The following is a 72,089-nucleotide window of genomic DNA, read 5'->3' as shown; positions in this document are numbered from 1 at the left end:
TTATATACTACTACCATATAACGTATAACATTATGTAGCACTACGTTATAACGTATAACGTTATATACTATTACCTTATAACGTATAACGTTATGTAGCATTACGTTATAACGTATAACGTTAAACACTATTACCTTATAACGTATAACGTTATATACTATTACCTTTTAACGTTATACGTTATATACTATTACCTTATAACGTATAACGTTATATACTATTACGTTATAACGTATAACGTTCTGTAGCTCTACGATATTACGTATAACGTTATAAACTATTACCTTATAACGTATAACGTTAAGTAGCATTACGTTATAACGTATAACGTTATATACTATTACCTTATAACGTATAACGTTATGTAGCATTACGTTATAACGTATAACGTTCTGTAGCACTACGATATTGCGTATAACGTTATATACTATTGCCTTATAACGTATAACGTTATGTAGCATTACGTTATAACGTATAACGTTATATACTATTACCTTATAATGTATAACATTATAATGTACAGGGTTGGAATTCTTTCTACAGAGTTGGAATTCCTTTGTACAGAGTTGGAATGCTTCCTACAGGTTTGGGATACCATTGTACAGAGTCAGAATGTTATGTACAGGGTTGGAATTCTTTCTACAGAGTTGGAATACATTTGAACAGAGTTGGAATGCTTTCTACAGGGTTGGAATACCTTTGTACAGAGTTGGAATGCTTTCTACAGGGTTGGAATGCTTTCTACAGGGTTTTAATGCTTTCTACAGGGTTGGAATGCTTTCTACAGGGTTGGAATGCTTTCGACAGAGTTGGAATGCTTTCTACAGGGTTGGAATGCTTTCTACAGGGTTGGAATGCTTTCTACAGAGTTGGAATACCTTTGTACAGAGTTGGAATGCTTTCTACAGGGTTGGAATGCTTTCTACAGGGTTCTAATGCTTTCTACAGGGTTGGAATGCTTTCTACAGGGTTGGAATGCTTTCGACACAGTTGGAAGGCTTTCTACAGGGTTGGAATGCTTTCTACAGGGTTTTAATGCTTTCTACAGGGTTGGAATGCTTTCTACAGGGTTGGAATGCTTTCGACAGATTTGGAATGCTTTCTACAGGATTGGAATGCTTTCTACAGGGTTGGAATGCTTTCTACAGAGTTGGAATACCTTTGTACAGAGTTGGAATGCTTTCTACAGGGTTGGAAAGCTTCCTACGGGGTTTTAATGCTTACTACAGGGTTGGAATGCTTTCTACAGGGTTGGAATGCTTTCGACAGATTTGGAATACCTTTGAACAGAGCCAGAATGTTATGTACAGGGCTGGAATTCTTTCTACAGAGTTGGAATACCTTTGTACAGAGTTGGAATGCTTTCTACAGGTTTGGAATACCTTTGTACAGAGTTGGAATGCTTTCTACAGGTTTGGAATACCTTTGTACAGAGTTGGAATGCTTTCTACAGGGTTGGAATGCTTTCGACAGAGTTGGAAGACCTTTGTACAGAGTCAGAATGTTATGTACAGGGTTGGAATTCTTTCTACAGAGTTGGAATACCTTTGTACAGAGTTGGAATGCTTTCTACAGGGTTGGAATACTTTCTACAGGGTTGGAATGCTTTCTACAGGGTTGGAATGACTTCTACAGGGTTGGAATGCTTTCTACAGGGTTGGAACGCCTTCGACAGAGTTGGAATACCTTTGCACAGAGTTGGAATGCTTACTACAGCGTTGGAATACCTTTGTACAGAGTCAGAATGTTATGTACAGGGTTGGAATTATTCCTACAGAGTTGGAATACCTTTGTACAGAGTTGGAATGCTTTCTACAGAGTTGGAATACCTTTGTACAGGGTTGGAATACTTTCTACAGGGTTGGAATACCTTTGTACAGAGTCAGAATGTTATGTACAGGGTTGGAATTCTTTCTACAGAGTTGGAATACCTTTGTACAGAGTTGGAATGCTTTCTACAGGGTTGGAATATCTTTGTACAGAGTCAGAATGTTATGTACAGGGTTGGAATTCTTTCTACAGAGTTGGAATACATTTGTACAGAGTTGGAATGCTTTCTACAGGGTTGGAATGCTTTCTACAGGGTTTTAATGCTTTCTACAGGGTTGGAATGCTTTCTGCCGGGTTGGAATACCTTTGTACAGAGTCAGAATGTTATGTACAGGGTTGGAATACTTTCTACAGGGTTGGAATGCTTTCTACAGGGTTGGAATGCCTTCTACAGGGTTGGAATGCTTTCTACAGAGTTGGAATACCTTTGTACAGGTTTGGAACAGCTTTGTACAGCTTTGGAATACTTTCTACAGGGTTGGAATGCTTTCTAGAGGGTTCGAATACTTTCGACAGGGTTGGAATGCTTTCTACAGGGTTGGAATGCTTTCGACAGAGATGGAATACCTTTGTACAGAGTCAGAATGTTATGTACAGGGTTGGAATTCTTTCTACAGAGTTGGAATACCTTTGTACAGAGTTGGAATGCTTTCTACAGGGTTGGAATACTTTCTACAGGGTTGGAATGCTTTCTACAGGGTTGGAATGACTTCTACAGGGTTGGAATGCTTTCTACAGGGTTGGAACGCCTTCGACAGAGTTGGAATACCTTTGTACAGAGTTGGAATGCTTACTACAGCGTTGGAATACCCTTGTACAGAGTCAGAATGTTATGTACAGGGTTGGAATTATTCCTACAGAGTTGGAATACCATTGAACAGAGTTGGAATGCTTTCTACAGAGTTGGAATACCTTTGTACAGGGTTGGAATGCTTTCTACAGGGTTGGAATACCTTTGTACAGAGTCAGAATGTTATGTACAGGGTTGGAATTCTTTCCACAGAGTTGGAATACCTTTGTACAGAGTTGGAATGCTTTCTACAGGTTTGGAATACATTTGTACAGAGTTGGAATGCTTTCTACAGGGTTGGAATACCTTTGTACAGAGTCAGAATGTTATGTACAGGGTTGGAATGCTTTCGACAGAGTTGGAATGCTTTCTACAGGGTTGGAATGCTTTCTACAGGGTTGGAATGCTTTCTACAGTGTTGGAATACCTTTGTACAGAGTTGGAATGCTTTCTACAGGGTTGGAATGCTTTCTACAGGGTTTTAGTGCTTTCTACAGGGTTGGAATGCTTTCTACAGGGTTGGAATGCTTTCTACAGGGTTTTAATGCTTACTACAGGGTTGGAATGCTTTCTACAGGGTTGGAATGCTTTCTACAGGGTCGGAATGCTTTCGACAGAGTTGGAATGCTTTCTACAGGATTGGAATGCTTTCTACAGGGTTGGAATGCTTTCTACAGAGTTGGAATACCTTTGTACAGAGTTGGAATGCTTTCTACAGGGTTTTAATGCTTTCTACAGGGTTGGAATGCTTTCTACCGGGTTGGAATACCTTTGTACAGAGTCAGAATGTTATGTACAGGGTTGGAATGCCTTCTACAGGGTTGGAATGCTTTCTACAGAGTTGGAATACCTTTGTACAGGTTTGGAACAGCTTTGTACAGCTTTGGAATACTTTCTACAGGGTTGGAATGCTTTCTAGAGGGTTGGAATGCTTTCGACAGGGTTGGAATGCTTTCTACAGGGTTGGAATGCTTTCGACAGTGTTGGAATACCTTTGTACAGAGTCAGAATGTTATGTACAGGGTTGGACTTCCTTCTACAGAGTTGGAATACCTTTGTACAGAGTTGGAATACCTTTGTACAGGGTTGGAATACTTTCTACAGGGTTGGAATGCTTTCTACATGGTTGGAATGCCGTCTACAGGGTTGGAACGCTTTCGACAAAGTTGGAATACCCTTGTACAGAGTTGGAATGCTTGCTACAGGGTTGGAATTCCTTTGTACAGAGTTGGAATGCTTTCTACAGGGTTGGAATGCTTTCTACAGGGCTGGAATGCTTTCTACAGAGTTGGAATACCTTTGTACAGGGTTGGAACAGCTTTGTACAGCTTTGGAATACTTTCTACAGGGTTGGAATGCTTTCTAGAGGGTTCGAATACTTTCGACAGGGTTGGAATGCTTTCTACAGGGTTGGAATGCTTTCGACAGAGATGGAATACCTTTGTACAGAGTCAGAATGTTATGTACAGGGTTGGAATTCTTTCTACAGAGTTGGAATACCTTTGTACAGAGTTGGAATGCTTTCTACAGGGTTGGAATACTTTCTACAGGGTTGGAATGCTTTCTACAGGGTTGGAATGACTTCTACAGGGTTGGAATGCTTTCTACAGGGTTGGAACGCCTTCGACAGAGTTGGAATACCTTTGTACAGAGTTGGAATGCTTACTACAGCGTTGGAATACCCTTGTACAGAGTCAGAATGTTATGTACAGGGTTGGAATTATTCCTACAGAGTTGGCATACCTTTGAACAGAGTTGGAATGCTTTCTACAGGGTTGGAATATCTTTGTACAGAGTCAGAATGTTATGTACAGGGTTGGAATTCTTTCTACAGAGTTGGAATACATTTGTACAGAGTTGGAATGCTTTCTACAGGGTTGGAATGCTTTCTACAGGGTTTTAATGCTTTCTACAGGGTTGGAATGCTTTCTACCGGGTTGGAATACCTTTGTACAGAGTCAGAATGTTATGTACAGGGTTGGAATACTTTCTACAGGGTTGGAATGCTTTCTACAGGGTTGGAATGCCTTCTACAGGGTTGGAATGCTTTCTACAGAGTTGGAATACCTTTGTACAGGTTTGGAACAGCTTTGTACAGCTTTGGAATACTTTCTACAGGGTTGGAATGCTTTCTAGAGGGTTGGAATGCTTTCGACAGGGTTGGAATGCTTTCTACAGGGTTGGAATGCTTTCGACAGTGTTGGAATACCTTTGTACAGAGTCAGAATGTTATGTACAGGGTTGGACTTCCTTCTACAGAGTTGGAATACCTTTGTACAGAGTTGGAATACCTTTGTACAGGGTTGGAATACCTTCTACAGGGTTGGAATGCTTTCTACATGGTTGGAATGCCGTCTACAGGGTTGGAACGCTTTCGACAAAGTTGGAATACCCTTGTACAGAGTTGGAATGCTTGCTACAGGGTTGGAATTCCTTTGTACAGAGTTGGAATGCTTTCTACAGGGTTGGAATGCTTTCTACAGGGCTGGAATGCTTTCTACAGAGTTGGAATACCTTTGTACAGGGTTGGAACAGCTTTGTACAGCTTTGGAATACTTTCTACAGGGTTGGAATGCTTTCTAGAGGGTTCGAATACTTTCGACATGGTTGGAATGCTTTCTACAGGGTTGGAATGCTGTCGACAGAGATGGAATACCTTTGTACAGAGTCAGAATGTTATGTACAGGGTTGGAATTCTTTCTACAGAGTTGGAATACCTTTGTACAGAGTTGGAATGCTTTCTACAGGGTTGGAATACCTTTGTACAGAGTTGGAATGCTTTCTACAGGGTTGGAATGCTTTCTACAGGGTTGGAATACATTTGTACAGAGTTGGAATGCTTTCTACAGGGTTGGAATACCTTTGTACAGAGTTGGAATGCTTTCTACAGGGTTGGAATGCTTTCTACAGGGTTTTAATGCTTTTACAGGGTTGGAATGCTTTCTACAGGGTTGGAATGCTTTCTACAGGGTTTTAGTGCTTTCTACAGGGTTGGAATGCTTTCTACAGGGTCGGAATGCTTTCGACAGAGTTGGAATGCTTTCTACAGGATTGGAATGCTTTCTACAGGGTTGGAATGCTTTCTACAGAGTTGGAATACCTTTGTACAGAGTTGGAATGCTTTCTACAGGGTTGGAATGCTTTCTACAGGGTTTTAATGCTTACTACAGGGTTGGAATGCTTTCTACAGGGTTGGAATGCTTTCTACAGTGTTGGAATACCTTTGTACAGGGTTGGAACAGCTTTGTACAGCTTTGGAATACTTTCTACAGGGTTGGAATGCTTTCTAGAGGGTTCGAATACTTTCGACAGGTTTGGAATGCTTTCTACAGGGTTGGAATGCTTTCGACAGAGATGGAATACCTTTGTACAGAGTCAGAATGTTATGTACAGGGTTGGAATTCTTTCTACAGAGTTGGAATACCTTTGTACAGAGTTGGAATGCTTTCTACAGGGTTGGAATGCTTTCTACAGGGTTTTAATGCTTACTACAGGGTTGGAATGCTTTCTACAGGGTTGGAATGCTTTCTACAGTGTTGGAATACCTTTGTACAGGGTTGGAACAGCTTTGTACAGCTTTGGAATACTTTCTACAGGGTTGGAATGCTTTCTAGAGGGTTCGAATACTTTCGACAGGTTTGGAATGCTTTCTACAGGGTTGGAATGCTTTCGACAGAGATGGAATACCTTTGTACAGAGTCAGAATGTTATGTACAGGGTTGGAATTCTTTCTACAGAGTTGGAATACCTTTGTACAGAGTTGGAATGCTTTCTATAGGGTTGGAATACCTTTGTACAGAGTTGGAATGCTTTCTACAGGGTTGGAATGCTTTCTACAGGGTTGGAATACATTTGTACAGAGTTGGAATGCTTTCTACAGGGTTGGAATACCTTTGTACAGAGTTGGAATGCTTTCTACAGGGTTGGAATGCTTTCTACAGGGTTTTAATGCTTTCTATAGGGTTGGAATGCTTTCTACAGGGTTGGAATGCCTTCGACAGAGTTGGAATACCTTTGTACAGAGCCAGAATGTTATGTACAGGGTTGGAATTCTTTCCACAGAGTTGGAATACCTTTTACAGAGTTGTAATGCTTTCTACAGGTTTGGAATACATTTGTACAGAGTTGGAATGCTTTCTACAGGGTTGGAATACCTTTGTACAGAGTCAGAATGTTATGTACAGGGTTGGAATTCTTTCTACAGATTTGGAATACATTTGTACAGAGTTGGAATGCTTTCTACAGGTTTGGAATACCTTTGTACAGAGTTGGAATGCTTTCTACAGGTTTGGAATACCTTTGAACGGAGTTGGAATGCTTTCTACAGGGTTGGAATGCTTTCGACAGAGTTGGAATACCTTTGTACAGAGTCAGAATGTTATGTACAGGGTTGGAATTCTTTCTACAGTGTTGGAATACCTTTGTACAGAGTTGGAATGCTTTCTACAGGGTTGGAATACTTTCTACAGGGTTGGAATGCCTTCTACAGTGTTTTAATGCTTTCTACAGGGTTGGAATGTTTTCTACAGGGTTGGAATGCTTTCTACAGGGTTGGAATGCTTTCTACAGAGTTGGAATACCTTTGTACAGGGTTGGAACAGCTTTGTACAGCTTTGGAATACTTTGTACAGGGTTGGAATGCTTTCTAGGGGGTTGGAAGGCTTTCGACAGGGTTGGAATGCTTTCTACAGGGTTGGAATGCTTTCGACAGAGTTGGAATACCTTTGTACAGAGTCAGAATGTTATGTACAGGGTTGGAATTCTTTCTACAGAGTTGGAATACCTTTATACAGAGTTGGAATACCTTTGTACAGGGTTGGAATACTTTCTACAGGGTTGGAATGCTTGCTACAGGGTTGGAATACCTTTGTACAGGGTTGGAACAGCTTTGTACAGCTTTGGAATACTTTCTACAGGGTTGGAATGCTTTCTAGAGGGTTCGAATACTTTCGACATGGTTGGAATGCTTTCTACAGGGTTGGAATGCTTTCGACAGAGATGGAATACCTTTGTACAGAGTCAGAATGTTATGTACAGGGTTGGAATTCTTTCTACAGAGTTGGAATACCTTTGTACAGAGTTGGAATGCTTTCTACAGGGTTGGAATACCTTTGTACAGAGTTGGAATGCTTTCTACAGGGTTGGAATGCTTTCTACAGGGTTGGAATACATTTGTACAGAGTTGGAATGCTTTCTACAGGGTTGGAATACCTTTGTACAGAGTTGGAATGCTTTCTACAGGGTTGGAATGCTTTCTACAGGGTTTTAATGCTTTTACAGGGTTGGAATGCTTTCTACAGGGTTGGAATGCTTTCGACAGAGTTGGAATACCTTTGTACAGAGCCAGAATGTTATGTACAGGGTTGGAATTCTTTCCACAGAGTTGGAATACCTTTGTACAGAGTTGGAATGCTTTCTACAGGTTTGGAATACATTTGTACAGAGTTGGAATGCTTTCTACAGGGTTGGAATACCTTTGTACAGAGTCAGAATGTTATGTACAGGGTTGGAATGCTTTCGACAGAGTTGGAATGCTTTCTACAGGGTTGGAATGCTTTCTACAGAGTTGGAATACCTTTGTACAGGGTTGGAACAGCTTTGTACAGCTTTGGAATACTTTCTACAGGGTTGGAATGCTTTCTAGAGGGTTCGAATACTTTCGACAGGGTTGGAATGCTTTCTACAGGGTTGGAATGCTTTCTACAGAGTTGGAATACCTTTGTACAGAGTTGGAATGCTTTCTACAGGGTTGGAATGCTTTCTACAGGGTTTTAATGCTTACTACAGGGTTGGAATGCTTTCTACAGGGTTGGAATGCTTTCTACAGAGTTGGAATACCTTTGTACAGGGTTGGAACAGCTTTGTACAGCTTTGGAATACTTTCTACAGGGTTGGAATGCTTTCTAGAGGGTTCGAATACTTTCGACAGGGTTGGAATGCTTTCTACAGGGTTGGAATGCTTTCGACAGAGATGGAATACCTTTGTACAGAGTCAGAATGTTATGTACAGGGTTGGAATTCTTTCTACAGAGTTGGAATACCTTTGTACAGAGTTGGAATGCTTTCTACAGGGTTGGAATACCTTTGTACAGAGTTGGAATGCTTTCTACAGGGTTGGAATGCTTTCTACAGGGTTTTAATGCTTTTACAGGGTTGGAATGCTTTCTACAGGGTTGGAATGCTTTCGACAGAGATGGAATACCTTTGTACAGAGTCAGAATGTTATGTACAGGGTTGGAATTCTTTCTACAGAGTTGGAATACCTTTGTACAGAGTTGGAATGCTTTCTACAGGGTTGGAATACCTTTGTACAGAGTTGGAATGCTTTCTACAGGGTTGGAATGCTTTCTACAGGGTTTTAATGCTTTTACAGGGTTGGAATGCTTTCTACAGGGTTGGAATGCTTTCGACAGAGTTGGAATACCTTTGTACAGAGCCAGAATGTTATGTACAGGGTTGGAATTCTTTCCACAGAGTTGGAATACCAATGTACAGAGTTGGAATGCTTTCTACAGGTTTGGAATACATTTGTACAGAGTTGGAATGCTTTCTACAGGGTTGGAATACCTTTGTACAGAGTCAGAATGTTATGTACAGGGTTGGAATGCTTTCGACAGAGTTGGAATGCTTTCTACAGGGTTGGAATGCTTTCTACAGGGTTGGAATGCTTTCTACAGTGTTGGAATACCTTTGTACAGAGTTGGAATGCTTTCTACAGGGTTGGAATACCTTTGTACAGAGTCAGAATGTTATGTACAGGGTTGGAATTCTTTCCACAGAGTTGGAATACCTTTGTACAGAGTTGGAATGCTTTCTACAGGTTTGGAATACATTTGTACAGAGTTGGAATGCTTTCTACAGGGTTGGAATACCTTTGTACAGAGTCAGAATGTTATGTACAGGGTTGGAATGCTTTCGACAGAGTTGGAATGCTTTCTACAGGGTTGGAATGCTTTCTACAGGGTTGGAATGCTTTCTACAGTGTTGGAATACCTTTGTACAGAGTTGGAATGCTTTCTACAGGGTTGGAATGCTTTCTACAGGGTTTTAGTGCTTTCTACAGGGTTGGAATGCTTTCTACAGGGTCGGCATGCTTTCGACAGAGTTGGAATGCTTTCTACAGGATTGGAATGCTTTCTACAGGGTTGGAATGCTTTCTACAGAGTTGGAATACCTTTGTACAGAGTTGGAATGCTTTCTACAGGGTTGGAATGCTTTCTACAGGGTTTTAATGCTTACTACAGGGTTGGAATGCTTTCTACAGGGTTGGAATGCTTTCTACAGAGTTGGAATACCTTTGTACAGGGTTGGAACAGCTTTGTACAGATTTGGAATACTTTCTACAGGGTTGGAATGCTTTCTAGAGGGTTCGAATACTTTCGACAGGGTTGGAATGCTTTCTACAGGGTTGGAATGCTTTCGACAGAGATGGAATACCTTTGTACAGAGTCAGAATGTTATGTACAGGGTTGGAATTCTTTCTACAGAGTTGGAATACCTTTGTACAGAGTTGGAATGCTTTCTACAGGGTTGGAATACCTTTGTACAGAGTTGGAATGCTTTCTACAGGGTTGGAATGCTTTCTACAGGGTTGGAATACATTTGTACAGAGTTGGAATGCTTTCTACAGGGTTGGAATACCTTTGTACAGAGTTGGAATGCTTTCTACAGGGTTGGAATGCTTTCTACAGGGTTGGAATACATTTGTACAGAGTTGGAATGCTTTCTACAGGGTTGGAATACCTTTGTACAGAGTTGGAATGCTTTCTACAGGGTTGGAATGCTTTCTACAGGGTTTTGATGCTTTTACAGGGTTGGAATGCTTTCTACAGGGTTGGAATGCTTTCGACAGAGTTGGAATACCTTTGTACAGAGCCAGAATGTTATGTACAGGGTTGGAATTCTTTCCACAGAGTTGGAATACCGTTGTACAGAGTTGGAATGCTTTCTACAGGTTTGGAATACATTTGTACAGAGTTGGAATGCTTTCTACAGGGTTGGAATACCTTTGTACAGAGTCAGAATGTTATGTACAGGGTTGGAATGCTTTCGACAGAGTTGGAATGCTTTCTACAGGGTTGGAATGCTTTCTACAGGGTTGGAATGCTTTCTACAGTGTTGGAATACCTTTGTACAGAGTTGGAATGCTTTCTACAGGGTTGCAATGCTTTCTACAGGGTTTTAGTGCTTTCTACATGGTTGGAATGCTTTCTACAGGGTCGGAATGCTTTCGACAGAGTTGGAATGCTTTCTACAGGATTGGAATGCTTTCTACAGGGTTGGAATGCTTTCTACAGAGTTGGAATACCTTTGTACAGAGTTGGAATGCTTTCTACAGGGTTGGAATGCTTTCTACAGGGTTTTAATGCTTACTACAGGGTTGGAATGCTTTCTACAGGGTTGGAATGCTTTCTACAGAGTTGGAATACCTTTGTACAGGGTTGGAACAGCTTTGTACAGCTTTGGAATACTTTCTACAGGGTTGGAATGCTTTCTAGAGGGTTCGAATACTTTCGACAGGGTTGGAATGCTTTCTACAGGGTTGGAATGCTTTCGACAGAGATGGAATACCTTTGTACAGAGTCAGAATGTTATGTACAGGGTTGGAATTCTTTCTACAGAGTTGGAATACCTTTGTACAGAGTTGGAATGCTTTCTACAGGGTTGGAATACCTTTGTACAGAGTCAGAATGTTATGTACAGCGTTGGAATTCTTTCTACAGAGTTGGAATACATTTGTACAGAGTTGGAATGCTTTCTACAGGGTTGGAATGCTTTCTACAGGGTTTTAATGCTTTTACAGGGTTGGAATGCTTTCTACAGGGTTGGAATGCTTTCGACAGAGATGGAATACCTTTGTACAGAGTCAGAATGTTATGTACAGGGTTGGAATTCTTTCTACAGAGTTGGAATACCTTTGTACAGAGTTGGAATGCTTTCTGCAGGGTTGGAATACCTTTGTACAGAGTTGGAATGCTTTCTACAGGGTTGGAATGCTTTCTACAGGGTTTTAATGCTTTTACAGGGTTGGAATGCTTTCTACAGGGTTGGAATGCTTTCGACAGAGTTGGAATACCTTTGTACAGAGCCAGAATGTTATGTACAGGGTTGGAATTCTTTCCACAGAGTTGGAATACCTTTGTACAGAGTTGGAATGCTTTCTACAGGTTTGGAATACATTTGTACAGAGTTGGAATGCTTTCTACAGGGTTGGAATACCTTTGTACAGAGTCAGAATGTTATGTACAGGGTTGGAATGCTTTCGACAGAGTTGGAATGCTTTCTACAGGGTTGGAATGCTTTCTACAGGGTTGGAATGCTTTCTACAGTGTTGGAATACCTTTGTACAGAGTTGGAATGCTTTCTACAGGGTTGGAATACCTTTGTACAGAGTCAGAATGTTATGTACAGGGTTGGAATTCTTTCCACAGAGTTGGAATACCTTTGTACAGAGTTGGAATGCTTTCTACAGGTTTGGAATACATTTGTACAGAGTTGGAATGCTTTCTACAGGGTTGGAATACCTTTGTACAGAGTCAGAATGTTATGTACAGGGTTGGAATGCTTTCGACAGAGTTGGAATGCTTTCTACAGGGTTGGAATGCTTTCTACAGGGTTGGAATGCTTTCTACAGTGTTGGAATACCTTTGTACAGAGTTGGAATGCTTTCTACAGGGTTGGAATGCTTTCTACAGGGTTTTAGTGCTTTCTACAGGGTTGGAATGCTTTCTACAGGGTCGGCATGCTTTCGACAGAGTTGGAATGCTTTCTACAGGATTGGAATGCTTTCTACAGGGTTGGAATGCTTTCTACAGAGTTGGAATACCTTTGTACAGAGTTGGAATGCTTTCTACAGGGTTGGAATGCTTTCTACAGGGTTTTAATGCTTACTATAGGGTTGGAATGCTTTCTACAGGGTTCGAATGCTTTCTACAGAGTTGGAATACCTTTGTACAGGGTTGGAACAGCTTTGTACAGCTTTGGAATACTTTCTACAGGGTTGGAATGCTTTCTAGAGGGTTCGAATACTTTCGACAGGGTTGGAATGCTTTCTACAGGGTTGGAATGCTTTCGACAGAGATGGAATACCTTTGTACAGAGTCAGAATGTTATGTACAGGGTTGGAATTCTTTCTACAGAGTTGGAATACCTTTGTACAGAGTTGGAATGCTTTCTACAGGGTTGGAATACCTTTGTACAGAGTTGGAATGCTTTCTACAGGGTTGGAATGCTTTCTACAGGGTTGGAATACATTTGTACAGAGTTGGAATGCTTTCTACAGGGTTGGAATACCTTTGTACAGAGTTGGAATGCTTTCTACAGGGTTGGAATGCTTTCTACAGGGTTGGAATACATTTGTACAGAGTTGGAATGCTTTCTACAGGGTTGGAATACCTTTGTACAGAGTTGGAATGCTTTCTACAGGGTTGGAATGCTTTCTACAGGGTTTTAATGCTTTTACAGGGTTGGAATGCTTTCTACAGGGTTGGAATGCTTTCGACAGAGTTGGAATACCTTTGTACAGAGCCAGAATGTTATGTACAGGGTTGGAATTCTTTCCACAGAGTTGGAATACCTTTGTACAGAGTTGGAATGCTTTCTACAGGTTTGGAATACATTTGTACAGAGTTGGAATGCTTTCTACAGGGTTGGAATACCTTTGTACAGAGTCAGAATGTTATGTACAGGGTTGGAATGCTTTCGACAGAGTTGGAATGCTTTCTACAGGGTTGGAATGCTTTCTACAGGGTTGGAATGCTTTCTACAGTGTTGGAATACCTTTGTACAGAGTTGGAATGCTTTCTACAGGGTTGGAATGCTTTCTACAGGGTTTTAGTGCTTTCTACAGGGTTGGAATGCTTTCTACAGGGTCGGAATGCTTTCGACAGAGTTGGAATGCTTTCTACAGGATTGGAATGCTTTCTACAGGGTTGGAATGCTTTCTACAGAGTTGGAATACCTTTGTACAGAGTTGGAATGCTTTCTACAGGGTTGGAATGCTTTCTACAGGGTTTTAATGCTTACTACAGGGTTGGAATGCTTTCTACAGGGTTGGAATGCTTTCTACAGAGTTGGAATACCTTTGTACAGGGTTGGAACAGCTTTGTACAGCTTTGGAATACTTTCTACAGGGTTGGAATGCTTTCTAGAGGGTTCGAATACTTTCGACAGGGTTGGAATGCTTTCTACAGGGTTGGAATGCTTTCTACAGGGTTTTAGTGCTTTCTACAGGGTTGGAATGCTTTCTACAGGGTCGGCATGCTTTCGACAGAGTTGGAATGCTTTCTACAGGATTGGAATGCTTTCTACAGGGTTGGAATGCTTTCTACAGAGTTGGAATACCTTTGTACAGAGTTGGAATGCTTTCTACAGGGTTGGAATGCTTTCTACAGGGTTTTAATGCTTACTACAGGGTTGGAATGCTTTCTACAGGGTTGGAATGCTTTCTACAGAGTTGGAATACCTTTGTACAGGGTTGGAACAGCTTTGTACAGATTTGGAATACTTTCTACAGGGTTGGAATGCTTTCTAGAGGGTTCGAATACTTTCGACAGGGTTGGAATGCTTTCTACAGGGTTGGAATGCTTTCGACAGAGATGGAATACCTTTGTACAGAGTCAGAATGTTATGTACAGGGTTGGAATTCTTTCTACAGAGTTGGAATACCTTTGTACAGAGTTGGAATGCTTTCTACAGGGTTGGAATACCTTTGTACAGAGTTGGAATGCTTTCTACAGGGTTGGAATGCTTTCTACAGGGTTGGAATACATTTGTACAGAGTTGGAATGCTTTCTACAGGGTTGGAATACCTTTGTACAGAGTTGGAATGCTTTCTACAGGGTTGGAATGCTTTCTACAGGGTTGGAATACATTTGTACAGAGTTGGAATGCTTTCTACAGGGTTGGAATACCTTTGTACAGAGTTGGAATGCTTTCTACAGGGTTGGAATGCTTTCTACAGGGTTTTGATGCTTTTACAGGGTTGGAATGCTTTCTACAGGGTTGGAATGCTTTCGACAGAGTTGGAATACCTTTGTACAGAGCCAGAATGTTATGTACAGGGTTGGAATTCTTTCCACAGAGTTGGAATACCTTTGTACAGAGTTGGAATGCTTTCTACAGGTTTGGAATACATTTGTACAGAGTTGGAATGCTTTCTACAGGGTTGGAATACCTTTGTACAGAGTCAGAATGTTATGTACAGGGTTGGAATGCTTTCGACAGAGTTGGAATGCTTTCTACAGGGTTGGAATGCTTTCTACAGGGTTGGAATGCTTTCTACAGTGTTGGAATACCTTTGTACAGAGTTGGAATGCTTTCTACAGGGTTGGAATGCTTTCTACAGGGTTTTAGTGCTTTCTACATGGTTGGAATGCTTTCTACAGGGTCGGAATGCTTTCGACAGAGTTGGAATGCTTTCTACAGGATTGGAATGCTTTCTACAGGGTTGGAATGCTTTCTACAGAGTTGGAATACCTTTGTACAGAGTTGGAATGCTTTCTACAGGGTTGGAATGCTTTCTACAGGGTTTTAATGCTTACTACAGGGTTGGAATGCTTTCTACAGGGTTGGAATGCTTTCTACAGAGTTGGAATACCTTTGTACAGGGTTGGAACAGCTTTGTACAGCTTTGGAATACTTTCTACAGGGTTGGAATGCTTTCTAGAGGGTTCGAATACTTTCGACAGGGTTGGAATGCTTTCTACAGGGTTGGAATGCTTTCGACAGAGATGGAATACCTTTGTACAGAGTCAGAATGTTATGTACAGGGTTGGAATTCTTTCTACAGAGTTGGAATACCTTTGTACAGAGTTGGAATGCTTTCTACAGGGTTGGAATACCTTTGTACAGAGTCAGAATGTTATGTACAGCGTTGGAATTCTTTCTACAGAGTTGGAATACATTTGTACAGAGTTGGAATGCTTTCTACAGGGTTGGAATGCTTTCTACAGGGTTTTAATGCTTTTACAGGGTTGGAATGCTTTCTACAGGGTTGGAATGCTTTCGACAGAGATGGAATACCTTTGTACAGAGTCAGAATGTTATGTACAGGGTTGGAATTCTTTCTACAGAGTTGGAATACCTTTGTACAGAGTTGGAATGCTTTCTGCAGGGTTGGAATACCTTTGTACAGAGTTGGAATGCTTTCTACAGGGTTGGAATGCTTTCTACAGGGTTTTAATGCTTTTACAGGGTTGGAATGCTTTCTACAGGGTTGGAATGCTTTCGACAGAGTTGGAATACCTTTGTACAGAGCCAGAATGTTATGTACAGGGTTGGAATTCTTTCCACAGAGTTGGAATACCTTTGTACAGAGTTGGAATGCTTTCTACAGGTTTGGAATACATTTGTACAGAGTTGGAATGCTTTCTACAGGGTTGGAATACCTTTGTACAGAGTCAGAATGTTATGTACAGGGTTGGAATGCTTTCGACAGAGTTGGAATGCTTTCTACAGGGTTGGAATGCTTTCTACAGGGTTGGAATGCTTTCTACAGTGTTGGAATACCTTTGTACAGAGTTGGAATGCTTTCTACAGGGTTGGAATACCTTTGTACAGAGTCAGAATGTTATGTACAGGGTTGGAATTCTTTCCACAGAGTTGGAATACCTTTGTACAGAGTTGGAATGCTTTCTACAGGTTTGGAATACATTTGTACAGAGTTGGAATGCTTTCTACAGGGTTGGAATACCTTTGTACAGAGTCAGAATGTTATGTACAGGGTTGGAATGCTTTCGACAGAGTTGGAATGCTTTCTACAGGGTTGGAATGCTTTCTACAGGGTTGGAATGCTTTCTACAGTGTTGGAATACCTTTGTACAGAGTTGGAATGCTTTCTACAGGGTTGGAATGCTTTCTACAGGGTTTTAGTGCTTTCTACAGGGTTGGAATGCTTTCTACAGGGTCGGCATGCTTTCGACAGAGTTGGAATGCTTTCTACAGGATTGGAATGCTTTCTACAGGGTTGGAATGCTTTCTACAGAGTTGGAATACCTTTGTACAGAGTTGGAATGCTTTCTACAGGGTTGGAATGCTTTCTACAGGGTTTTAATGCTTACTATAGGGTTGGAATGCTTTCTACAGGGTTCGAATGCTTTCTACAGAGTTGGAATACCTTTGTACAGGGTTGGAACAGCTTTGTACAGCTTTGGAATACTTTCTACAGGGTTGGAATGCTTTCTAGAGGGTTCGAATACTTTCGACAGGGTTGGAATGCTTTCTACAGGGTTGGAATGCTTTCTACAGTGTTGGAATACCTTTGTACAGAGTTGGAATGCTTTCTACAGGGTTGGAATACCTTTGTACAGAGTCAGAATGTTATGTACAGGGTTGGAATTCTTTCCACAGAGTTGGAATACCTTTGTACAGAGTTGGAATGCTTTCTACAGGTTTGGAATACATTTGTACAGAGTTGGAATGCTTTCTACAGGGTTGGAATACCTTTGTACAGAGTCAGAATGTTATGTACAGGGTTGGAATGCTTTCGACAGAGTTGGAATGCTTTCTACAGGGTTGGAATGCTTTCTACAGGGTTGGAATGCTTTCTACAGTGTTGGAATACCTTTGTACAGAGTTGGAATGCTTTCTACAGGGTTGGAATGCTTTCTACAGGGTTTTAGTGCTTTCTACAGGGTTGGAATGCTTTCTACAGGGTCGGCATGCTTTCGACAGAGTTGGAATGCTTTCTACAGGATTGGAATGCTTTCTACAGGGTTGGAATGCTTTCTACAGAGTTGGAATACCTTTGTACAGAGTTGGAATGCTTTCTACAGGGTTGGAATGCTTTCTACAGGGTTTTAATGCTTACTATAGGGTTGGAATGCTTTCTACAGGGTTCGAATGCTTTCTACAGAGTTGGAATACCTTTGTACAGGGTTGGAACAGCTTTGTACAGCTTTGGAATACTTTCTACAGGGTTGGAATGCTTTCTAGAGGGTTCGAATACTTTCGACAGGGTTGGAATGCTTTCTACAGGGTTGGAATGCTTTCGACAGAGATGGAATACCTTTGTACAGAGTCAGAATGTTATGTACAGGGTTGGAATTCTTTCTACAGAGTTGGAATACCTTTGTACAGAGTTGGAATGCTTTCTACAGGGTTGGAATACCTTTGTACAGAGTTGGAATGCTTTCTACAGGGTTGGAATGCTTTCTACAGGGTTGGAATACATTTGTACAGAGTTGGAATGCTTTCTACAGGGTTGGAATACCTTTGTACAGAGTTGGAATGCTTTCTACAGGGTTGGAATGCTTTCTACAGGGTTGGAATACATTTGTACAGAGTTGGAATGCTTTCTACAGGGTTGGAATACCTTTGTACAGAGTTGGAATGCTTTCTACAGGGTTGGAATGCTTTCTACAGGGTTTTAATGCTTTTACAGGGTTGGAATGCTTTCTACAGGGTTGGAATGCTTTCGACAGAGTTGGAATACCTTTGTACAGAGCCAGAATGTTATGTACAGGGTTGGAATTCTTTCCACAGAGTTGGAATACCTTTGTACAGAGTTGGAATGCTTTCTACAGGTTTGGAATACATTTGTACAGAGTTGGAATGCTTTCTACAGGGTTGGAATACCTTTGTACAGAGTCAGAATGTTATGTACAGGGTTGGAATGCTTTCGACAGAGTTGGAATGCTTTCTACAGGGTTGGAATGCTTTCTACAGGGTTGGAATGCTTTCTACAGTGTTGGAATACCTTTGTACAGAGTTGGAATGCTTTCTACAGGGTTGGAATGCTTTCTACAGGGTTTTAGTGCTTTCTACAGGGTTGGAATGCTTTCTACAGGGTCGGAATGCTTTCGACAGAGTTGGAATGCTTTCTACAGGATTGGAATGCTTTCTACAGGGTTGGAATGCTTTCTACAGAGTTGGAATACCTTTGTACAGAGTTGGAATGCTTTCTACAGGGTTGGAATGCTTTCTACAGGGTTTTAATGCTTACTACAGGGTTGGAATGCTTTCTACAGGGTTGGAATGCTTTCTACAGAGTTGGAATACCTTTGTACAGGGTTGGAACAGCTTTGTACAGCTTTGGAATACTTTCTACAGGGTTGGAATGCTTTCTAGAGGGTTCGAATACTTTCGACAGGGTTGGAATGCTTTCTACAGGGTTGGAATGCTTTCGACAGAGATGGAATACCTTTGTACAGAGTCAGAATGTTATGTACAGGGTTGGAATTCTTTCTACAGAGTGGGAATACCTTTGTACAGAGTTGGAATGCTTTCTACAGGGTTGGAATACCTTTGTACAGAGTTGGAATGCTTTCTACAGGGTTGGAATGCTTTCTACAGGGTTGGAATACATTTGTACAGAGTTGGAATGCTTTCTACAGGGTTGGAATACCTTTGTACAGAGTTGGAATGCTTTCTACAGGGTTGGAATGCTTTCTACAGGGTTTTAATGCTTTTACAGGGTTGGAATGCTTTCTACAGGGTTGGAATGCTTTCGACAGAGTTGGAATACCTTTGTACAGAGCCAGAATGTTATGTACAGGGTTGGAATTCTTTCCACAGAGTTGGAATACCTTTGTACAGAGTTGGAATGCTTTCTACAGGTTTGGAATACATTTGTACAGAGTTGGAATGCTTTCTACAGGGTTGGAATACCTTTGTACAGAGTCAGAATGTTATGTACAGGGTTGGAATGCTTTCGACAGAGTTGGAATGCTTTCTACAGGGTTGGAATGCTTTCTACAGGGTTGGAATGCTTTCTACAGTGTTGGAATACCTTTGTACAGAGTTGGAATGCTTTCTACAGGGTTGGAATGCTTTCTACAGGGTTTTAGTGCTTTCTACAGGGTTGGAATGCTTTCTACAGGGTCGGAATGCTTTCGACAGAGTTGGAATGCTTTCTACAGGATTGGAATGCTTTCTACAGGGTTGGAATGCTTTCTACAGAGTTGGAATACCTTTGTACAGAGTTGGAATGCTTTCTACAGGGTTGGAATGCTTTCTACAGGGTTTTAATGCTTACTACAGGGTTGGAATGCTTTCTACAGGGTTGGAATGCTTTCTACAGAGTTGGAATACCTTTGTACAGGGTTGGAACAGCTTTGTACAGCTTTGGAATACTTTCTACAGGGTTGGAATGCTTTCTAGAGGGTTCGAATACTTTCGACAGGGTTGGAATGCTTTCTACAGGGTTGGAATGCTTTCGACAGAGATGGAATACCTTTGTACAGAGTCAGAATGTTATGTACAGGGTTGGAATTCTTTCTACAGAGTTGGAATACCTTTGTACAGAGTTGGAATGCTTTCTACAGGGTTGGAATACCTTTGTACAGAGTTGGAATGCTTTCTACAGGGTTGGAATGCTTTCTACAGGGTTGGAATACATTTGTACAGAGTTGGAATGCTTTCTACAGGGTTGGAATACCTTTGTACAGAGTTGGAATGCTTTCTACAGGGTTGGAATGCTTTCTACAGGGTTTTAATGCTTTTACAGGGTTGGAATGCTTTCTACAGGGTTGGAATGCTTTCGACAGAGTTGGAATACCTTTGTACAGAGCCAGAATGTTATGTACAGGGTTGGAATTCTTTCCACAGAGTTGGAATACCTTTGTACAGAGTTGGAATGCTTTCTACAGGTTTGGAATACATTTGTACAGAGTTGGAATGCTTTCTACAGGGTTGGAATACCTTTGTACAGAGTCAGAATGTTATGTACAGGGTTGGAATGCTTTCGACAGAGTTGGAATGCTTTCTACAGGGTTGGAATGCTTTCTACAGGGTTGGAATGCTTTCTACAGTGTTGGAATACCTTTGTACAGAGTTGGAATGCTTTCTACAGGGTTGGAATGCTTTCTACAGGGTTTTAGTGCTTTCTACAGGGTTGGAATGCTTTCTACAGGGTCGGAATGCTTTCGACAGAGTTGGAATGCTTTCTACAGGATTGGAATGCTTTCTACAGGGTTGGAATGCTTTCTACAGAGTTGGAATACCTTTGTACAGAGTTGGAATGCTTTCTACAGGGTTGGAATGCTTTCTACAGGGTTTTAATGCTTACTACAGGGTTGGAATGCTTTCTACAGGGTTGGAATGCTTTCTACAGAGTTGGAATACCTTTGTACAGGGTTGGAACAGCTTTGTACAGCTTTGGAATACCTTCTACAGGGTTGGAATGCTTTCTAGAGGGTTCGAATACTTTCGACAGGGTTGGAATGCTTTCTACAGGGTTGGAATGCTTTCGACAGAGATGGAATACCTTTGTACAGAGTCAGAATGTTATGTACAGGGTTGGAATTCTTTCTACAGAGTTGGAATACCTTTGTACAGAGTTGGAATGCTTTCTATAGGGTTGGAATACCTTTGTACAGAGTTGGAATGCTTTCTACAGGGTTGGAATGCTTTCTACAGGGTTGGAATACATTTGTACAGAGTTGGAATGCTTTCTACAGGGTTGGAATACCTTTGTACAGAGTTGGAATGCTTTCTACAGGGTTGGAATGCTTTCTACAGGGTTTTAATGCTTTCTACAGGGTTGGAATGCTTTCTACGGGGTTGGAATGCCTTCGACAGAGTTGGAATACCTTTGTACAGAGCCAGAATGTTATGTACAGGGTTGGAATTCTTTCCACAGAGTTGGAATACCTTTTACAGAGTTGGAATGCTTTCTACAGGTTTGGAATACATTTGTACAGAGTTGGAATGCTTTCTACAGGGTTGGAATACCTTTGTACAGAGTCAGAATGTTATGTACAGGGTTGGAATTCTTTCTACAGATTTGGAATACATTTGTACAGAGTTGGAATGCTTTCTACAGGTTTGGAATACCTTTGTACAGAGTTGGAATGCTTTCTACAGGTTTGGAATACCTTTGAACGGAGTTGGAATGCTTTCTACAGGGTTGGAATGCTTTCGACAGAGTTGGAATACCTTTGTACAGAGTCAGAATGTTATGTACAGGGTTGGAATTCTTTCTACAGAGTTGGAATACCTTTGTACAGAGTTGGAATGCTTTCTACAGGGTTGGAATACTTTCTACAGGGTTGGAATGCCTTCTACAGTGTTTTAATGCTTTCTACAGGGTTGGAATGTTTTCTACAGGGTTGGAATGCTTTCTACAGGGTTGGAATGCTTTCTACAGAGTTGGAATACCTTTGTACAGGGTTGGAACAGCTTTGTACAGCTTTGGAATACTTTGTACAGGGTTGGAATGCTTTCTAGGGGGTTGGAAGGCTTTCGACAGGGTAGGAATGCTTTCTACAGGGTTGGAATGCTTTCGACAGAGTTGGAATACCTTTGTACAGAGTCAGAATGTTATGTACAGGGTTGGAATTCTTTCTACAGAGTTGGAATACCTTTATACAGAGTTGGAATACCTTTGTACAGGGTTGGAATAATTTCTATAGGGTTGGAATGCTTGCTACAGGGTTGGAATACCTTTGTACAGGGTTGGAACAGCTTTGTACAGCTTTGGAATACTTTGTACAGGGTTGGAATGCTTTCTAGGGGGTTGGAATGCTTTCGACAGGGTTGGAATGCTTTCTACAGGGTTGGAATGCTTTCTACAGGGTTGGAATGCCTTCTACAGCGTTGGAATGCTTTCTACAGGGTTGGATCGCTTTCGACAGAGTTGGAATACCGTTGTACAGAGTTGGAATGCTTTCTACAGGGTTGGAATACCTTTGTACAGAGTTGGAATGTTTTCTACAGGGTTGGAATGCTTTCTACAGGGTTGGAATGCTTTCTACAGAGTTGGAATACCTTTGTACAGGTTTGGAACAGCTTTGTACAGCTTTGGAATACTTTGTACAGGGTTGGAATGCTTTCTAGGGGGTTGGAATGCTTTCGACAGAGTTGGAATGCTTTCTACAGGGTTGGAATACCTTTGTACAGAGTCAGAATGTTATGTACAGCGTTGGAATTCTTTCTACAGAGTTGGAGTACATTTGTACAGAGTTGGAATGCTTTCTACAGGGTTGGAATTCTTTCGATAGAGTTGGAATACCTTTGTACAGAGACAGAATGTGTTGTACATGGTTGGAATTCTTTCTACAGAGTTGGAATACTTTTGTACAGGGTTGGAATGCTTTCTACAGGGTTGGAATTCTTTCTACAGAGTTGGAATACCTTTGTACAGAGTCAGAATGTTATGTACAGGGTTGGAATTCTTTCTACAGAGTTGGAATACATTTGTACAGAGTTGGAATTCTTTCTACAGGGTTGGAATACCTTTGTACAGAGTTGGAATGCTTTCTACAGGGTTGGAATACCTTTGTACAGAGTCAGAATGTTATGTACAGCGATGGAATTCTTTCTACAGAGTTGGAATACATTTGTACAGAGTTGCAATGCTTTCTACAGGGTTGGAATTCTTTCTACAGAGTTGGAATACCTTTGTACAGAGTTGGAATGCTTTCTACAGGGTTGGAATGCTTTCCATAGAGTTGGAATACCTTTGTACAGAGACAGAATGTGTTGTACATGGTTGGAATTCTTTCTACAGAGTTGGAATACCTTTGTACAGGGTTGGAATACTTTCTAGAGGGTTGGAATACCTTTGTACAGAGTCAGAATGTTATGTACAGGGTTGGAATTCTTTCTACAGAGTTGGAATACCTTTGTACAGAGTTGGAATTCTTTCTACAGGGTTGGAATACCTTTGTACAGAGTCAGAATGTTATGTACAGCGTTGGAATTCTTTCTACAGAGTTGGAATACATTTGTACAGAGTTGGAATGCTTTCTACAGGGTTGGAATAATTTCTACAGGGTTGGAATGCTTTCTAAAGGGTTCGAATGCTTTCGACAGAGTTGGAATGCTTTCTACAGTGTTGGAACACCTTTGTACAGAGTCAGAATGTTATGTACAGCGTTGGAATTCTTTCTACAGAGTTGGAATACATTTGTACAGAGTTGGAATGCTTTCTACAGGGTTGGAATTCTTTCTACAGAGTTGGAATACCTTTGTACAGAGTTGGAATGCTTTCTACAGGGTTGGAATGCTTTCGATAGAGTTGGAATACCTTTGTACAGAGACAGAATGTGTTGTACATGGTTGGAATTCTTTCTACAGAGTTGGAATGCTTTCTACAGGGTTGGAATAATTTCTACAGGGTTGGAATGCTTTCTAAAGGGTTCGAATGCTTTCGACAGAGTTGGAATGCTTTCTACAGTGTTGGAATACCTTTGTACAGAGTCAGAATGTTATGTACAGGGTTGGAATTCTTTCTACAGAGTTGGAATACCTTTGTACAGAGTTGGAATTCTTTCGACAGAGTTGGAATACCTTTGCGCAGAGTTAGAATGTTATATACTGGGTTGGAATGCTTTCTACAGAGTTGGAATGCTTTCTACAGAGTTGGAATGCTTTGGACAGAGTTGGAGAACGTTCTCCATAGTTGGAAAGGCTTTGGACATGTTGAAGTGTTCGACACTTTTATTAAAACTCTACATGTGGTCTTCAGCTTTCTCAGGCGCCGAGGTCATCATTAGCGCATAGATTAAAGAATGCGTCGACGACAGACCATAAGCGGCACACATGCTACGTTGGCTTCAGCGATTTTTTAGTCTCATGGTAACATTGCTAGCGTGCGGATCTGGACCAGCTTACATATATTCCACATTTTGTACTTAACTTTCACAATAAATATATCACTTACAATACTTTACAATTTACCCACGCATTTCTTTAATTCCACAAACATCGCATAACCATAACAGGTTATGGGCCCAGGGCTGTAAATTGTAAGGTAGCAACGCGAAGTGAATAAAGTGTTAAAGTGTTGTGCTTGGTAAAGTAAGAGATAGTGCTAAAATGGAATCAGCAAGTGCAAAGATCGAGATGTTACGTGGCGAAGAAAACTGGCTCCAATGGCGTTTTATTATGCACTTATCATACTTATTATACACTTTTGGAGGAAAATGACGACCTGATCAACGTGTGTGAAGGGAATCTGTATCATCCAGGTAACAGTGCGGAAAAGGGAATCGCCCGTGAAAGATTTTTGAAGGCAGATCGGTTAGCGAGGGTATTAATTGTGACCTCGGTAGGAAGGAAACTGTTGGATCTTCTTTTATGCTGCACAACAGCACATGAAATGTGGAAGAAATTAAACGCAGTATATGATATGAAGTCAAATGAAAATTTAAATATGATCCAGAAGCAGTTCTTCAATTTTAAATGGGAAGAATCTGAAAATGTGTCCCACAACTTGTCGAAGTTGGAACTGATAGCGGCGAAGATGAAAGCCCTTGAAGGTGAAGTTGCCGAGAGAACGCTGATAACACTCATTTTATCGGCGTTACCAAGCAAATTTGATCATTTTCACAGTGCGTGGGAGTCAGTGGAGGACGAAAGAAAAACCCTAGACAAGCTTAGTACCAGACTGATGGCAGAAAAAACCAGATGGAAGAAAGACGACCAGGCAACATCGGTGGCGCTGGTAACAAAAAGTAATAATTGTAAAAGGGAACAACAGAGAATTAAGCCAGAGAATTAGGCACACGGTTAACGTCCCATACACTCCCGAACAGAATGGCGTCGCAGAAAGAGAAAATAGTGCAATAGTAGAGGCAGGCCGGTCAATGCTACATTCGAAACCAAATCTACCGCTGTTTTTATGGGCCGAAGCCATGAACACAGCAGTGCATGTCATAAATAAGACAGGGCCAACAGGACAAGAGAATAAAACACCATATGAATTGTGGTACGGGGAATCGTCAGATGTAGAAAAGTTTAGAGTTTTCTGTACTGAGTGCTTTGCACACATACCTGCGGAAAAGAGAAGTAAACTTGACAAAAAGGCTAACAAAGGATATTTGGTAGGCTATCTAGATGACGGATGAGAGTATCGAGTATACGTGCCGACCGTAAGAAATGTAATAATAAGCCGTGACGCAATATTTATGCCCGAACTAGAAACTGCAAAATTCGTTAATATAAGTTTACCGATAATTGTCGAGCGTGAAGATGTGTGTACGCAGAGCGATAGAGCATGTACGTATGAAAGCGCAGTGAGTGAACATGGAAAACAATCTCATGTAACCAACGAGAATGTGAGACAACTGAGAGATAGAGATAAGATCAAACGAACCGATTTTTATGGTAGTCCAGCAATGTACGTAGCGGAAAAATTACCGGTAGATTTTAACGAATCGATGAGATCCGAAAAGAAAGAATTATGGAAAGCGGCTATGCATGATGAAATGAAATCGCACCAGGAAAATAAGACGTGGATCCTTGTAGAAAAACCAAAAGATCAAAAGATACTTAGCAATAGGTGGGTTTTAACGGTAAAGCAAAATCCGGACAATTCGGAACGATACAAAGCGCGACTTGCGATTAAAGCGTGTTCACAGAAAGAAGGCATAGATTATAAGGAAACCTATCGTCCCGTTGCTCGGTTTGACACAATTAGATTAATGCTCAGTATTGCTGCCAAAAATAATTTATACCTTGGACAGTTTGACATTAAAACCGCATTTTTATATGGAAGTCTGAAAGAAGACATCTATATGAAACAATCTAAAGGTTTTGACGATGGTACAAATCGCGTTTGTAAATTGCTAAAAAGTCTATATGGCTTAAAGCAGTCTCCAAGATGTTGGACGGAACGTTTCACAAAATTTATTTCAGATTTAAAATTTTATCATAGTAACGCAGATCCTTGCTTTTATATTCATACAGAAGATGACAAATTACTGTTAATGACCATATACGTAGACGATGGACTGGTAGCAGCTTCAGACGAATCTCTAATCGATAAATTGTTCAACAATTTTAATAAAGAATTCAAAATTACGAGTTCGAAAGAAGTAAAGAGTTTTCTTGAACTTGAAATTGATAGACTAGAAGATGGTTCAATATTCATTCTTCAGAGCAGGTATATCGAAAGTGTTACGTCGCGAAACTTGATATGGATCATGTTTCTAACCGTCTCTCGCGGTCTTCCAGCGTCATATACGAATCGTCTCATCTTCCCGACGGAACATACAATGTATCGACGAGCGCATGGTTGCCACCCGGCCGCGAGTTCCAGAAACGTCGATTTCGGTCCGTTCTTTATTTTCACAAAGTAGTCGGCATACGTGATCATCGGCGCGAGCGGCGGCGTGATCTGAGCGCGGTGGGGGTCGTCTCCCCGAGAGGACAAGGAATTTATCCTAGGGCAGTTAGTCTATTTTCAGAAATCATACCGCATACATCGTAAGCCCTGACGAATAAAATCGCGAATTTAACGAATATCGAAAAATATCAAAAGTCAAGTTCTCGGTGCTCTACCCATCAAATCGATCAACCTTCGGGTCAATCAATTATTGTACTTTCCGACACGACGAAGTCAAACAATATCTGTCGACGCAACAAGTATTGTAGGCTGGTTAAATAAATAGATATAGATTATATAACTGTAGATTCCAGTTATATTTAAAACCAAACACCCCTATTATCCTATAAGAAATAAGGGGATCGCCCTGCTCGTGGTGTCGATTCGTTTAATCGTAACGGGAATTTAGAACTCCCGTTGACGCGCTTCAACGCTATCGCGTCTCCCCGCGACTGGACGAAAATACAGGGACAAACAGTCTTTCTCTTAGCAATCCCTAAACCTATCACCTCCGAAGATACCAGAAAACTGCTTTTCTCACGTACGATACTTCCCGCCAGCGACTTTCTTTCAAGGGCAGTTAGCATTCTTTTCCAACCATCAACACAAAAATGAGCCAATTAGCAACGGCGTCCATTTTCCTCACTTTCCGATTCAAGGCTTTCCTCAACGAATCCGATGATCTCGCATCCTAAGAGACACCCCAATACAGTTTTCCTTCGCGGCATCATCGTGACGGAAAGTCAGTCGTTACATATCGGCCCGAAGCAATAGTTGGTAGTTCGTAATAACTGATCAGAGTTCCACGGCATCTTAGGCAATCATCATTCGAGCTTATATCGCGCATCAAAACGCATCAATCAGAAATCGAATTTGTAATTGCGAATCGCGAACCGTTACTGATAATAATCGCGAACCGCCAATATAACATTCGCGAGTTCTACACATCGTATATACACAGAATATATTATAATAAATATCTATTATTAAATATATATGAGTGATTTTTCAGTACCTATCACGACCCAACCACCTCACAACCAATAATTAACAATATTTAAGCAACTAATTTATAACAATTAAACTATTAATTTATAGCAATGGAAACATTTGTTAACAACATTTAAAACATTAATTTATAACAATCAAACCATTCTTCAAGGAATCAATAAGTCTCTCGCTAATAGCCTAATAAATCGTTTGATAGATCTAACGAAGAAATACCTAATCGCGATTATAGCCAATTAATTCATATTATTCGCTACATAATTAATATCAGTATCACGATGCAGGCGGTATCGAAGAAAAAAAGCCATTTTATGTTACAACTATAACGAGTAAATTTACTTGTTTAACTTTAGAAGAATTAAAAAGGTACCTGACTTTTAAGTAAGCATTAAATAAGAATTTTAAATATCGGACACAGTGATGTAGGTGTCATTCAAGAAAAAAGAACATTTTCTTTTGTAATTAGCACGAGTAAATGAACCAATATCGATAATATAATATAATGTTTAATATGAATTTTATCTATCTGATTATTTAATACCTTAACTTATTTCACAGTAACGTCATCGACTGCCGTTAGGCTTTGTTTCCCTTTCTGTTCAAACTAACTGATAATCGAACACTAGTATCAAAGAAGTGTGAATATAGTTTTAGCTTGTAAAAACTATTAAAACGATAAAAATGTATATCGTATTAAATCGTTGAAGGCGTCCATTTACGATAAAAATTAAAGAATGGTCAATGTGATTTTGTTATAATGGAAAAACCGTCTTTTGCTTTGTCAAAAGATCGTTACCCTTTGATTGACATCTCGATAATTTGTAAAGGTATATAAGGGACCCAGAAGTGGCGCGCGAGCTCTTTAGCGCCTGAACTGCCGGATAGTGAACATCGAAGGAGAACTTAATTATACGGTAAATAAACAAAAAATATTAACAATAACATTGAACTAGTAATTTATAACGTCCAAACCGTTAATTTATAACACTTAAGCCATTAATTTATAACATTTAAGCTATTAATTTACAACATCTCAGCTATTAATTTACGCCATTTAAACTGTTATTTTATGCATTTAAGCTATTAATTTACATCATTTAAACTATTAATTTATAGCATTTAAACTGTTATTTTATACATGTAAACCATTAATTTCTAACATTTAAACTATTAATTTATATCATTTAAGCCATTAATCTAAAACAATTACTCCATAAATTCTTAACAATTATACCAATAATTTATAACTATATCCTCCCATTAATTTAAAGTAATTATGCTCTTAATTTATAACAGTTGTACCATTAATTGGAAACAACTCTACATTCATTGATTTAAATGAATACCATGAATTCGTTGTGAGTAAATTAATGATGTATTTTGTTTTATTTAATATTTACGAAATCTTTCAAGTCCCTGAAGTGCTATTGTATTTCTATATAGCATTATTTTTTAATTTTAAATTCTAAAGTATTTAATTTCTCATTTCACTATTTCATATAAAACCAGTGGTAACGCAGAGTGTACCTATTGAGTGTCTATGGATGAAATGTAATTTTCCATGTCTGCACAAAACCAAGGAAACAACACCGTATTCATCCATACGCACTACAATTGGTATCTTGCATGGTTTCGTTTCTTCGATGATAAGTTCAATATTCCAGTATGATTATGCAGATCCACGTAATACAGCCATTCTAATTAATAAATTTCAATACGCGCTACTTCTTTGTTATAAAATAATTTTACATCTCTGCTTCCAATGCTTAAAAACTGTTTATGTAAATGGGACCCGAGCGTAGTTACCTCCTCGTGGTGGGTCCCGGTAATTGGTATCGTTTTCCAAATAATAATACACCAAGTACTATTTTGAATATTAGTATTATTATTTGAAAAACGATATCAAGCTAAAAACTACTTGAATATAGTCTGGTCTTGATCATCCAAAATAATTTTGGTGATCAAGACTGGACTAAGACCCCCCCGCGGGGGCAACGTTGGACACCGTGGGACATCGTGGGACATCGCGGGACGCCGTTGGACACCGTTGGACGCCGTTGGACACCGTTGGACACCGTTGGACACCGTTGGACACCGTTGGACACCGTGGGATATGTCTTGACTCTCAAATCCATTCTGAGTCCATTCTGTACAATGATACTTATCTGACTTGGAATGAAATATAAAAATCGATTCTTCTTTGCCACTGAGTCTTGCGATTATTTTGTGCACGGGAGTGCGTCGCGCGAGTCCATTGATTCTTTCAAAAGATCGCGAACGAAAGAGTTCGCGCCGCGATTTGTCTTTTATTGTCTGTTTGTCCGGGCTTCTTTTTATTTTCCCATTTTTAAGGGAAGATTATTGTGGTGATGTTAAAGAATGTTAAACAGTTTAGTACAATGACTCGAATGATCCTCCCAAGACGTGACATTGCATGTGCTGTGTCAATAGCTTCGATTAAGTAAATTATTATTCTATTTCCGATTTATGAAATCATTCGCTTATTTCAAACGAATTTTTAACGAATTGTCTTATTGTTTCAAATTGAGTTATATCTCAATAAATCACTTATGAAATTCAATTTCTTTTGTTGTATTATGTAAATTTGCTACAGTTAACGTCGCAAAACTTGCAACTTGGTAACAGTTAGATTCAAATACTTCGAAACAAGGTTTCGCGTGCGTTTGTCAAGTATTCCTTAAGTATATTTAGTGGCGAACTTTTGAATTCTTGCAAATATTTATAACTCGCGACTATAGTGTTTTAGTGGAATGTATATTTCGTATTCTAATAACGAAAATTCACAGTATATATTCTAATTGCGAACAGTATAATTTTTGCAAGCGATTGCATTGCAATCACGGTATTCGTAAGCATTTGTTAGCTATCGAGAAATATTTCACAATTTTCAACTTACATTTTCATACTTGTTCCAATTTCTTAATAATAATTTTTAAGTATAAAGAAATAGCAGTATTTTCTAAATAAACGTTCGATAGGAAAAAGAAGAAAATTGTCGAAACGACGTTTCGCTTCTTTTCCACCCCCCACCCCCGCCCCTAAACTGCTTTATTTTCAGGGAATATTTGTGACCGCGCGCAATGCGGTTGTAGAGTCAGTGTTTGCTACGCAATAGTTTCTTTTCAATATTTTAAAGTCACGATAGTTTTGATTAAATTCGATCGAATAATCATACGCGAAAGTACTAAAATTTTATCAATCAAATTTGTACGCGATATTAGAGTTCTTGTTCGCCGATCATAATTTAAGCGGTCGCGGTAACGTAGTCTTTTATTTTTCTTTTTTTATATATTTATGTTGTTGAATATTCGTTTTCGGTATTAGAGTCAGTGCCACCCTCAAGAGGATAAAGCCTCTCCAGGAGCTCAAGAATGTAAGTAGTTTTATATATTGCATTTCAATTTGTTCTATTTATTATATTTTGTTTGAAATATTGTTAATTATAAAATCAAAGTGATTGATAATTCAGAAAGCTGTAAATGTCCTCTTTAATTGAAATAAAGTTTTAAAGTCTTAACATTAAAGTACAATAAAACTGTCTGATACGTATCAAAAATCACTGAATATTTTGTTCTCAAATTTTTATATTAGAGTTCCAATTTACATACTTATTAGAGTTTAGTCTTTATTATTACTAAAGTTTTAAGTTTGTTATTATGTATTAACGATATTAACGATATCTTATGTTTTGTTATAGACATATCACTGCTTCAATTTCTTCGTCTTCTTTGGGAATGTTTTAACAGTGGCTCCAAAGCCAAGAATGTAAGTACTTTTACATATCGTACTTCAATTATGTCTATTCTGTATATTTTTCTTCGATCACTATCGATTAAGACATACGATTTGATTGAAAATTTGGAAGGTTAGCATTTTCCGAGGTTATTCTTTCATTAAAATAAAATAAGTGTTAAAGTCTTCGTACCGAATTACGAAACAAATGACTAACATATTTCAGAAATCATTAGATTCTTAATTGTTAGATTTTAAATTTTCATATTAGAGTTTGAGTTTTTATACTTATTAAAGTTTGTTAGAATTTCAACCTTTATTATTACTAAAGTTACTAAAGTTAATAAACCTTCATTTTTCATTATCTTCAACTTTTCAAATAGTCAGCAAACACTTATCGTGTTTTCTTCTGTAACAGATTTTTGGCAACCTCTATTTTTTGTACCATTGGACTTTCTACGGTTCCAGCCTGGTGTTAGTCTTCCTGATAATATTCGCTGGGATACCACAGCATCCAGGGTAACGTCCTCTGTTTCTTCGCATCGAACGGTGAGTCGCATGCATTTCTGTTCCTCCGGTCACTCAATCATGTCGTAGGATGAAAGGTCCGAATCGGCACGGGTGACCGATTGTATTACGTAGAATTTCTTGCGAGCACAGTGACCGCGGGTATTTTTTTATACCCGCGACTAGTAACATTCTTTTTTCAAATTTATTAGTTTAGGATAGGTTTTCTTGCATATCGCGATTATAATAATTAGTTTTTTAACAGTTAGGTTAAACATATACATTTCCGAATATATTCGTGTTATTTATAAATATGCGTGTTAATATTCCGTATGAATATTTGCAAATGGCAAATATCTACACGAATATACCTGTATGACATAAATGTACTTGATTTTTAGCAATGAATTGATCGTGACAATATTAAGTCACGTTTATCAGGTAAGTCAATATTAAGTAAAATTCATTTTTTTCCGTACAAAAATGTGTGAAATCTTACGTGCAAGAAGACGCTTCGCGACAGGCAGGTGTTTTAATCAAAGCAATAATTTTGAACACTGCTTCTGCTTTTTCGAGTATGTGGTTTGATGAAGAGATCGCCTGAGATTATTTCTTTCGTAGTAATATATTTAGAGTCAATTATTCCATTTGATTGAGTCTCGACGATGTGTTAGTGTATCGTGCACGACGTTATTTTCACATTGTGTATGTGTGTGTGCGCGCGCGTGTGTGCGTGTGCGTGCGTGTGTGTTGTTAGGCCGTGGAATTGCATCGCATTTTCTCATTCGTTACAACTTCAAATATGAAAAATGTCGAGACAATTTCTGATAATATTATCCACCAGATTAAGTGTAACCATTGCTTTTAATATTGCCGTCAATTACAATTATAATTCCAAGTCTTCTTACGTTTATTTTAACGATATCATTTCCTTGGACGTGTTTTATTACGTTTTACGCAATCACTAGCCTTCGTCAGTCGATTTCAGGAAAATAGTATGTACCTTAGAATGCGCATGCTGTGTGTTAATCTCGTGTTCCTTATATACCACTGGTATGCACTTGACAATGTGCCGAAATGCCAATCGAACGGTAACGGTTTGTTGATATCTTAAAAGTTGGTTTTTCCATTATAACACAAACGAATTTAATCATTTTTTAATTTTTATTGTAAATTAACGCTTTCAACAATTTATTATAATAACCATTTCTATAATTTTTATATTTTTTATCAGTTGAAACTAAATTTGCATTTCTATGGTACTACTTTTTGACGTAGAACTGTTTTAATCAATATTCAATATCAGTTTATGACAAACATAATTTTACTATAATAGCCAAAGATGAAGTTGACTAGTGGTCAGGAGTCGAGAAGTGAAAGAATCTACATAATATTTCCATTTGTAATAATTATTTATTTTTCGGGATTCTTTTACAAACATTTTCTACTTTGATGAGTCATTATAATATTTTATCAATTTTCATAACTTAATTACAAGCATATACCATTATTCAATAATTAATTATTAAATATATAAATCTAATATGTTCTTACGCGTTGTTTTACTTTCAAATATAAGATCATGTTATAGTAATAAAAATTTTAGAATTTTTATATCAATTAATAGCACAGTAAATAATGATAATAAATTATTCTCAATTAAAGAAATTTCTCTTTTCATGATAGTTCCGCTATTAATTTTCAAAGACCATTGTAAATTGCTAACATTTTTGTCACGTTTTTCTATTTATTACAATGTTTGAATCATTGAAATATATTTATTAATAATTGTATGAATAATTAAGCAATATACCGTAATGATATTCTTACTAATAGAATATTTTGTTTAATAGTAGCAGCTACACTCATGTAATATAAAAGATTTTCATTAAGAACATAATCTTATTCGTAATTGTTACTGAACATTGTCTTAAATATGTTTTCTATTTCTCAATTCCATCAATTTGACTGTTTGAATACAATAAATTTGCGCGTGCTCGTGTATACGAAAATCGAGCGTTCTTATTAGCGGAATATATTGCGAAGTCAAATCGAGCGTACCTATTGGCGCAATGAATTGTGACGTCATATGAAGCGCTCCTATTGGTCCGGAATATTGGAAAGTCGTAGTTCCAACCTAACCGAGCGGTGACATGTTTCTGAAAGTCGTGCAGCGAAAATTCGGGCGTCATCCTGTTGTTTTATTTCGACTTTATCAACGATTCTACGCTTCTATCTGGTTCATTCAAATAGTACGTTCGTATTTAATCGTTTATTGATTATCATCTTAGTAAAATTATATTGTATCTCAAAATTTTCTTTTACTTTTATCATTGACTGCGTATTTGTCAATTTACAGTTATTGATCGTTCATATTATCGATCTTTGAGGTAGAATTTGGGTTCTATTATTACTTTATTCACATTACCGGCCTTTACTATAGTTTCTTCTGTTATTGCAAATTATTGGTCTTGTCGTACATTTATTTGAAATTGTTGGTTTTCTTTTGTGTAGATTATTGGCTGGTTACATGATTGAAAGAATAGGGGTCCAGATCACAGACGCCACAAGCGATTAACAATTCCATAATTCGAACTGAAACAAGATGGACGTCATAGATGATTATTAATAAATCGAGTCGTTGATTTCTCATGCAGATTTGGTAACGATTGAAGTATTATAACAAAGCAGAGGTACGTGCACGACTATTTTCTTTTTTTATTGGATCAATAGTAATCGATATTTGCTAAATAATTGCTATACAGCTTACAATTGGCATATAATAACATCATTTTATAAATAGTTGCATAATTTGTTGAAAATATTAAGAAGAAAGAAAAAGAGGTGAAATAAATCACATTTAAAACTGTTCACATATAAAAATGTTTCGGGTATATAGATTATCGTTAATAATCAGATATACTATTAAGTAATTAATTAATGTTTTTATATTAATATATAGGAAATTATGCAAATCATTTAATTGTTATTAGAAAACAATCTATTGCGAAATTATTATATTTTTGTATATTGAAATGAGAAAAAATTAATATAATATAATGAGAAAAATTTTTATAGTAGTTGGATTTTAACACAATTTCAATTTTTATTTCTTTAATATTTCAACTTTAAATAGAGTTTAGACTTTTTCTAACAATGAACGATATATTTTTAAGAACAAATTATAATATTTCATATGTTTTGTTTCAGTTTTTCATAATTTCTACTTTTTCCAGTGCTTCTGGAAGGAAGCAGTGATGCTTCAAAACTAAGCATGTAAGAATTTTTGCATATTGTACTCCAACTAATTTTATTCCTTATATTTTGCTTTAATTATTCAAAATGAAAAAACAAGTCTGATTTTATACTTTAATATCAGAGTTTCAGTTGTTACAGTAATTAGAGTTCACTAACAGTTTAACTTTTTTATTGTTATTAGAGTTTAAGGATTTCATAGAATTCCATATTACGTTATTAAAAAATTTTTTGCTGAATCATTACTTAATTTTCAAAATAAATTATTCACGCATGTATTATTTATATATCTATAAGAAGACATATGTTTTGTTAAAGGTTTATCACTCCTTCCTCTTTCTCCTGCTTCCTGAAAAGGACCTAGTGGTGCTTCAAAAGCCAAGAATGTAAGAAATATGTAAATTGTTTAATTCTATTGTTTACATTTCAATTTGCTACTCCTAATTTGATTATTGTCATTAAAATTTTAATGAAGATTAATAGACATTAATCCTCCACTGCTTTAAATTTTCCAATTAATTAACGTTATATCTATGAGCAAATAATAATATTCGATGCATTGTTACAGCTTTTTCCATGATGGGATTGCATGACTCCTCCTTGATAACGGTCTTCACGACGACTTTCCCTGAGCTACCATATCATCGATGACTACGTTCCTCGCATCTTATCGTGAGTCGCATGCATTTCTGTTCCTCCGGTCACTCAATCATGTCGTAGGATGAAAGGTCCGAATCGGCACGGGTGACCGGTTGTATTACGTAGAATTTCTTGCGAGCATAGTGACCGCGGGTATTTTTTATACCCGTGAGTAGTAACATTCTTTTTTCAAATTTATTAGTTTAGGATAGGTCTTCTTGCATATCGCGATTATAATAATTAGTTTTTTAATAGTTAGGTTAAACATATACATTTCCGAATATATTCGTGTTATTTATATAATATGTAATTTATAAATATACATGTTAATATTCCGTATGAATATTTGCAAATGACAAATATCTACACGAATATACCTGTATGACATAAATATACTTGATTTTTAGCAATGAATTGATCGTGACAATATTAAGTCACGTTTATCGGGTAAGTCAATATTAAGTAAAATTCATTTTTTTCCGTACAAAAATGTGTGAAATTTTACGTGCAAGAAGACACTTCGCGACAGGCAGGTGTTTTAATCAAAGCAATAATTTTGAACACTGCTTCTGCATTTTCGAGTATGTGCTTTGATAAAGAGATCGCCTGAGATTATTTCTTTCTTAGTAATATATTTAGAGTCAACTGTTCCATTTGATCGAATCTTAATCCTTTTTCAATTAACGCTACCTCTTTTGCAATATTAAAATTTTGTTCTTATTTATGAAATTAATAAAGTAGAGTTATTACAATATGAAACGAAGTAATGACATATAAAATCAAAGAAAGTTAGCCCGTTAAATAAAAATTGGACAAACTAATCATCTTTTTAGATCAGGATTTTCAGGTTTAACCCTTTCCGTGCCCATTGTCAGGATCTCATTCACGTGCCCAGGTGCTACTTGAATGGGAGAAAGACATTGGGCACGATGATCTAGAATTAAGTAATGTAATAATTTCTCAGCGACTGACGATGCGTTAGTGTATCGTGCACGACGTAATTTCCACATTGTGTATGCGTGTTATTAGGCCGTGGAATTGCGTCGCTTTTTTTCATTCGTTAAAACTTCAAATATTAAAAATATCGAGACATATATCGATTCAATTTACGTCTCGATACAATCATATTTTGTGATAATATCATCCACGCGATTAAGTGTATATGCACTCATAATATTGCTATCAATTGCAAATATAATTCCAAGTTTACTTGTATTCATTTAAAAAATATAATTTCTGGAGACGTGTTTTATCACGTTGTACGCAATGATCACTAGCCTTCGTCAGTCGATTTCAGGAAAAAAGTACGTACCCTTAGAGTGTGCATGTTTGCTAAGCTCGGGTGTCGGAGGCGTCCCGGGACGTCCTCTCTAGTGTAGGTCCTTTGCACCCGGGCGTTTGCGTGAGAACCGTGGAGCGAGTGTGTTGGTGTGCCTGTTTTGCCATTTTTAAATATAGCGCTAGGTAGGATAGGTAGTATACTTTCTGGTGTGTCTGTTAATTATAAGTAGGTAGGGCCGGGCAGGTTGGCACAGTCTCTGGTCGGGTAGGCGCGTTTTCGTGTGACCAACCTGTTTCTGGAAATTGATTTGAAAAATCGACGGTGAAACCGGTACGAGTAGAGCATGCTCTCGTCTTTGGTTTTGCCCCTCGATTTTTCGAATTTCGCGGTCGCGGTCGCGAGTGGGCTCGAAACGAACGTTTATCGCTCGAGCACGCACATGCGAGTGGACAACGATCACAGCTGTGATCGTTGGCCAGTCCATGCGCACTTCCATCAGCTTCCGCGGTTTATATTTTTATTTCACCTTTATAAGTTTTTTTTTTTGTTTGCGATTTAGAAGTCTCGAGCTTAGATTTAAGTTTCAGCGGGCATTGCGCTCGAAGAAAGAAGAGGCTATATGCCGAAGAGGCCCGACAAACTGTCACTCAAGAGGGCAACTACCAATGGCTACCCATCCTCTGGGTCGTCCAGAGCATGGGAAGTCATTATCGTTACTACTTTGTCACTATGCTCGCTTTTAGTGTTTGTAGTAATAGTAGTAGTAGTTTTTGGCCGATGTATATATCGGTCCATCGTCCCATTGGGCCAATCGCGATTTTTCGTATTAGTGTTGCGACGAATTAATCACGGATTGTATTAGAGTTGCGAAATAATATCGCGGCTTTGCATTAGTGTGGCGAGAAAATGATTACGGTTTGAATTAGAGTTGCGATAAAATGATAATCGCGTTTGCTTTAGAGTAGTGAATCGTCTTTTGCAAATTTTATTATGAATTTTTAGAATTTCTTATAGAACTATACGTATCAGAATTTATCCTCTTTTCTGTTGTTTAAAATTAGATTATAAAAATGTTAGTTTTCAATTAATTTTATAGTATTGCAAGTTTCAGCATCAGAATATTTGAAGTAGCTTTTTCATATAGTAAAGAACAATTTTCATTAAATTCACTTTAAGAGTTAGCGTTGCGATATTGTTCCATCGCGAGTTCTACTAATTTTTCCTGTTAGCGTTGCGATAATGAATGATCGCGTTTTCTTAAGTAGAGTTGCGTTTATAAAATGCCCAAACCCTCCGACTGCATTTGTCGGACACTGTTTCTGGCTCACACGATACAGCTGGAAGAGCTGTGCAAGTGTGATCGTTCATCGGCAATCTCCTAAATGGTTGCACTGCGATATGCCAGCCCTCTACTCGTGATTTTTCTTATTAGTGTTGCGATAAATTAATTACGGGTTGTATTAGAGTTGCGATAAAATGATAATCGCGTTTGCTTTAGAGTTGCGAATTGCGATATCGCGATTGCCTTTTGCAATTTTTAGAATTTTTCCTGTTTTGCATTGTTTAAAATTAGATTATAAAAGTGTTTAATTAATTTTATAGTATTGCAAGTAGCAATACCAGAATATTTAAAGTAGCTTTTTCATATAGTAAATAATAATTTTCATTAAATTCACTTTGAGAGTTAGCGTTGCGATGTTGTTCCATCGCGAGTTCTACTTATTTTTCCCTTTAGCGTTGCGACAACGAATTATCGCGTTTTGTTAAGTAGAGTTGCGTTTACAGAATGCACAAACCTTCCGACTGTATTTGTCGGACACTGTTCCTGGATCACACGATACAGCTGCAAGAGCTGTGCAAGTGTGGTCGTTCATCAGCAACCTCCTAAATGGTTGCACTACGATCTCTCGCTATTAGTGTTGCGTATTGTTTAAATACGAGTGCGTAGATTTAAATTTATTAGCGTTGCGTCTCGTTTCGGGAATTTTCAGACTTTTCTTTTTTTTTTTTTTAATGATAAATTAATTGATATTGCAGATATAACGAAGCACTCTTCGCGTTTGATTTTGAGAATTTTTTGCTTCATAAATATTAGTAGTAAATTAGCGTTGCGAAACAGGAATATTCAGTTCCACTCTCGGCGCGTTGATCGGGTTTATATAGAGTGGAAGACGATTGAATTTTAGTAGCCCTTCTGGCTACTGCTTTGTTTATTTTTCAGAGTCCCTTATTAATGCACCCCTTATTACTACGTTTATTACTGAAAATACTGCTATAAGACATATTCCTTTGTTACCATGACTGCTAAAATACAAAACTTTACTATGAATGTATAATTTATATTTACATGTATATATTTACATTATTACATTACATACATTTATTACATGTATATATGTCATACTGTTTACATGTATGAAATTGTGAGCGATTTCATGCGTAAAAAAGTATTATAATGAAATATCTTAATGTTGCTATGAAGGCTTGAAATATTTTTTAAAATTTAATTCATTGCGATTGGAATTAATGCTGGTGATTGTTCGTTCTTAGAACCATAACTTTTAGAATGTTTTCGACCGCGATATTTTTAATCTTTTAACAGTAATGTAGAATTTTATAAATATTAGAATTTCATTTGTGTTACGCCACGAGGCTCAGTAGATATCATACTTCCAACCGTCGCTCGCGTTCCTCCAGCGTCGCAGATATATCCTCTTATCTGCCGGACGAAAAACATACATTCTATCGACGAGCGCATAATGATCACGCAGGCCGACTTCTTTGTTAGAAATAACGGTCCGAAATCGACGATTCCAGAACTCGCTGCCTGGTGACAACTATGCGACAACTATTACCTTATAACGTTAGACGTTATATACTATTACCTTATAACGTATAACGTTGTATACTATTACCTTATAACGTATAACGTTAGGGAGCATTACGTTATAACGTATAACGTTGTATACTACTGCCATATAACGTATAACGTTATGTAGCATTACGTTATAACGTATAACGTTATATACTATTACCTTATAACGTATAACGTTATGTAGCATTACGTTATAACGTATAACGTTATATACTATTACCTTATATCGTATAACGTTATGTAGCATTACGTTATAACGTATAACGTTATATACTATTACCTTATAACGTATAACGTTATGTAGCATTACGTTATAACGTATAACGTTATATACTATTACCTTATAACGTATAACGTTATATACTATTACCTTACAACGTATGACGTTATGTAGCATTACGTTATAACGTATAACGTTATATACTATTACCTTATAACGTATAACGTTATATACTATTACCTTATATCGTATAACGTTATGTAGCATTACGTTATAACGTATAAAGTTATATACTATTACCTTGTAACGTATAACGTTATGTAGCTTTACGTTATAACGTATAACGTTATATACTATTACCTTATAACGTATAACGTTATGTAGCATTACGTTATAACGTATAACGTTATATACTATCACCTTATAACGTATAACGTTATGTAGCATTACCGTATAACGTATAGCGTTATGTAGCACTACGTTATAACGTATAACGTTATATACTATTGCCTTATAACGTATAACGTTATGTAGCATTACGTTATAACGTATAACGTTATATACTATTACCTTATAACGTATAACGTTATGTAGCATTACGTTATAACGTATAACGTTATATACTATTACCTTATAACGTATAACGTTATGTAGCATTACGTTATAACGTATAACGTTATATACTATTACCTTATAACGTATAATATTATATACTATTACCTTATAACGTATAACGTTATGTAGCATTACGTTATAACGTATAACGTTGTATACTATTACGTTATAACGTTACATACTATTAGGTTATTACCTATACCGCTGTATACCTTTACCATATAACGTGTAAAGTTATGTAGCATTACGTTATAACGTATAACGTTATATACTATTACCTTATAACGTATAACGTTATGTAGCATTACGTTATAACGTATAACGTTATATACTATTACCTTATATCGTATAACGTTATGTAGCATTACGTTATAACGTATAACGTTATATACTATTACCTTATAACGTATAACGTTGTATACTATTACCTTATAACGTATAACGTTAGGGAGCATTACGTTATAACGTATAACGTTGTATACTACTGCCATATAACGTATAACGTTATGTAGCATTACGTTATAACGTATAACGTTATATACTATTACCTTATAACGTATAACGTTATGTAGCATTACGTTATAACGTATAACGTTATATACTATTACCTTATATCGTATAACGTTATGTAGCATTACGTTATAACGTATAACGTTATATACTATTACCTTATAACGTATAACGTTATGTAGCATTACGTTATAACGTATAACGTTATATACTATTACCTTATAACGTATAACGTTATGTAGCATTACGTTATAACGTATAGCGTTATGTAGCACTACGTTATAACGTATAACGTTATATACTATTACCTTATAACGTATAACGTTATGTAGCATTACGTTATAACGTATAACGTTACATACTATTACCTTATAACGTATAATGTTATGTAGCATTACGTTATAACGTATTACGTTACATACTATTACCTTATAACGTATAACGTTGTATACTATTACCTTATAACGTATAACGTTAGGGAGCATTACGTAATAACGTATAACGTTGTCTACTACTGCCATATAACGTATAACGTTATGTAGCATTACGTTATAACGTATAACGTTATATACTATTACCTTATAACGTATAACGTTATGTAGCATTACGTTATAACGTATAACGTTATATACTATTACCTTATATCGTATAACGTTATGTAGCATTACGTTATAACGTATAACGTTATATACTATTACCTTATAACGTATAACGTTGTATACTATTACCTTATAACGTATAACGTTAGGGAGCATTACGTTATAACGTATAACGTTGTATACTACTGCCATATAACGTATAACGTTATGTAGCATTACGTTATAACGTATAACGTTATATACTATTACCTTATAACGTATAACGTTATGTAGCATTACGTTATAACGTATAACGTTATATACTATTACCTTATAACGTATAACGTTATATACTATTACCTTATAACGTATGACGTTATGTAGCATTACGTTATAACGTATAACGTTATATACTATTACCTTATAACGTATAACGTTATATACTATTACCTTATATCGTATAACGTTATGTAGCATTACGTTATAACGTATAACGTTATATACTATTACCTTGTAACGTATAACGTTATGTAGCATTACGTTATAACGTATAACGTTATATACTATTACCTTATAACGTATAACGTTATATACTATTACCTTATATCGTATAACGTTATGTAGCATTACGTTATAACGTATAACGTTATATACTATTACCTTATAACGTATAACGTTATATACTGTTACCTTACAACGTATGACGTTATGTAGCATTACGTTATAACGTATAACGTTATATACTATTACCTTATAACGTATAACGTTAGGGAGCATTACGTTATAACGTATAACGTTATATACTATTACCTTATAACGTATAACGTTGTATACTATTACCTTATAACGTATAACGTTAGGGAGCATTACGTTATAACGTATAACGTTGTATACTACTGCCATATAACGTATAACGTTATGTAGCATTACGTTATAACGTATAACGTTATATACTATTACCTTATAACGTATAACGTTATGTAGCATTACGTTATAACGTATAACGTTATATACTATTACCTTATAACGTATAACGTTGTATACTATTTCCTTATAACGCATAACGTTAGGGAGCATTACGTTATAACGTATAACGTTGTATACTACTGCCATATAACGTATAACGTTATGTAGCATTACGTTATAACGTATAACGTTATATACTATTACCTTATAACGTATAACGTTATGTAGCATTACGTTATAACGTATAACGTTATATACTATTACCTTATATCGTATAACGTTATGTAGCATTACGTTATAACGTATAACGTTATATACTATTACCTTATAACGTATAACGTTATGTAGCATTACGTTATAACGTATAACGTTATATACTATTACCTTATAACGTATAACGTTATATACTATTACCTTACAACGTATGACGTTATGTAGCATTACGTTATAACGTATAACGTTATATACTATTACCTTATAACGTATAACGTTATATACTATTACCTTATATCGTATAACGTTATGTAGCATTACGTTATAACGTATAACGTTATATACTATTACCTTGTAACGTATAACGTTATGTAGCTTTACGTTATAACGTATAACATTATATACTATTACCTTATAACGTATAACGTTATGTAGCATTACGTTATAACGTATAACGTTATATACTATTACCTTATAACGTATAACGTTATGTAGCATTACCGTATAACGTATAGCGTTATGTAGCACTACGTTATAACGTATAACGTTATATACTATTGCCTTATAACGTATAACGTTATGTAGCATTACGTTATAACGTATAACGTTATATACTATTACCTTATAACGTATAACGTTATGTAGCATTACGTTATAACGTATAACGTTATATACTATTACCTTATAACGTATAACGTTATGTAGCATTACGTTATAACGTATAACGTTATATACTATTACCTTATAACGTATAACGTTATGTAGCTTTACGTTATAACGTATAACGTTATATACTATTACCTTATAACGTATAACGTTATGTAGCATTACGTTATAACGTATAACGTTATATACTATTACCTTATAGCGTATAACGTTATGTAGCATTACCGTATAACGTATAGCGTTATGTAGCACTACGTTATAACGTATAACGTTATATACTATTGCCTTATAACGTATAACGTTATGTAGCATTACGTTATAACGTATAACGTTATATACTATTACCTTATAACGTATAACGTTATGTAGCATTACGTTATAACGTATAACGTTATATACTATTACCTTATAACGTATAACGTTATGTAGCATTACGTTATAACGTATAACGTTATATACTATTACCTTATAACGTATAATATTATATACTATTACCTTATAACGTATAACGTTATGTAGCATTACGTTATAACGTATAACGTTGTATACTATTACGTTATAACGTTACATACTATTAGGTTATTACCTATACCGCTGTATACCTTTACCATATAACGTGTAAAGTTATGTAGCATTACGTTATAACGTATAACGTTATATACTATTACCTTATAACGTATAACGTTATGTAGCATTACGTTATAACGTATAACGTTATATACTATTACCTTATATCGTATAACGTTATGTAGCATTACGTTATAACGTATAACGTTATATACTATTACCTTATAACGTATAACGTTATGTAGCATTACGTTATAATGTATAACGTTATATACTATTACCTTATAACGTATAACGTTATGTAGCATTACGTTATAACGTGTAACGTTATATACTATTACCTTATAACGTATAATATTATATACTATTACCTTATAACGTATAACGTTATATACTATTACCTTATAACGTATAACGTTATATACCATTACCTTATAACGTATGACGTTATGTAGCATTACGTTATAACGTATAACGTTATATACTATTACCTTATAACGTATAACGTTATATACTATTACCTTATATCGTATAACGTTATGTAGCATTACGTTATAACGTATAACGTTATATACTATTACCTTGTAACGTATAACGTTATGTAGCATTACGTTATAACGTATAACGTTATATACTATTACCTTATAACGTATAACGTTATATACTATTACCTTATATCGTATAACGTTATGTAGCATTACGTTATAACGTATAACGTTATATACTATTACCTTATAACGTATAACGTTATATACTATTACCTTACAACGTATGACGTTATGTAGCATTACGTTATAACGTATAACGTTATATACTATTACCTTATAACGTATAAGGTTAGGGAGCATTACGTTATAACGTATAACGTTATATACTATTACCTTATAACGTATAACGTTGTATACTATTACCTTATAACGTATAACGTTAGGGAGCATTACGTTATAACGTATAACGTTGTATACTACTGCCATATAACGTATAACGTTATGTAGCATTACGTTATAACGTATAACGTTATATACTATTACCTTATAACGTATAACGTTATGTAGCATTACGTTATAACGTATAACGTTATATACTATTACCTTATAACGTATAACGTTGTATACTATTAAATTATAACGTATAACGTTAGGGAGCATTACGTTATAACGTATAACGTTGTATACTACTGCCATATAACGTATAACGTTATGTAGCATTACGTTATAACGTATAACGTTATATACTATTACCTTATAACGTATAACGTTATGTAGCATTACGTTATAACGTATAACGTTATATACTATTACCTTATATCGTATAACGTTATGTAGCATTACGTTATAACGTATAACGTTATATACTATTACCTTATAACGTATAACGTTATGTAGCATTACGTTATAACGTATAACGTTATATACTATTACCTTATAACGTATAACGTTATATACTATTACCTTACAACGTATGACGTTATGTAGCATTACGTTATAACGTATAACGTTATATACTATTACCTTATAACGTATAACGTTATATACTATTACCTTATATCGTATAACGTTATGTAGCATTACGTTATAACGTATAACGTTATATACTATTACCTTGTAACGTATAACGTTATGTAGCTTTACGTTATAACGTATAACGTTATATACTATTACCTTATAACGTATAACGTTATGTAGCATTACGTTATAACGTATAACGTTATATACTATTACCTTATAACGTATAACGTTATGTAGCATTACCGTATAACGTATAGCGTTATGTAGCACTACGTTATAACGTATAACGTTATATACTATTGCCTTATAACGTATAACGTTATGTAGCATTACGTTATAACGTATAACGTTATATACTATTACCTTATAACGTATAACGTTATGTAACATTACGTTATAACGTATAACGTTATATACTATTACCTTATAACGTATAACGTTATGTAGCATTACGTTATAACGTATAACGTTATATACTATTACCTTATAACGTATAACGTTATATACTATTACCTTATAACGTATAACGTTATGTAGCTTTACGTTATAACGTATAACGTTATATACTATTACCTTATAACGTATAACGTTATGTAGCATTACGTTATAACGTATAACGTTATATACTATTACCTTATAACGTATAACGTTATGTAGCATTACCGTATAACGTATAGCGTTATGTAGCACTACGTTATAACGTATTACGTTATATACTATTGCCTTATAACGTATAACGTTATGTAGCATTACGTTATAACGTATAACGTTATATACTATTACCTTATAACGTATAACGTTATGTAGCATTACGTTATAACGTATAACGTTATATACTATTACCTTATAACGTATAACGTTATGTAGCATTACGTTATAACGTATAACGTTGTACACTATTACGTTATAACGTTACATACTATTAGGTTATTACCTATACCGCTGTATACCTTTACCATATAACGTGTAAAGTTATGTAGCATTACGTTATAACGTATAACGTTATATACTATTACCTTATAACGTATAACGTTATGTAGCATTACGTTATAACGTATAACGTTATATACTATTACCTTATATCGTATAACGTTATGTAGCATTACGTTATAACGTATAACGTTATATACTATTACCTTATAACGTATAACGTTATGTAGCATTACGTTATAACGTATAGCGTTATGTAGCACTACGTTATAACGTATAACGTTATATACTATTGCCTTATAACGTATAACGTTATGTAGCATTACGTTATAACGTATAACGTTATATACTATTACCTTATAACGTATAACGTTATGTAGCATTACGTTATAACGTATAGCGTTATGTAGCACTACGTTATAACGTATAACGTTATATACTATTACCTTATAACGTATAACGTTATGTAGCATTACGTTATAACGTATAACGTTACATACTATTACCTTATAACGTATAATGTTATGTAGCATTACGTTATAACGTATTACGTTACATACTATTACCTTATAACGTATAACGTTGTATACTATTACCTTATAACGTATAACGTTAGGGAGCATTACGTTATAACGTATAACGTTGTCTACTACTGCCATATAACGTATAACGTTATGTAGTATTACGTTATAACGTATAACGTTATATACTATTACCTTATAACGTATAACGTTATGTAGCATTACGTTATAACGTATAACGTTATATACTATTACCTTATAGCGTATAACGTTATGTAGCATTACGTTATAACGTATAACGTTATATACTATTACCTTATAACGTATAACGTTGTATACTATTACCTTATAACGTATAACGTTAGGGAGCATTACGTTATAACGTATAACGTTGTATACTACTGCCATATAACGTATAACGTTATGTAGCATTACGTTATAACGTATAACGTTATATACTATTACCTTATAACGTATAACGTTATGTAGCATTACGTTATAACGTATAACGTTATATACTATTACCTTATATCGTATAACGTTATGTAGCATTACGTTATAACGTATAACGTTACATACTATTACCTTATAACGTATAACGTTATGTAGCATTAGGTTATAACGTATAACGTTATATACTATTACCTTATAACGTATAACGTTATATACTATTACCTTATAACGTATGACGTTATGTAGCATTACGTTATAACGTATAACGTTATATACTATTACCTTATAACGTATAACGTTATATACTATTACCTTATATCGTATAACGTTATGTAGCATTACGTTATAACGTATAACGTTATATACTATTACCTTGTAACGTATAACGTTATGTAGCATTACGTTATAACGTATAACGTTATATACTATTACCTTATAACGTATAACGTTATATACTATTACCTTATATCGTATAACGTTATGTAGCATTACGTTATAACGTATAACGTTATATACTATTACCTTGTAACGTATAACGTTATGTAGCATTACGTTATAACGTATAACGTTATATACTATTACCTTATAACGTATAACGTTATGTAGCATTACGTTATAACGTATAACGTTATATACTATTACCTTATAACGTATAACGTTATGTAGCATTACCGTATAACGTATAGCGTTATGTAGCACTACGTTATAACGTATAACGTTATATACTATTGCCTTATAACGTATAACGTTATGTAGCATTACGTTATAACGTATAGCGTTATGTAGCACTACGTTATAACGTATAACGTTATATACTATTGCCTTATAACGTATAACGTTAGGGAGCATTACGTTATAACGTATAACGTTGTCTACTACTGCCATATAACGTATAACGTTATGTAGTATTACGTTATAACGTATAACGTTATATACTATTACCTTATAACGTATAACGTTATGTAGCATTACGTTATAACGTATAACGTTATATACTATTACCTTATAACGTATAACGTTATGTAGCATTACCGTATAACGTATAGCGTTATGTAGCACTACGTTATAACGTATAACGTTATATACTATTGCCTTATACGTATAACGTTATGTAGCATTACGTTATAACGTATAACGTTATATACTATTACCTTATAACGTATAACGTTATGTAGCATTACGTTATAACGTATAACGTTATATACTATTACCTTATAACGTATAACGTTATGTAGCATTACGTTATAACGTATAACGTTATATACTATTACCTTATAACGTATAACGTTGTATACTATTACCTTATAACGTATAACGTTAGGGAGCATTACGTTATAACGTATAACGTTGTATACTACTGCCATATAACGTATAACGTTATGTAGCATTACGTTATAACGTATAACGTTATATACTATTACCTTATAACGTATAACGTTATGTAGCATTACGTTATAACGTATAACGTTATATACTATTGCCTTATAACGTATAACGTTATGTAGCATTACGTTATAACGTATAACGTTATATACTATTACCTTATAACGTATAACGTTATGTAGCATTACGTTATAACGTATAGCGTTATGTAGCACTACGTTATAACGTATAACGTTATATACTATTACCTTATAACGTATAACGTTATGTAGCATTACGTTATAACGTATAACGTTGTATACTATTACGTTATAACGTTACATACTATTAGGTTATTACCTATACCGCTGTATACCTTTACCATATAACGTGTAAAGTTATGTAGCATTACGTTATAACGTATAACGTTATATACTATTACCTTATAACGTATAACGTTATGTAGCATTACGTTATAACGTATAACGTTATATACTATTACCTTATATCGTATAACGTTATGTAGCATTACGTTATAACGTATAACGTTATAAACTATTACCTTATAACGTATAACGTTATATACTATTACCTTATATCGTATAACGTTATGTAGCATTACGTTATAACGTATAACGTTATATACTATTACCTTGTAACGTATAACGTTATGTAGCATTACGTTATAACGTATAACGTTATATACTATTACCTTATAACGTATAACGTTATGTAGCATTACGTTATAACGTATAACGTTATATACTATTACCTTATAACGTATAACGTTATGTAGCATTACCGTATAACGTATAGCGTTATGTAGCACTACGTTATAACGTATAACGTTATATACTATTGCCTTATAACGTATAACGTTATGTAGCATTACGTTATAACGTATAACGTTATATACTATTACCTTATAACGTATAACGTTATGTAGCATTACGTTATAACGTATAACGTTATATACTATTACCTTATAACGTATAACGTTATGTAGCATTACGTTATAACGTATAACGTTATATACTATTACCTTATAACGTATAATATTATATACTATTACCTTATAACGTATAACGTTATGTAGCATTACGTTATAACGTATAACGTTGTATACTATTACGTTATAACGTTACATACTATTAGGTTATTACCTATACCGCTGTATACTATTACCATATAACGTTTAAAGTTATGTAGCATTACGTTATAACGTATAACGTTATATACTATTACCTTATAACGTATAACGTTATGTAGCATTACGTTATAACGTATAACGTTATATACTATTACCTTATATCGTATAACGTTATGTAGCATTACGTTATAACGTATAACGTTATATACTATTACCTTATAACGTATAACGTTATGTAGCATTACGTTATAACGTATAGCGTTATGTAGCACTACGTTATAACGTATAACGTTATATACTATTGCCTTATAACGTATAACGTTATGTAGCATTACGTTATAACGTATAACGTTATATACTATTACCTTATAACGTATAACGTTATGTAGCATTACGTTATAACGTATAACGTTATATACTATTACCTTATAACGTATAACGTTATGTAGTATTACGTTATAACGTATAACGTTATATACTATTACCTTATAACGTATAACGTTATGTAGCATTACGTTATAACGTATAGCGTTATGTAGCACTACGTTATAACGTATAACGTTATATACTATTACCTTATAACGTATAACGTTATGTAGCATTACGTTATAACGTATAACGTTACATACTATTACCTTATAACGTATAATGTTATGTAGCATTACGTTATAACGTATTACGTTATATACTATTACCTTATAACGTATAACGTTGTATACTATTACCTTATAACGTATAACGTTAGGGAGCATTACGTTATAACGTATAACGTTGTATACTACTGCCATATAACGTATAACGTTATGTAGCATTACGTTATAACGTATAACGTTATATACTATTACCTTATAACGTATAACGTTATGTAGCATTACGTTATAACGTATAACGTTATATACTATTACCTTATATCGTATAACGTTATGTAGCATTACGTTATAACGTATAACGTTATATACTATTACCTTATAACGTATAACGTTATGTAGCATTACCGTATAACGTATAGCGTTATGTAGCACTACGTTATAACGTATAACGTTATATACTATTGCCTTATAACGTATAACGTTATGTAGCATTACGTTATAACGTATAACGTTATATGCTATTACCTTATAACGTATAACGTTATGTAGCATTACGTTATAACGTATAACGTTATATACTATTACCTTATATCGTATAACGTTATGTAGGATTACGTTATAACGTATAACGTTATATACTATTACCTTATAACGTATAACGTTATGTAGCATTACGTTATAGCGTATAACGTTATATACTATTACCTTATAACGTATAACGTTATGTAGCATTACCTTATAACGTATAGCGTTATGTAGCACTACGTTATAACGTATAACGTTATATACTATTGCCTTATAACGTATAACGTTATGAAGCATTACGTTATAACGTATAACGTTATATACTATTACCTTATAACGTATAACGTTATGTAGCACTATGTTATAACGTATAACGTTCTGTAGCACTACGATGTTACGTATAACGTTATATACTATTACATTATAACGTATAACGTTATGTAGCATTACGTTATAACGTATAACGTTATATACTATTACCTTATAATGTATAACGTTATAATGTACAGGGTTGGAATTCTTTCTACAGGGTTTTAATGCTTTCAACAGGGTTGGAATGCTTTCTACAGTGTTGGAATGCTTTCTACAGTGTTGGAATGCTTTCTACAGTGTTGCAATGCTTTCTACAGTGTTGCAATGCTTTCTACAGGGTTGGAATGCTTTCGACAGAGTTGGAATACCTTTGTACAGAGTCAGAATGATATGTACAGGGTTGGAATTCTTTCTACAGGGTTGGAATACCTTTGTGCAGAGTAGGAATACCTTTGTACAGGGTTGGAACAGCTTTGTACAGCGTTGGAATACTTTCTACAGGGTTGGAATGCTTTCTAAAGGGTTCGAATGCTTTTGACAGGGTTGTAATGCTTTCGACAGAGTTGGAATACCTTTGTACACGGTTGGAATGCTTTCTAGATGGTTGGAATGCTTTCGACAGGGTTGGAATGCTTTCTACAGGGTTGGAATGCTTTCGACAGAGTTGGAATACCTTTGTACAGAGTCAGAATGTTATGTACAGGGTTGGAATTCTTTCTACAGAGTTGGAATACCTTTGTACAGAGTTGGAATACCTTTGTACAGGGTTGGAATACTTTCTACAGGGTTGGAATACCTTTGTACAGAGTCAGAGTGTTATGTACAGGGTTGGAATTCTTTCTACAGAGTTGGAATACCTTTGTACAGAGTTGCAATGCTTTCTACAGGGTTGGAATACCTTTGTACAGAGTTGGAATGCTTTCTACAGGGTTGGAATGCTATCTACAGGGTTGGAATGCTTTCTACAGGGTTGGAATGCTTTCTACAGGGTTGGAATGCTTTCTACAGGGTTTTAATGCTTTCTACAGGGTTGGAATGCTTTCTACATGGTTGGAATGATTTCGACAGAGTTGGAATACCTTTGTACAGAGCCAGAATGTTATGTACAGGGTTGGAAGTCTTTCTACAGAGTTGGAATACCTTTGTACAGAGTTGGAATGCTTTCTACAGGGTTGGAGTGCTTTCGACAGGGTTGGAATACCTTTGTACAGAGTCAGAATGTTATGTACAGGGTTGGAATTCTTTCTACAGAGTTGGGATACATTTGTACAGAGCTTGAATGCTTTCTACAGGGTTGGAATACCTTTGTACAGAGTTGGAATGCTTTCTACAGGGTTGGAATGCTTTCTACAGTGTTTTAATGCTTTCTACAGGGTTGGAATGCTTTCTACAGGGTTGGAATGCTTTCTACAGGATTGGAATGCTTTCGACAGAGTTGGAATACCTTTGTACAGAGTTGGAATACCTTTGTACAGGGTTGGAATACTTTCTGCAGGGTGGGAATGCTTTCTAGAAGGTTGGAATGCTTTCGACAGGGTTGGAATGCTTTCGACAGGGTTGGAATGCATTCGACAGGGTTGGAATGCTTTCGACAGAGTTGGAATACCTTTGTACAGAGTCAGAATGTTATGTACAGGGTTGGAATTCTTTCTACAGAGTTGGAATACCTTTGTACAGAGTTGGAATGCTTTCTACAGGGTTGGAATACCTTTGTACAGAGTTGGAATACCTTTGTACAGAGTTGGAATGCTTTCTACAGGGTTGGAATACCTTTGTACAAAGTTGGAATGCTTTCTACAGAGTTGGGATACCTTTGTACAGGGTTGGCACAGCTTTGTACAGGGTGGGAATACTTTCTACAGGGTTGGAATGCTTTCTAGAGGGTTGGAATGCTATCTAGATGGTTGGAATGCTTTCTACAGGGTTGGAATACCTTTGTACAGAGTCAGAATGTTATGTACAGGGTTGGAATTCTTTCTACAGAGATGGAATACCTTTGTACAAGGTTGGAATGCTTTCTACAGGGTTGGAATGCTTTCTACAGGGTTGGAATGCTTTCGACAGAGTTGGAATACCTTTGTACAGAGTTGGAATACCTTTGTACAGGGTTGGAATACTTTCTGCAGGGTGGGAATGCTTTCTAGAGGGTTGGAATGCTTTCGACAGGGTTGGAATGCTTTCGACAGGGTTGGAATGCTTTCGACAGGGTTGGAATGCTTTCGACAGAGTTGGAATACCTTTGTACAGAGTCAGAATGTTATGTACAGGGTTGGAATTCTTTCTACAGAGTTGGAATACCTTTGTACAGAGTTGGAATGCTTTCTACAGGGTTGGAGTGCTTTCGACAGGGTTGGAATACCTTTGTACAGAGTCAGAATGTTATGTACAGGGTTGGAATTCTTTCTACAGAGTTGGGATACATTTGTACAGAGCTTGAATGCTTTCTACAGGGTTGGAATTCTTTCTACAGAGTTGGAATACCTTTGTACAGAGTTGGAATGCTTTCTACAGGGTTGGAATACCTTTGTACAGAGTTGGAATACCTTTGTACAGAGTTGGAATGCTTTCTACAGGGTTGGAATACCTTTGTACAAAGTTGGAATGCTTTCTACAGAGTTGGGATACCTTTGTACAGGGTTGGCACAGCTTTGTACAGGGTGGGAATACTTTCTACAGGGTTGGAATGCTTTCTAGAGGGTTGGAATGCTATCTAGATGGTTGGAATGCTTTCTACAGGGTTGGAATACCTTTGTACAGAGTCAGAATGTTATGTACAGGGTTGGAATTCTTTCTACAGAGATGGAATACCTTTGTACAAGGTTGGAATGCTTTCTACAGGGTTGGAATGCTTTCTACAGGGTTGGAATGCTTTCGACAGAGTTGGAATACCTTTGTACAGAGTTGGAATACCTTTGTACAGGGTTGGAATACTTTCTGCAGGGTGGGAATGCTTTCTAGAGGGTTGGAATGCTTTCGACAGGGTTGGAATGCTTTCGACAGGGTTGGAATGCTTTCGACAGGGTTGGAATGCTTTCGACAGAGTTGGGATACCTTTGTACAGGGTTGGCACAGCTTTGTACAGGGTGGGAATACTTTCTACAGGGCTGGAATGCTTTCTAGAGGGTTGGAATGCTTTCTAGAGGGTTGGAATGATTTCTAGAGGGTTGGAATGCTTTCTAGAGGGTTGGAATGCTTTCTAGAGGGTTGGAATGCTTTCGACAGGGATGGAGTGCTTTCGACAGGGTTGGAGTGCTTTCGACAGAGTTGGAATTCCTTTGTACAGAGTTGGAATGCTTTCTACAGGGTTGGAATACCTTTGTACAGAGTTGGAATGCTTTCTACAGGGTTGGAATGCTTTCTACAGGGTTGGAATGATTTCTACAGGGTTTTAATTCTTTCTACAGGGTTGCAATGCTTTCGACAGAGTTGGAATACCTTTGTACAGGGTTGGAACAGCTTTGTACAGGGTGGGAATACTTTCTACAGGGTTGGTAAGCTTTCTACAGGGTTGGAATGCTTTCTACAGGGTTGGAATGCTTTCTACAGGGTTGGACTGCTTTCTACAGAGATGGAATGCTTTCTACAGGGTTGGAATACCTTTGTACAGAGTCAGAATGTTGTGTACAGTGTTGGAATTCTTTCTACAGAGTTGGAATACCTTTGTACAGAGTTGGAATGCTTTCTACAGGGTTGGAATACCTTTGTACAGAGTTGGAATGCTTTCTACAGGGTTGGAATGCTTTCTACAGGGTTGGAATGATTTCTACAGGGTTGGAATACCTTTGTACAGAGTCAGAATGTTGTGTACAGGTTTGGAGTTCTTTCTACAGAGTTGGAAAACCTTTGTACAGAGTTGGAATACCTTTGTACAGGGTTGGAACAGCTTTGTACAGCGTTGGAATACTTTCTACAGGGTTGGAATGCTTTCTAAAGGGTTGGAATGCTTTCTAGAGGGTTGGAATGCTTTCGAAAGAGTTGGAATACCTTTGTACAGAGTCCGAATGTTATGTACAGGGATGGAAGTCTTTCTACAGAGTTGGAATACCTTTGTACAGAGTTGGAATACCTTTGTACAGAGTTGGAATGCTTTCTACAGGGTTGGAATACATTTGTACAAAGTTGGAATGCTTTCTACAGAGTTGGGATACCTTTGTACAGGGTTGGCACAGCTTTGTACAGGGTGGGAATACTTTCTACAGGGTTGGAATGCTTTCTAGAGGGTTGGAATGCTATCTAGAGGGTTGGAATGCTTTCTAGAGGGTTGGAATGCTTTCTACAGTGTTGGAATGCTTTCGCCAGAGTTGGAATGCTTTCTACAGGGTTGGAATGCTTTCTACAGTGTTGGAATGATTTCTACAGGGTTTTAATGCTTTCTACAGGGTTGGAATGCTTTCGACAGAGTTGGAATACCTTTGTACAGGGTTGGAACAGCTTTGTACAGGGTGGGAATACTTTCTACAGGGTTGGAATGCTTTCTACAGGGTTGGAATACCTTTGTACAGAGTCAGAATGTTGTGTACAGGTTTGGAGTTCTTTCTACAGAGTTGGAAAACCTTTGTACAGAGTTGGAATACCTTTGTACAGGGTTGGAACAGCTTTGTACAGCGTTGGAATACTTTCTACAGGGTTGGAATGCTTTCTAAAGGGTTGGAATGCTTTCTAGAGGGTTGGAATGCTTTCGAAAGAGTTGGAATACCTTTGTACAGAGTCCGAATGTTATGTACAGGGTTGGAAGTCTTTCTACAGAGTTGGGATACCTTTGTACAGAGTTGGAATACCTTTGTACAGAGTTGGAATACTTTTGTACAGAGTTGGAATGCTTTCTACAGGGTTGGAATGCTTTCGACAGAGTTGGAATACCTTTGTACAGTGTCCGAATGTTATGTACATTGTTGGAATTCTTTCTACAGAGTTGGGATACCTTTGCACAGAGTCAGAATGTTATGTACAGGGTTGGAATTCTATCTACAGAGTTGGAATACCTTTGTACAGAGTCCGAATGTTATGTACATTGTTGGAATTCTTTCTACAGAGTTGGGATACCTTTGTACAGGATTGGCACAGCTTTGTATGGTGGGAATACCTTCTACAGGGTTGGAATGCTTTCTAGAGGGTTGGAATGCTTTCTAGAGGGTTGGAATGCTTTCTAGAGGGTTGGAATGCTTTCTAGAGGGTTGGAATGCTTTCTAGAGGGTTGGAATGCTTTCTACAGTGTTGGAATGCTTTCTACAGTGTTGGAATACCTTTGTACAGGGTTGGAGCAGCTTTGTACAGGGTTGGAATACTTTCTACAGGGTTGGTATGCTTTCTACAGGGTTGGAATGCTTTCTAGAGGGTTGGAATGCTTTCGACAGGGTTGGAGTGCTTTCGACAGGGTTGGAGTGCTTTCGACGGAGCTGGAATACCTTTGTACAGAGTTGGAATGCTTTCTACAGGGTTGGAATACCTTTGTACAGAGTCAGAATTTTATGTACAGGGTTGGAATTCTTTCTACAGAGTTGGAATACCTTTGTACATAGTTGGAATGCTTTCTGCAGGGTTGGAATACCTTTGTACAGAGTTGGAATGCTTTCTACAGGTGTGGAATACCTTTGTACAGAGTTGGAATGCCTTTTACAGGGTTGGAATGCGTTCGACAGAGTTGGAATACCTTTGTACAGGGTCAGAATCTTATGTACAGGGTTGGAATTCTTTCTACAGAGTTGGAATACCTTTGCACAGAGTCAGAATGTTATGTACAGGGTTGGAATTCTATCTACAGAGTTGGAATACCTTTGTACAGAGTTCGAATGCTTTCTACAGGTTTGGAATACATTTGTACAGAGTTGGAATGCTTTCTACAGGGTTGGAATGCTTTCGACAGAGTTGGAATACCTTTGTACAGAGTCAGAATGTTATGTACAGGGTTGGAATTCTTTCTACAGAGTTGGAATACCTTTGTACTGAGTTGGAATGCTTTCTACAGGGTTGGAATACTTTCTACAGGGTTGGAATACTTTCTACAGGGTTGGAATGCTTTCTACAGGGTTGGAATGCTTTCGACAGTGTTGGAATGCTCTCGACAGAGTTGGAATACCTTTGTACAGAGCTGGAATGCTTTCTACAGGGTTGGAATACCATTGTGCAGAGTTGGAATGCTTTCTACAGGGTTGGAATGCTTTCTACAGGGTTGGAATGCTTTCGACAGAGTTGGAATACCTTTGTACAGGGTTGGAACCGTTTTGTACAAGGTTGGAATGCTTTCTACAGGTTTGGAATACCTTTGTACAAGGTTGGAATGCTTTCTACAGGTTTGGAATACCTTTGTACACAGTTGGAATGCTTTCTAGAGGGTTGGAATGCTTTCTAGAGGGTTGGAATGCTTTCTAGAGGGTTGGAATGCTTTCTAGAGGGTTGGAATGCTTTCTAGAGGGTTGGAATGCTTTCTAGAGGGTTGGAATGCTTTCTACAGTGTTGGAATGCTTTCTACAGTGTTGGAATGCTTTCTACAGAGTTGGAATACCTTTGTACAGGGTTGGAGCAGCTTTGTACAGGGTTGGAATACTTTCTACAGGGTTGGAATGCTTTCTACAGGGTTGGAATGCTTTCTAGAGGGTTGGAATGCTTTCGACAGGGTTGGAGTGCTTTCGACAGGGTTGGAGTGCTTTCGACGGAGCTGGAATACCTTTGTACAGAGTTGGAATGCCTTTTACTGGGTTGGAATGCGTTCGACAGAGTTGGAATACCTTTGTACAGAGTTCGAATGCTTTCTACAGGTTTGGAATACATTTGTACAGAGTTCGAATGCTTTCTACAGGTTTGGAATACCTTTGTACTGAGTTGGAATGCTTTCTACAGGGTTGGAATACTTTCTACAGGGTTGGAATACTTTCTACAGGGTTGGAATGCTTTCTACAGGGTTGGAATGCTTTCTACAGGGTTGGAATGCTCTCGACAGAGTGGGAATACCTTTGTACAGAGCTGGAATGCATTCTACAGGGTTGGAATACCATTGTGCAGAGTTGGAATGCTTTCTACAGGGTTGGAATGCTTTCTACAGGGTTGGAATGCTTTCGACAGAGTTGGAATACCTTTGTACAGGGTTGGAACCGTTTTGTACAAGGTTGGAATGCTTTCTACAGGTTTGGAATACCTTTGTACAAGGTTGGAATGCTTTCTACAGGGTTGGAATACCTTTGTACAGAGTTGGAATGCTCCCTACAGAGTTGGGATACCTTTGTACAGGGTTGGCACAGCTTTGTACAGGGTTGGCACAGCTTTGTACAGGGTGGGAATACTTTCTACAGGGTTGGAATGCTTTTTAGATTGTTGGAATGCTTTCTACAGGGTTGGAATGCTTTCTACAGGGTTTTAATGCTTTCTACAGGGTTGGAATGCTTTCGACAGAGTTGGAATACCTTTGTACAGAGTCCGAATGTTATGTACAGGTTTGGAGTTCTTTCTACAGAGTTGGAAAACCTTTGTACAGAGTTGGAATACCTTTGTACAGGGTTGGAACAGCTTTGTACAGCGTTGGAACAGATTTGTACAGCGTTGGAATACTTTCTACAGGGTTGGAATGCTTTCTAAAGGGTTGGAATGCTTTCGACAGGGTTGGAGTGCTTTCGACAGAATTGGAATACCTTTGTACAGAGTCAGAATGTTATGTACAGGATTGGAATTCTTTCTACAGAGTTGGAATACCTTTGTACAGAGTTGGAATGCTTTCTACAGGGTTGGAATGCTTTCGACAGAGTTGGAATACCTTTGTACAGTGTCCGAATGTTATGTACATTGTTGGAATTCTTTCTACAGAGTTGGGATACCTTTGTACAGGGTTGGCACAGCTTTGTACAGGGTGGGAATACCTTCTACAGGGTTGGAATGCTTTCTAGAGGGTTGGAATGCTTTCTAGAGGGTTGGAATGCTTTCTAGAGGGTTGGAATGCTTTCTAGAGGGTTGGAATGCTTTCTAGAGGGTTGGAATGCTTTCTACAGTGTTGGAATGCTTTCTACAGCGTTGGAATACCTTTGTACAGGGTTGGAGCAGCTTTGTACAGGGTTGGAATACTTTCTACAGGGTTGGAATGCTTTCTACAGGGTTGGAATGCTTTCTACAGGGTTGGAATGCTCTCGACAGAGTTGGAATACCTTTGTACAGAGCTGGAATGCTTTCTACAGGGTTGGAATACCATTGTGCAGAGTTGGAATGCTTTCTACAGGGTTGGAATGCTTTCTACAGGGTTGGAATGCTTTCGACAGAGTTGGAATACCTTTGTACAGGGTTGGAACCGTTTTGTACAAGGTTGGAATGCTTTCTACAGGTTTGGAATACCTTTGTACAAGGTTGGAATGCTTTCTACAGGTTTGGAATACCTTTGTACACAGTTGGAATGCTTTCTACAGGGTTGGAATGCTTTCGACAGAGTTGGAATACCTTTGTACAGGGTCAGAATCTTATGTACAGGGTTGGAATTCTTTCTACAGAGTTGGAATACCTTTGCACAGAGTCAGAATGTTATGTACAGGGTTGGAATTCTATCTACAGAGTTGGAATACCTTTGTACAGAGTTCGAATGCTTTCTACAGGTTTGGAATACATTTGTACAGAGTTGGAATGCTTTCTACAGGGTTGGAATGCTTTCGACAGAGTTGGAATACCTTTGTACAGAGTCAGAATGTTATGTACAGGGTTGGAATTCTTTCTACAGAGTTGGAATACCTTTGTACTGAGCTGGAATGCTTTCTACAGGGTTGGAATACCATTGTGCAGAGTTGGAATGCTTTCTAGAGGGTTGGAATGCTTTCTAGAGGGTTGGAATGCTTTCGACAGGGTTGGAGTGCTTTCGACAGGGTTGGAGTGCTTTCGACGGAGCTGGAATACCTTTGTACAGAGTTGGAATGCTTTCTACAGGGTTGGAATACCTTCGTACAGAGTCAGAATTTTATGTACAGGGTTGGAATTCTTTCTACAGAGTTGGAATACCTTTGTACATAGTTGGAATGCTTTCTACAGGGTTGGAATACCTTTGTACAGAGTTGGAATGCTTTCTACAGGTGTGGAATACCTTTGTACAGAGTTGGAATGCCTCTTACAGGGTTGGAATGCGTTCGACAGAGTTGGAATACCTTTGTACAGGGTCAGAATCTTATGTACAGGGTTGGAATTCTTTCTACAGAGTTGGAATACCTTTGCACAGAGTCAGAATGTTATGTACAGGGTTGGAATTCTATCTACAGAGTTGGAATACCTTTGTACAGAGTTCGAATGCTTTCTACAGGTTTGGAATACATTTGTACAGAGTTGGAATGCTTTCTACAGGGTTGGAATGCTTTCGACAGAGTTGGAATACCTTTGTACAGAGTCAGAATGTTATGTACAGGGTTGGAATTCTTTCTACAGAGTTGGAATACCTTTGTACTGAGTTGGAATGCTTTCTACAGGGTTGGAATACTTTCTACAGGGTTGGAATACTTTCTACAGGGTTGGAATGCTTTCTACAGGGTTGGAATGCTTTCTACAGGGTTGGAATGCTCTCGACAGAGTTGGAATACCTTTGTACAGAGCTGGAATGCTTTCTACAGGGTTGGAATACCATTGTGCAGAGTTGGAATGCTTTCTACAGGGTTGGAATGCTTTCTACAGGGTTGGAATGCTTTCGACAGAGTTGGAATACCTTTGTACAGGGTTGGAACCGTTTTGTACAAGGTTGGAATGCTTTCTACAGGTTTGGAATACCTTTGTACAAGGTTGGAATGCTTTCTACAGGTTTGGAATACCTTTGTACACAGTTGGAATGCTTTCTAGAGGGTTGGAATGCTTTCTAGGGGGTTGGAATGCTTTCTAGAGGGTTGGAATGCTTTCTAGAGGGTTGGAATGCTTTCTAGAGGGTTGGAATGCTTTCTAGAGGGTTGGAATGCTTTCTACAGTGTTGGAATGCTTTCTACAGTGTTGGAATGCTTTCTACAGTGTTGGAATACCTTTGTACAGGGTTGGAGCAGCTTTGTACAGGGTTGGAATACTTTCTACAGGGTTGGAATGCTTTCTACAGGGTTGGAATGCTTTCTAGAGGGTTGGAATGCTTTCGACAGGGTTGGAGTGCTTTCGACAGGGTTGGAGTGCTTTCGACGGAGCTGCAATACCTTTGTACAGAGTTGGAATGCTTTCTACAGGGTTGGAATACCTTTGTACAGATTCAGAATTTTATGTACAGGGTTGGAATTCTTTCTACAGAGTTGGAATACCTTTGTACATAGTTGGAATGCTTTCTACAGGGTTGGAATACCTTTGTACAGAGTTGGAATGCTTTCTACAAGTGTGGAATACCTTTGTACAGAGTTGGAATGCCTTTTACAGGGTTGGAATGCGTTCGACAGAGTTGGAATACCTTTGTACAGGGTCAGAATCTTATGTACAGGGTTGGAATTCTTTCTACAGAGTTGGAATACCTTTGCACAGAGTCAGAATGTTATGTACAGGGTTGGAATTCTATCTACAGAGTTGGAATACCTTTGTACAGAGTTCGAATGCTTTCTACAGGTTTGGAATACATTTGTACAGAGTTGGAATGCTTTCTACAGGGTTGGAATGCTTTCGACAGAGTTGGAATACCTTTGTACAGAGTCAGAATGTTATGTACAGGGTTGGAATTCTTTCTACAGAGTTGGAATACCTTTGTACTGAGTTGTAATGCTTTCTACAGGGTTGGAATACTTTCTACAGGGTTGGAATACTTTCTACAGGGTTGGAATGCTTTCTACAGGGTTGGAATGCTTTCTACAGGGTTGGAATGCTCTCGACAGAGTTGGAATACCTTTGTACAGAGCTGGAATGCTTTCTACAGGGTTGGAATACCATTGTGCAGAGTTGGAATGCTTTCTACAGGGTTGGAATGCTTTCTACAGGGTTGGAATGCTTTCGACAGAGTTGGAATACCTTTGTACAGGGTTGGAACCGTTTTGTACAAGGTTGGAATGCTTTCTACAGGTTTGGAATACCTTTGTACAAGGTTGGAATGCTTTCTACAGGTTTGGAATACCTTTGTACACAGTTGGAATGCTTTCTACAGGGTTGGAATGCTTTCGACAGAGTTGGAATACCTTTGTACAGAGTCCGAATGTTATGTACATTGTTGGAATTCTTTCTACAGTGTTGGAATACCTTTGTACAGAGTTGGAATGCTTCCTACAGGGTTGGAATACCTTTGTACAGAGTTGGAATGCTCCCTACAGAGTTGGGATACCTTTGTACAGGGTTGGCACAGCTTTGTACAGGGTGGGAATACCTTCTACAGGGTTGGAATGCTTTCTAGAGGGTTGGAATGCTTTCTAGAGGGTTGGAATGCTTTCTAGAGGGTTGGAATGCTTTCTAGAGGGTTGGAATGCTTTCTAGAGGGTTGGAATGCTTTCTAGAGGGTTGGAATGCTTTCTACAGTGTTGGAATGCTTTCTACAGTGTTGGAATACTTTCTACAGAGTTGGTATACCTTTGTACAGGGTTGGAACAGCTTTGTACAGGGTTGGAATACTTTCTACAGAGTTGGAATGCTTTCTAGAGGGTTGGAATGCTTTCGACAGGGTTGGAGTGCTTTCGACAGGGTTGGAGAGCTTTCGACGGAGTTGGAATACCTTTGTACAGAGTTGGAATGCTTTCTACAGGTGTGGAATACCTTTGTACAGAGTTGGAATGCCTTTTACAGGGTTGGAATGCGTTCGACAGAGTTGGAATACCTTTGTACAGGGTCAGAATCTTATGTACAGGGTTGGAATTCTTTCTACAGAGTTGGAATACCTTTGCACAGAGTCAGAATGTTATGTACAGGGTTGGAATTCTATCTACAGAGTTGGAATACCTTTGTACAGAGTTCGAATGCTTTCTACAGGTTTGGAATACATTTGTACAGAGTTGGAATGCTTTCTACAGGGTTGGAATGCTTTCGACAGAGTTGGAATACCTTTGTACAGAGTCAGAATGTTATGTACAGGGTTGGAATTCTTTCTACAGAGTTGGAATACCTTTGTACTGAGTTGGAATGCTTTCTACAGGGTTGGAATACTTTCTACAGGGTTGGAATACTTTCTACAGGGTTGGAATGCTTTCTACAGGGTTGGAATGCTTTCTACAGGGTTGGAATGCTCTCGACAGAGTTGGAATACCTTTGTACAGAGCTGGAATGCTTTCTACAGGGTTGGAATACCATTGTGCAGAGTTGGAATGCTTTCTACAGGGTTGGAATGCTTTCTACAGGGTTGGAATGCTTTCGACAGAGTTGGAATACCTTTGTACAGGGTTGGAACCGTTTTGTACAAGGTTGGAATGCTTTCTACAGGTTTGGAATACCTTTGTACAAGGTTGGAATGCTTTCTACAGGTTTGGAATACCTTTGTACACAGTTGGAATGCTTTCTAGAGGGTTGGAATGCTTTCTAGGGGGTTGGAATGCTTTCTAGAGGGTTGGAATGCTTTCTAGAGGGTTGGAATGCTTTCTAGAGGGTTGGAATGCTTTCTAGAGGGTTGGAATGCTTTCTACAGTGTTGGAATGCTTTCTACAGTGTTGGAATGCTTTCTACAGTGTTGGAATACCTTTGTACAGGGTTGGAGCAGCTTTGTACAGGGTTGGAATACTTTCTACAGGGTTGGAATGCTTTCTACAGGGTTGGAATGCTTTCTAGAGGGTTGGAATGCTTTCGACAGGGTTGGAGTGCTTTCGACAGGGTTGGAGTGCTTTCGACGGAGCTGCAATACCTTTGTACAGAGTTGGAATGCTTTCTACAGGGTTGGAATACCTTTGTACAGATTCAGAATTTTATGTACAGGGTTGGAATTCTTTCTACAGAGTTGGAATACCTTTGTACATAGTTGGAATGCTTTCTACAGGGTTGGAATACCTTTGTACAGATTCAGAATTTTATGTACAGGGTTGGAATTCTTTCTACAGAGTTGGAATACCTTTGTACAGAGTTGGAATGCCTTTTACAGGGTTGGAATGCGTTCGACAGAGTTGGAATACCTTTGTACAGGGTCAGAATCTTATGTACAGGGTTGGAATTCTTTCTACAGAGTTGGAATACCTTTGCACAGAGTCAGAATGTTATGTACAGGGTTGGAATTCTATCTACAGAGTTGGAATACCTTTGTACAGAGTTCGAATGCTTTCTACAGGTTTGGAATACATTTGTACAGAGTTGGAATGCTTTCTACAGGGTTGGAATGCTTTCGACAGAGTTGGAATACCTTTGTACAGAGTCAGAATGTTATGTACAGGGTTGGAATTCTTTCTACAGAGTTGGAATACCTTTGTACTGAGTTGTAATGCTTTCTACAGGGTTGGAATACTTTCTACAGGGTTGGAATACTTTCTACAGGGTTGGAATGCTTTCTACAGGGTTGGAATGCTTTCTACAGGGTTGGAATGCTCTCGACAGAGTTGGAATACCTTTGTACAGAGCTGGAATGCTTTCTACAGGGTTGGAATACCATTGTGCAGAGTTGGAATGCTTTCTACAGGGTTGGAATGCTTTCTACAGGGTTGGAATGCTTTCGACAGAGTTGGAATACCTTTGTACAGGGTTGGAACCGTTTTGTACAAGGTTGGAATGCTTTCTACAGGTTTGGAATACCTTTGTACAAGGTTGGAATGCTTTCTACAGGTTTGGAATACCTTTGTACACAGTTGGAATGCTTTCTACAGGGTTGGAATGCTTTCGACAGAGTTGGAATACCTTTGTACAGAGTCCGAATGTTATGTACATTGTTGGAATTCTTTCTACAGTGTTGGAATACCTTTGTACAGAGTTGGAATGCTTCCTACAGGGTTGGAATACCTTTGTACAGAGTTGGAATGCTCCCTACAGAGTTGGGATACCTTTGTACAGGGTTGGCACAGCTTTGTACAGGGTGGGAATACCTTCTACAGGGTTGGAATGCTTTCTAGAGGGTTGGAATGCTTTCTAGAGGGTTGGAATGCTTTCTAGAGGGTTGGAATGCTTTCTAGAGGGTTGGAATGCTTTCTAGAGGGTTGGAATGCTTTCTAGAGGGTTGGAATGCTTTCTACAGTGTTGGAATGCTTTCTACAGTGTTGGAATACTTTCTACAGAGTTGGTATACCTTTGTACAGGGTTGGAACAGCTTTGTACAGGGTTGGAATACTTTCTACAGAGTTGGAATGCTTTCTAGAGGGTTGGAATGCTTTCGACAGGGTTGGAGTGCTTTCGACAGGGTTGGAGTGCTTTCGACGGAGTTGGAATACCTTTGTACAGAGTTGGAATGCTTTCTACAGGTGTGGAATACCTTTGTACAGAGTTGGAATGCCTTTTACAGGGTTGGAATGCGTTCGACAGAGTTGGAATACCTTTGTACAGGGTCAGAATCTTATGTACAGGGTTGGAATTCTTTCTACAGAGTTGGAATACCTTTGCACAGAGTCAGAATGTTATGTACAGGGTTGGAATTCTATCTACAGAGTTGGAATACCTTTGTACAGAGTTCGAATGCTTTCTACAGGTTTGGAATACATTTGTACAGAGTTGGAATGCTTTCTACAGGGTTGGAATGCTTTCGACAGAGTTGGAATACCTTTGTACAGAGTCAGAATGTTATGTACAGGGTTGGAATTCTTTCTACAGAGTTGGAATACCTTTGTACTGAGTTGGAATGCTTTCTACAGGGTTGGAATACTTTCTACAGGGTTGGAATACTTTCTACAGGGTTGGAATGCTTTCTACAGGGTTGGAATGCTTTCTACAGGGTTGGAATGCTCTCGACAGAGTTGGAATACCTTTGTACAGAGCTGGAATGCTTTCTACAGGGTTGGAATACCATTGTGCAGAGTTGGAATGCTTTCTACAGGGTTGGAATGCTTTCTACAGGGTTGGAATGCTTTCGACAGAGTTGGAATACCTTTGTACAGGGTTGGAACCGTTTTGTACAAGGTTGGAATGCTTTCTACAGGTTTGGAATACCTTTGTACAAGGTTGGAATGCTTTCTACAGGTTTGGAATACCTTTGTACACAGTTGGAATGCTTTCTAGAGGGTTGGAATGCTTTCTAGGTGGTTGGAATGCTTTCTAGAGGGTTGGAATGCTTTCTAGAGGGTTGGAATGCTTTCTAGAGGGTTGGAATGCTTTCTAGAGGGTTGGAATGCTTTCTACAGTGTTGGAATGCTTTCTACAGTGTTGGAATGCTTTCTACAGTGTTGGAATACCTTTGTACAGGGTTGGAGCAGCTTTGTACAGGGTTGGAATACTTTCTACAGGGTTGGAATGCTTTCTACAGGGTTGGAATGCTTTCTAGAGGGTTGGAATGCTTTCGACAGGGTTGGAGTGCTTTCGACAGGGTTGGAGTGCTTTCGACGGAGCTGCAATACCTTTGTACAGAGTTGGAATGCTTTCTACAGGGTTGGAATACCTTTGTACAGATTCAGAATTTTATGTACAGGGTTGGAATTCTTTCTACAGAGTTGGAATACCTTTGTACATAGTTGGAATGCTTTCTACAGGGTTGGAATACCTTTGTACAGAGTTGGAATGCTTTCTACAAGTGTGGAATACCTTTGTACAGAGTTGGAATGCCTTTTACAGGGTTGGAATGCGTTCGACAGAGTTGGAATACCTTTGTACAGGGTCAGAATCTTATGTACAGGGTTGGAATTCTTTCTACAGAGTTGGAATACCTTTGCACAGAGTCAGAATGTTATGTACAGGGTTGGAATTCTATCTACAGAGTTGGAATACCTTTGTACAGAGTTCGAATGCTTTCTACAGGTTTGGAATACATTTGTACAGAGTTGGAATGCTTTCTACAGGGTTGGAATGCTTTCGACAGAGTTGGAATACCTTTGTACAGAGTCAGAATGTTATGTACAGGGTTGGAATTCTTTCTACAGAGTTGGAATACCTTTGTACTGAGTTGTAATGCTTTCTACAGGGTTGGAATACTTTCTACAGGGTTGGAATACTTTCTACAGGGTTGGAATGCTTTCTACAGGGTTGGAATGCTTTCTACAGGGTTGGAATGCTCTCGACAGAGTTGGAATACCTTTGTACAGAGCTGGAATGCTTTCTACAGGGTTGGAATACCATTGTGCAGAGTTGGAATGCTTTCTACAGGGTTGGAATGCTTTCTACAGGGTTGGAATGCTTTCGACAGAGTTGGAATACCTTTGTACAGGGTTGGAACCGTTTTGTACAAGGTTGGAATGCTTTCTACAGGTTTGGAATACCTTTGTACAAGGTTGGAATGCTTTCTACAGGTTTGGAATACCTTTGTACACAGTTGGAATGCTTTCTACAGGGTTGGAATGCTTTCGACAGAGTTGGAATACCTTTGTACAGAGTCCGAATGTTATGTACATTGTTGGAATTCTTTCTACAGTGTTGGAATACCTTTGTACAGAGTTGGAATGCTTCCTACAGGGTTGGAATACCTTTGTACAGAGTTGGAATGCTCCCTACAGAGTTGGGATACCTTTGTACAGGGTTGGCACAGCTTTGTACAGGGTGGGAATACCTTCTACAGGGTTGGAATGCTTTCTAGAGGGTTGGAATGCTTTCTAGAGGGTTGGAATGCTTTCTAGAGGGTTGGAATGCTTTCTAGAGGGTTGGAATGCTTTCTAGAGGGTTGGAATGCTTTCTAGAGGGTTGGAATGCTTTCTACAGTGTTGGAATGCTTTCTACAGTGTTGGAATACTTTCTACAGAGTTGGTATACCTTTGTACAGGGTTGGAACAGCTTTGTACAGGGTTGGAATACTTTCTACAGAGTTGGAATGCTTTCTAGAGGGTTGGAAAGCTTTCGACAGGGTTGGAGTGCTTTCGACAGGGTTGGAGTGCTTTCGACGGAGTTGGAATACCTTTGTACAGAGTTGGAATGCTTTCTACAGGGTTGGAATACCTTTGTACAGAGTCAGAATTATATGTACAGGGTTGGAATTCTTTCTACAGAGTTGGAATACCTTTGTACATAGTTGGAATGCTTTCTACAGGGTTGGAATACCTTTGTACAGAGTTGGAATGCTTTCTACAGGTGTGGAATACATTTGTACAGAGTTGGAATGCCTTTTACAGGGTTGGAATGCGTTCGACAGAGTTGGAATACCTTTGTACAGAGTCAGAATGTTATGTACAGGGTTGGAATTCTTTCTACAGAGTTGGAATACCTTTGTACTGAGTTGGAATGCTTTCTACAGGGTTGGAATACTTTCTACAGGGTTGGAATACTTTCTACAGGGGTGGAATGCTTTCTACAGGGTTGGAATGCTTTCTACAGGGTTGGAATGCTCTCGACAGAGTTGGAATACCTTTGTACAGAGCTGGAATGCTTTCTACAGGGTTGGAATACCATTGTGCAGAGTTGGAATGCTTTCTACAGGGTTGGAATGATTTCTACAGGGTTGGAATGCTTTCTACAGGGTTGGAATGCTTTCTACAGGGTTGGAATGCGTTCGACAGAGTTGGAATACCTTTGTACAGGGTTGGAACCGTTTTGTACAAGGTTGGAATGCTTTCTACAGGTTTGGAATAACTTTGTACAAGGTTGGAATGCTTTCTACAGGTTTGGAATACCTTTGTACAGATTTGGAATGCTTTCTACAGGGTTGGAATGCTTTCGACAGAGTTGGAATACCTTTGTACAGAGTCCGAATGTTATGTACATTGTTGGAATTCTTTCTACAGAGTTGGAATACCTTTGTACAGAGTTGGAATGCTTCCTACAGGGTTGGAATACCTTTGTACAGAGTTGGAATGCTCCCTACAGAGTTGGGATACCTTTGTACAGGGTTGGCACAGCTTTGTACAGGGTGGGAATACCTTCTACAGGGTTGGAATGCTTTCTAGAGGGTTGGAATGCTTTCTAGAGGGTTGGAATGCTTTCTAGAGGGTTGGAATGCTTTCTACAGTGTTGGAATACTTTCTACAGTGTTGGAATGCTTTCTACAGAGTTGGAATACCTTTGTACAGGGTTGGAACAGCTTTGTACAGGGTTGGAATACTTTCTACAGGGTTGGAATGCTTTCTAGAGGGTTGGAATGCTTTCGACAGGGTTGGAGTGCTTTCGACAGGGTTGGAGTGCTTTCGACGGAGTTGGAATACCTTTGTACAGAGTTGGAATGCTTTCTACAGGGTTGGAATACCTTTGTACAGAGTCAGAATTTTATGTGCAGGGTTGGAATTCTTTCTACAGAGTTGGAATACCTTTGTACGTAGTTGGAATGCTTTCTACAGGGTTGGAATACCTTTGTACAGAGTTGGAATGCTTTCTACAGGTGTGGAATACCTTTGTACAGAGTTGGAATGCCTTTTACAGGTGTGGAATGCGTTCGACAGAGTTGGAATACCTTTGTACAGAGTCAGAATCTTATGTACAGGGTTGGAATTCTTTCTACAGAGTTGGAATACCTTTGCACAGAGTCAGAATGTTATGTACAGGGTTGGAATTCTATCTACAGAGTTGGAATACCTTTGTACAGATTTCGAATGCTTTCTACAGGTTTGGAATACATTTGTACAGAGTTGGAATGCTTTCTACAGGGTTGGAATGCTTTCGACAGAGTTGGAATACCTTTGTACAGAGTCAGAATGTTATGTACAGGGTTGGAATTCTTTCTACAGAGTTGGAATACCTTTATACTGAGTTGGAATGCTTTCTACAGGGTTGGAATACTTTCTACAGGGTTGGAATACTTTCTACAGGGTTGGAATGCTTTCTACAGGGTTGGAATGCTTTCTACAGGGTTGGAATGCTCTCGACAGAGTTGGAATACCTCTGTACAGAGCTGGAATGCTTTCTACAGAGTTGGAATACCATTGTGCAGAGTTGGAATGCTTTCTACAGGGTTGGAATGCTCTCGACAGGGTTGGAATGCTTTCGACAGAGTTGGAATACCTATGTACAGAGTCAGAATGTTATGTACAGGGTTGGAATTCTTTCTACAGAGTTGGAATACCTTTGTACAGAGTTGGAATGCTTTCTACAGGTCTGGAATACCTTTGTACAGAGTTGGAATGCTTTCTACAGGTTTGGAATACCTTTGTACAGAGTTGGAATGCTTTCTACAGGGTTGGAATGCGTTCGACAGAGTTGGAATTCCTTTGTACAGAGTCAGAATGTTATGTACAGGGTTGGAATTCTTTCTACAGGGTTGGAATACCTTTGTACAGAGTTGGAATACCTTTGTACAGAGTTGGAATGCTTTCTACAGGGTTGGAATACCTTCGTACAGATGTGGAATGCTTCCTACAGGGTTGGAATGCTTTGGACAGAGTTGGAATACCTTTGTGCAGGGTGTGGATGCTTTGGACAGAGTTGGAATACCTTTGTACAGAGTTGGAATGCTTTCTACATGCTTGGAATGCTTTCTACAGGCTTGGAATGCTTTCTACAGGCTTGGAATGCTTTCTACAGGCTTGGAATGCTTTCTACATGATTGGAATGCTTTCTACAGGCTTGGAATGCTTTCGACCGAGTTGGAATGCTTTCTACAGTGTTGGAATGCTTTCTACAGGGTTGGAATGCTTTCGACAGAGTTGGAATACCTTTGTACAGAGTTGGAATGCTTCCTACAGGATTGGAATGCTTTGGACAGAGTTGGAATACCTTTGTACAGAGATAGAATGTTATGTACAGGTTTGGAATGCTTTCTACATGATTGGAATGCTTCCTACATGATTGGAATGCTTTCTACAGGCTTGGAATGCTTTCTACATGCTTGGAATGCTTTCTACATGCTTGGAATGCTTTCTACATGCTTGGAACGCTTTCTGCAGGCTTGGAATGTTTTCGTCCGAGTTGGAATGCTTTCTACAGTGTTGGAATGCTTTCGACAGAATTGGAATATCTTTGTACAGAGTTGGAATGCTTTCTACAGGGTTGGAATGCTTTCGACAGAGTTGGAATACCTTTGTACAGAGTTGGAATAGCACTACGTTATAACGTATAACGTTGTGTATTATTACGTTATAACGCATAACGTTATGTAGCACTACGTTATTACGTATGACGTTATATACTATTAGCTTATAACGTATAACGTTATGTAGCATTACGTTATAACGTATAACGATATATACTATTACCTTATAACGTGTAGCGCTATGTAGCTTTACGATATAACGTATAACGTTAATACTATTTCCTTATAACGTAAAACGTTATGTAGCACTACGCCATTACGTATAACGTTATGTAGCACTACGTTATTACGTATAACGTTATATACTATTACCTTATAACGTATAACGTTTTATACTATTACCTTATAACGTATAACGATATATACTATTACCTTATAACGTATAACGTTATGTAGCACTATGTTATTACGTATACCGTTATATACTATTACCTTATAACGTATAACGTTATGTAGCATTACGTTATAACGTATAACGTTATGTAGCACTACGTTATAACGTATAACGTTATATACTATTATCTTATAAC

The sequence above is a fragment of the Bombus fervidus genome, chromosome 17, assembly GCF_041682495.2.
Source record: "Bombus fervidus isolate BK054 chromosome 17, iyBomFerv1, whole genome shotgun sequence".
Lineage (NCBI taxonomy): Eukaryota > Metazoa > Arthropoda > Insecta > Hymenoptera > Apidae > Bombus > Bombus fervidus.
The sequence above is the reverse complement of the archived record's forward strand: the minus strand, read 5'-3'. Positions refer to the sequence as shown.